This window comes from Vicia villosa, linkage group LG4, assembly GCF_029867415.1.
Source record: "Vicia villosa cultivar HV-30 ecotype Madison, WI linkage group LG4, Vvil1.0, whole genome shotgun sequence".
Taxonomy (NCBI): Eukaryota; Viridiplantae; Streptophyta; class Magnoliopsida; order Fabales; family Fabaceae; genus Vicia; species Vicia villosa.
Window position 1 is genome coordinate 172,286,015 of NC_081183.1, and position 72,089 is coordinate 172,358,103.

The following is a 72,089-nucleotide window of genomic DNA, read 5'->3' on the forward strand; positions in this document are numbered from 1 at the left end:
TAGAAGTGGAAGAAGCAAAACGCGTAAATAAATAAACTAAGCAGTGACGTGAGAATCACGTCGCAACCTTGCCACATGAGACTCACGTCGCAACATGACAATGGTAACATTAATTAATGTTCCTGCCTGCAATGCTGCCACCATGTCACTTCAGTGGAACGTTGAATTTTCCCACTAAAAGTTGCGATGTGTTTGTAACGTCACAACTAAATTTTTTTAAATTTGAATCTTCCCCCTACGTGAATGTTATAACTTTTTCTATTTTAATTTATAAAATTAATATAGTGATGTGTATCCCACGTCGCAACATTTTTTACATACCCCAATGTCTGACTCCTGATTACTTTATGTTTATAAAGTTGTTTAAAATTTAAAAACACGTTGTGATGTGTTTATCACGTCGCAAATGGCAATAATTACCCACGTGACTTCCACGTCGCTACATTATGTCGCTGGAGAGAGTATATCTTGTAGTGCGAGCTAGTTATTATAATGACTTTATTATTTAAAAAAAACAATTATAACAAAGAGATGCTTTTTACTTTTAACAAAGTTTTATCTAAGTACCAATACTATTGACATCTAGGACTTACACCAACAAAAAATCCAAAGACACCATAAACATTGAATGTAAAGATGGTGCACACTCGAAGACATAAAACCTCGAAGATGAAGATGGTGCACAATTGAAGATATTAATCCTCAAACTCAAAAGTTTCTGTGTTCCCTAGAGCCTTTAAATAGCCGTCTAAATTCAACGCCAACTTCCCTCATATTTATCCTAGTAAGGATATATCCTCTAATTTATGGGCCAGTCATTCTTGGATTTTCCGCCTCTGATTTCGTCACTTATGGATTAATGACTTCTAGGTTTCCTACCTCTGGTTTTGCTATTTAGGTTGATAATTTGAATATCTATTTTTGGATTTCCTAAATGGGCCAATACCGATGAACTAATAAAGATCAAAGAAGAACACGATATAAGAAAAGGTAAATTCTCATTGCACCCATATACCTACTCACAGACCCGCGGTGAAATCCCCAAAATACCCCTATAATTCAGAAATGCATATCCGAAGACACATTTTTCTAAAAATATGGTGACTTGCATATGCAAATCCGAAGTCACATTTTTAAAAAAAAAAGTGTCTTCGAATATGCATATCCGAAGTCACCTATTTTTAGGAAAAGGTGAATTCGGATGTGCATATCCGAAAATATGTCTAAGACATTATTCATAACAACAAAGCAACAAAGCATAGATTTATCATAAATAATCGAAATTACATAAATAGTTCAATAGAAATTTAAAGTTACATATTGTTATAATTGTAGTTACGGACGAAACAACATTTTGATAACATCTTCTCCCGATCTTTGAAGTTTCGCATCCAACTTGATCGGATCCTTCGAAGAATATTGTTGAAAAGTTGTCCACATAACCTTTAAATCGCTGTCGTTCTTGAGGTCAAATGGGGTAAACTTGACATTTCCTTCAGCGTCAAGTGAAGGTGAACGGTATTGAAGTTTGACCACCTTCCGATTTTTTGGATATACATATCCGAATTTTGCAGAAACATAATGAATTTCAATCTGTTATGTGCAATTTCAGCATCAATCCAATTAAAACAATTAAATCGGTAAGAATAAACATTGACTACATTAAATATATATGTGTGTGTGTGTGTATATATATATATATATATATATATATTATGTATTGAATCGTATTGGTTTTACATTCTTCATGACAATACATACAAAAAATGATACGGTAAATTCTAAAATGCACCGAACGGAATCCTTACCGCTTAATTCTAAAACCGGTAAATTCTTCGACTTCTCCCTATTTTCTCCCCTCTCTTACTTTATCATTTCTTCGAACTCCACCATTCTTTCAAAAAAAAGGATCCGACCAAGTGTCCGCACCTTTTGTATGATGTGTCATCCACTGACATGACATAGCCGGAATAAGACACCCCGGTTTCAAAAAAACTTGTACAAAGTGGCGCGATCTTAGATACCTGATACAAATGATGCGGACGGACGCGTCTATAGGTGGGCGACTATGAAGTGGAAAAAATGTCTCTGAAAATTCAAATCTCGTCACATCGACACACACTCGGTCATACGCACTTGTCATCTCAAGGAAGGACATCCACTTTGAAACTGGTGCGTGAGCGGTAAGGGATGGAACAAGGCATCATGAATTTCATCAAACTTGTCTTTATTCTCATAAAGTCGGGTGTTGAGGTCCCTATGCGAAGTCAACTTCGAAATAAGTGCTCGACGAATAAGAGTGTGATTCTATTATCCTTTATTGAGTAAATCGGCAACGGCCCGATACCCACAATTACCATCGGTCCCCGCATCAACTATATTTTAAATGTGTTTGTGCATAATTAGAGGCATCTCATCAATGTTGATTATTGGTGATTTTTTAATCGGAGGTGTGCGAGGCGGTTTGGAAATGCGCGCTCCCTTGTTAGCAATACACTTGGATTTTGGTGTAGGTGAATCCGGGATCAAAGAATCAACATATTCATGATAACAAGGAGTACGTTTAGTTGATGTGTTGTCTTGGATACTTTTTGCGTTTTTATGGGAGGGTTTATGTTTTGTATGGGAGAAAATGAATGAAATACTGAAGGTGGGAAAATGTATATAAAGTGTTTTTTCGGATATGCATATCCGAAAAAACACCTGACATTTTAAATCCAACGTTTAAATAAAAAATGTTCAAAGAAGGGTGAGTTCAGATATGCATATCAGAAACATCTTAAAATTTGAAAAAGGTGCATTCGGATATCCATATCTGAAGGGTATTTTAGGATTTTTAGAGATGTTTTTCATCCTATATGGGCAATAAAAAATTCCCATAAGAAAATAGGTACCCTATACGTTAATGCAGGTTCTGAAAATAAAATTGATTTAAGATGAGTGACTTTTAACCTAGAAAACTCCAACAACAAATGGAGAAATGCATAGGAAGAGGAAAGAAGTTTAATTTTTTGAAAATTGATATAGTATACTCTAAGGAAGGTTCGTTTTCATCTCTAAAAAAAAAATACATAATCTCTTGAAAAATATATCAAGTTTAGATATAAACCTGTAAGTATCGATGGCAAAACGGGCTCGGTCTATCGGGCATGTCTGATTTGTCCGTACTTTTTTGTGGGACGATACAAAATTTTATGTCTACACTTTCTGATATGTCTATCCCATTTTTCACATGCTTTTGCGAACACACTTACACAAACATCAACATAAAATTTTACAATTTTAAAACTTAAAAGATGTAATGTAGACGAGTTCATCCATCCCATCCCACATCGCACTTCTAACAAAGTCAACCCTATCCTACTCTATTTGTTTACGGGTTTTTGTAGAGTGATTCTAAACGGGGTGGATATGCCGATTTTTCACTCCCACCAATGAGTGTTTATATTCAGCAAAATCACAAGTTGAGCTATTAAAAAAAATGTCAATTGATAACCTAGAATACTAAATAGAATAATGCTATTCATACACCCAATTGTTACACCAATACTTACATCCTACAGTACTTTACAGTAGTCACTAAATTTGGTTAATGTAGTGTAAAAACTTGGTTAATGCAGTAATAAAGTTGGTTAATGCAACATCCAAGTATTAAAAATAATTTTTAGCAATCACCAAACTTGGTTATTGCAGTGTAAAAACTTGGTTAATTCAGTAATAAAGTTGGTTAATGCAACATCCAAGTATTAAAAATATTTTTTAGCAGTCATCAAACTTGGTTAATGCTGTGTAAAAACTTGGTTAATGCAGTAAAGAAGTTGGTTAATGCACGTCCAGGTATTAAAAATAAACGTCTGTACATGAACAGTATCGTCCGTACATAGGGGTGGCAAAACGGGCCGGGGCCCGCCGGGCGGTCCGCGCACCCGCCAAAAATTGGCGGGTTGGGTTGGGATTTTAGGCTCGCCGCTCGCCAAAGCCCGCCCCGCCAAAACCCGCCGCCCGCCATACCCGCCCCGCCAAAGCCCGCCGCTCGCCAAAATCCGCTCCTCCTCCAAAACTCACTCTTTTTTTAGTTAATTCTAGTAATTGCAATTCTTGATGGTTTATTTTATACATTTATTTATAAATATATGTAATATTTTTTAGAGTAAATTTGTTAAAAAATTACTCTTATAAAAAATTGTTTTAAAAAATAAATGAAAAGTTTAATTAAAAGGTAAAAAAAACATATTAATCTATTAAAAAAATATAAATAAAAATAGGCGGGTAAGCCCGCCGCCCCCCATCTTGGCGGGGCGGGCATGATTTTGATGCCCATTTTACTTGGCGGGCATGCCCGCCCCGCTCGTTTTTTGGCGGCCATAAGGCAGGGCGGACGGCGGACGGGGCGGGCGGCCCATTTTGCCACCCCTATCCGTACATGAACAGTGTCGTTCGTACATACGGTGTAGGTGTAAGATTTGGTGTAAGAATATCATTTCTGTACTAAATAATAGTGAAAAGTGATTTATTTAACACGCACCATACGAGAATTTATGACATTTATAAATTGTTGACCGAGTTATAAAATATCTAAAAATGTCTTTTATTCAAAAGGGGTTGGATGAAAAAGAATCGCTCATATTTCTACGTCCCAAAACAAAACTGAGGTCGGCATCATCACTTAGCTGTCATCTTATTCTTTTCTCTTTCAAACACTACTAAATATCATAATTATTATTCTATACTCAAATTCCTTTAGTAGAGTCCATTCTGTACTTTGGGTTTTAGTACCTCACGTTTGCTTTAAATACTCCCAAACAAGTTCCTTAAACTTCATAACTATCGAAACCGTGTGGGAAGACAATTCGTGGATGATGGATAACATTCTTGGTCTTCTCAAACTTCGTATCAAAAGAGGAATTAATCTTGCAATTCGTGATGCTAACTCCAGCGATCCTTATGTTGTTGTCAACATGGGTGAACAGGTTCCAAACCTTTATCTTTTTCTTCTTTGAAGGTGTTTTTGATTGCTTGATTAGGATCAGAGGTGTCCTTATTGATCAAAATTATTGTTTTGTATTGATGCAGAAGCTGAAGACTAGTGTTGTGAAAAACAATTGCAACCCTGAGTGGAATGAAGAACTAACCCTTTCAATAAGTGATGTTCAAACTCCAATACATCTGGTAAGAAAACTGAAGAGTTGTAATCTATTTAATTAGAAAATCAACCATTGAATTATGATTAATACTGTGAATATTTTGTTTCTCTTTACAGACAGTTTTTGACAAAGACACATTCTCTATCGATGACAAAATAGGTGATGCAGAGATCGATTTGAAACCATATGCTAATGCTATACAAATGAAATTGGATGATACTCTTTCAGATGGTTGTGCAATTAAGAAGGTTCAAGCAAATAGGACTAATTGTCTTGCTGAAGAGAGTAGTTGTATTTGGAAAGATGGGAAAATAATCCAAGAAATGATTCTAAGATTGAGAAATGTTGAGAGTGGGGAATTGGTGGTGGAAATTGAATGGGTGGATGTTCCTGGTAGCAGAGGTCTATTAGGGGGACAATGTTAAGTTTTCCTCCTTTCAATAACAATCAACAAAGTCTTATATTTTTGATACATGAATAAAACGACTTCACAAATTCATAATGAATTTCTATCTTATATAAAGTGTCGAGACTATATGTACACTAGCTCTTTCTTTATATGATGATAAAATGTTGTGTAATATATATTGTGACTATTTGAAATTTCTAGTATTAAGTTAGATAGAAGTTATTAAGTTGTTGCTTAATATGAAAGGTAAGGGAAGTGATTCTTTCTCGTGGCTTTGTTTAATTTCGTGTAATTTATACAGATTTTGGAGTTAGTTACGGATCTTGTAGAGATAAGATCATTTTTTATTTGCGAGAACTATGATGTCACACGGTTTTAGAGATGAGATATATGATCTCAACATCAAACATCTATAAAATAATTTGAGTAAGCTTACGAATTTTTGCTCAGTTATGCTTTGACTTATTTTCTTCCCTTAGACAGTTAGACCTTAGTAAAGGGCTAGGAAGTTTCTAGCATTCTTGCTTCTGGGTTTTTTCATTATCCATACCATTTGGTGAGAACTAACGTAATTATCGAGCTTTGGAACCACCCGTCCCAATCGACGAGAACTAGCATAATTATTAAACATTGTCATTATCCATATCGTTCAATGGGAACTTGAATAATTAGCAAGCTTGTCATTACTCATCTCGGTCGATGGGAACTAGAATAGATCTTCCCCATCATAGGGAGTCTTCCTTGGCAATAGGTGGGGTTCTTGTCCCTCCCCCTAGGCTTTTATCCTGATTAGGGGTGACAGTCTCCTGGCTACATCGCCTATGCCCTTGGAGTAGCTAATTCAGTAACATATCATCTTTGATCCATATCTATTGCATGTTCAATCAATACCTTTGGTGTATGCAAAGTTGTCATACTTATTGGCATTGTCCAACAATAGTATAATTTGTGGTTTTATGCTATTAGCTTGTATGTTGTGAGTTTATTTGCAATTTAATTTTCATTTATTTGTTTTTAGTAGAGTTTAATTTGTATTATTTCTAATAAGTATATGCTTTCAATTTGAATAAATAAATATTATTTTTTAAAGAGTATGATAAAAAGTCATATTAATGCTTATTTGATCGATATTGTAAATAATTTATTATTTTAATCAATTTGTTTATAAGAACACTTACAGAAAAATTTACATAGAATTTCAAAGAAGCAAAGGATCTATTCTAAGTGATTAAAGCTCAGTATGCCTTGGTAATTATCCACCCTCACCTCCACTATTTTGCATTTGATCATGGGATGAAGGATCAATCTTAGCTTTAAGCTCACTTAAGATCAAGTCAAAATTTTGTTCATTAATTTTCTATCAATATCTAGTGAGAATATATAATCTTTTAGCATATATGAGTTTTCACTACAAATCAAAAGCATTCTTGATCCATAACAAGATATCCATAGATATGTTTACAATAATTTCTATCATCATTACTAATAATTAAGAAGAGAAAATACTTATTTACTAAACATTCATGCATATATTGTATTACATCCCTTTAATATATATTTATCCAATCCTTAGAACCAACAAACTAGATACATATAAACATGTAATTGATTTGAAAACTAAATGAGATCAGGTTGGTTCCTTGGGATCACTTACTCTTGTATCATATGAAGTCCACGACCTGCCAATATTATCATCTGCAATGTTGATCTTGTAGGCAAAAGTAAGGCTTATTAGGAATTTGCATATCTTCATCTTCTTCTTCAAGCATCTCCATCACTTTAATCATAGAAGGACGGTCTTCAGGTTTTGTCTGTATACACCACAAAGCCACAATCATCATTTTCTTTGCCAATTTCATCTCTTGATCTGTGTCATTCTCAATTGTTACTTCCCTTCCATCATGTAACTGGTCATAAATCCAAAAAGGGAAATATATTTGGCTAGAGTGATCAGCCAATGCATTCAAGTTCTTTCTTCTACTTGCCATCTCCATTAACAACATTCCAAAGCTATAAACATCAGCTTTGTAAGATATTGTCCCAACATTTCTGTAGAATAGCTCGGGAGCCATGTATCCAATGGTTCCCCTTGCAGCAGTTAATGTCACAATACTTTTATCTGTAGAATAAAGTCTAGCTAATCCAAAATCAGAAACTTTTGGATTGAAATTTTCGTCGAGAAGTATGTTATGAGGCTTTATGTCAAAGTGTAGAATTTTCATATTGCATCCATTATGCAAGTAATCAATGCCTCTAGCCACTCCAAGAGAAATGAAATACAATTTTTCACAACTCAAGGAATGTCTCTCTTCAATATGAGAATGTATATATTTCTCAAGGGATCCATTTGGCATGAACTCGTATATAAGAGCACGTTTTGACCCATCCATACAAAAACCAATGAGTTGCACAACATTAACATGGTGAATCCTACCTATGGTAACAACTTCATTAACAAAATCTTGACCGTTAGACTTGGCATTATCTAATAATTTAACTGCTACAAGACGACCACTTCGAAGTTGTCCTTTAAAAACGGATCCATAACCTCCATTACCTAGTTTTGTCTTGAATTGCTGGGTTATCTTTTTTATATCTTTATAAGAATACCTAATAGGCATGATGTTGTTGTCACCTCGCAGAAAATCTTCAATTTTGTCATACATAGATAAATGTTTTCGTCGCCATTTGTAGATTAGTAATACAATGATGCATGGCATTCCAAAAACCATTTTAATACCGCCAAGAAAACAAATAATCATACCTGTAAAGAAAAGAAGTTTATAATCATAAAAAATAATCTTTAAAAAGGCATATATCGTTCATTAGATATTCCCAAAAATTTGAACGATTCCTTAAAAAAGGCATGATGCTTTAAATCAATATATTCCTTCTTTAAAGACACATAAGGCTTAAGGCTTTTGACCAAGGTGCCAATGACATAGAAGAACTGAGTTGGGATCTTCTCTCTACTCTCACTGAATTAGTTTTACCTTGATTCATTTGATGTTGACATGAGTATTAAGTGCAAGAAAAGATTCACCAACACTTTCAGCCAGGGTTTAAAATAACATTTGCGGTTACGTAAAGGCTTTCTAAATTTAATTATTAATCACAACATTTATAAATAATATTTTCTATATTAATTATTTCATATTATGATTTTGAAAATTCCACGTCCATACTAGTGTTTTAATGATGTTGTGACAAAATGAGCGTTTTGTCTCGGTTGTAACAATTTTTTATTATTGTTTTTTATCATAATTAAAACTAGTACTTTTACCTGTGCGATGCACATAACTGATTAGGAAGATATATTATATGTTTATAAATGTCAAAAAATAAATTATATTTCATATGTTATGAATATAAAAATTACAATTAATTAGTGAAATTGGAATTCTTGGAATTGGTAATTTGAAAAGAGTTAAAAAAATAAAAAGATTTGAATAATTAAATGCAACTATAAATTTTAATAAGAAGTTAGGAGGGAAACTTATTAAAGATTAGGAGGGAAACTTGTATTTTGTTTTAATATATTAAGGATAATGAATAATAGTATTGGCACCTCTCGATACCATTTTATTGTGGTATTTTTCATGGTAATAGGCAATTTTGTAAAACCTTGCTTCCAAATTACTTTAAAAACAAGGTTAAACAACTTTCCCTACTGAACATAACCATGATGATGTTACCTAGAAGGTTTTCCTTGAGAATATAGTGGACCCATGATGTTGATTCATGGGAGCCCCATATCATCATCAGTCTTTAATACTGAAGGTCTTTTTCTTGTTGAGGAGACACAACATTACAACTTTCATCAAGAATCAAGTATAACAAATGTCTTAGAAAAACATTCACATTCTAATGACATTCAAGACAAGTCAAATTCATGGAATATTTCCAACGCAAACAATGGTTGAAATGATCATGGTAATAAAGGTAAGAGACATGGGTTATGATGTTTTTTGTGTGAGTTAGAAGTTTCACATTTAATAGAAAAGTAAAAGTTGAACAACATACAAGTGAAACAAGTCATACACATATTGTTATAAGATTTTGGATAAAGATGTGGCATCATAAATTTCTTTAAATTTCTTTGTTAACCTACTTCTAAGTGCTCTTCTTATGGAAAGGACCCAACTCTTCTCAAATGGATCCAATCGAGTGTTGAGACTTCTCATATAAAAACAATGGTCCAACCATACAACCAAAAAAGAGCCTTTCAGGAACTTATATAGAAACAATGTTCCAACCTTTATCTAATATATAATTTGTAATGTCATCCTCATTGCTTATTTATTTAGTATATTTTTAAGTAAGAGATTCAAGTTTGCTACTAAGCCAAATATCAAATGACCATCCATATTTGAAAATACACTTAATACTTTAAGATTTTAGATAAATATGTCATGTCATGAATTTCTTTATTAACCTACTTCAAAGTTCTCTTATTATGCAAAATACCGCAACTCCTCCCAAATATATCCAATCCATTATTGAGACTTACCATAAGTCATTACTTGATAGGCTGTAGGTCATTCACTTTCAATTTTATTAGGTGTAGTGAAAGATAAAGCCATAATGCAACTTGAATATGGTATTGAACTCAGATTCACAATGCGATTGAAGGAATGATGGAAAATTTCTTGAATCTCGACGTACTCTCACTTTGGTCTGGCATTGAGAGGTGTACCTACAAACACTCTGACACATAAAAGTGACTACCATAGATGAGAGGCATTTTTAGTGTTAAAGTGTGTGTGGCCTCAGTGTTGGTAGGGATAAGCTTATATATCCTTAAAGTTATGGTATTTGGCTTGATTTACCCAAAAGTTTTATTGGGCCTTTATAGTGTCGGTCCAGACCAAAACGCTTTTATAAAAAAATTCTTTACATTGCTCATGCATTCTATTTTGCTGCAATCGAGGGGACCCATTGGGATACGGTTATATTGATAGTATCTATCCTTGAAAGATAGAGGCTTGAATCATGAATATTTATCAACAAACTTATCTATGTTTGGAAGTGGGTATGCATCTTTTGAGGTATACTCTATTTTTGTTTGAGTAGTTGACGCACATGCGCCACTTGTTGTTTTATATCCTCACTAGGACCATGTTGAAAGGTCATGTCGTGTACTTGCCCTCCTTGATAGGGTTACAGTAATTGTTTTAGACCTTAAGTTAGTGCATGTTTTTTGTACATGATGTTGCATGAGCTCCCTTAGTCCACTAACACACATTTGAAGTTCTGACATGCCTTCATCACTCTTATAAGGATGAGTAAGTGGTGGTTTCGGATGTTGTTAACTATTTCGATCTCATGTAACAACATTGAAGGTCTTTGTCTGGTAGTGAGTCTTACAGAGGCATCCCTTTGTGAGAGTGTTGTGAGCGCACTTGTCCATTAGATGTTTTGAATGATGTCAAAACTAGAAAAACTTTAGCATTTCTGTACATTTAACGATATCTCCGAGTCATCATGTGCACCTTAGCATTAGGGATCTTAGAATGCATCTAGATCAGGTTTGGAAAAAGTATCATGCATAAAAAATGATTTACATAGCATTAAAAATCAGTTGCAAGCTTTAAAAATAACATTTTATTCAAAACCCAAGTGTATGTGTCGACACATAACTTACATGGGTCAAAACAAGTACTGCAATATTAAAGCCTGTAGCTTTTGTTTTAATGTGTCGACACATACGTTTTTCAGGTCAACACATGTGTTGTAGTTTTAGAATTTGTTGCTTCTATTTGAATGTGTCGACATATGACCTGATACAAGTCGACGCATGAATCAATACAGGTCGACACATGACTTACATGTGTTGACACATGCTGTTGTTTTTTTATAAAAAAAATCATTCTTTTTCTCATTTTTAGGTTTCTTTTTTGGCTCCAACTTGCACCACTATAAATACACCAAACATGCATCTTTTTCAATTTGATGAAACTATAAACATGCTCATCATCTTCAACCTTGCATCTATGCATACACAAAAACAAATTATACATAATCATTCATTGTTTGGGTGTCATCTAGACTTGGTTGATAACTTTCAATTTAGGTTTGTTGTAACCTAAGGTTGAGTTTAGTATCATAGGGGATTTCATCGAAAAAACTCTGAAGATTTTTACTCCAAGGTCAAGGTGTTGATTTTGGGGTTTTTGACAAGAGTTACGCAATAAGATTCAATTGAATGAATAAATTTGAAGAACGGGTGGTTCTTGCAAAGGAGTAACATGAGACGTGAATCAATTGGTATTCTTGGGGGACAATAACTCGCAATTTGGATTCGACCGAGTGAAGACTTTGAAGAACGGTGGTTTCTTGCAAAGGAGTAGGGCAATACGGTGAATTGATTGGTGTTTGTTGGGTGACTTGATCAAACTCAGATCAAGAGAAGAGAAGTGCAAGGATCAACATCAAACATAGGGTTTGTAGGGGTGGATTGTTTGACATCTCTTATAAACAAATTTTTGCATAGTAAGATTATCTCAATTCAAAATTAGAATTTGGGAGAGACGTAGTTGTAACATCCCGATTTTTATTAATATTTTTATTAATTATATTAGTAATTATATTATTTGGTGTTTTTAATAATTACTTATTTATTTAGTTATTATGTGATATAATAATTATTTAAGTATTTAATTATGTGAGTGTTTGTGTTTTACTTAATTGAGTTATTAGAGAGATATAACTAAATGGGCATAAGTGATAGAAACATAATGGATGGATTGGTGGGTTAAGCCCAATTGACATAAGTGAGATAGTAAGAGAAGGTTAGGGTTTTAGAGGTTACTATTTTCATTTGGGGGAAAAGATAGGAAGAAGAGAAAAGAGGCAAAAGGGAAGAGAACAATGGTGGAAGAGAAAAGCTAGAAGAAACCCCATTTTCGCAGCAAGTTTCAGCATTGAGTCACCTTAGCAAAACGGATGTATCTCTCAATCCAACCGTTGGATCGTCGCATGGTTTTGACACAACGTTTCTGACTCATAGAGGTAAGTTCTGACCGGAGCGATTTTGATTTTGAGGGTTTTAAGTTCGTCTGATAAGCAGATTTCCGAACTGGTTTTTAGGTGTGCCTCCAAATTATGTTTGAAGGATTTATTTTGGAGAAAAGCTTAGAGCTATGGTGAAAGAGTCCATATTTGCCGAGGTAAGGGTGAGGTTCTTTCATGCTAAAGGGTTGTATGATAGTATGTTATGGTGGGTTTAATTCTATACTTTGATATTCATGTTCTTCTATGTTGCAATTTTAGATATTTGATGATTTGTTGGAATGTGATGATATAAATGTGATAAGTTGTGTGCAATTGATAATCTATGTGTATTAGAATGTTGTGTTTGTTGTGGGTAAACCATTGATAGTGAAATAATGAGTTTTGTTGTAGAATTGGAAAATAATGGAATAGAAATATAATAGTTGAATTGAAATTAATATAGTTTGATTATTAATTGGATAATTAAATTATTAGTTGAATTAACTCCATTAAGTCTGTGTGATTGGAATATACTTGGACTTGGACCAATTATTCGGTTTATTGGTAAATTACGGTATTTTGAGAAATTGACTGTAATTGTGTTTTGGTTGAATATTCAAGTTGAGAATAATATATTGTTATGAGTATGATGTTGTTTTGATAATTAACATTATTTCTAATTGATTTAGTTGATGATTGAAATTCGATTTGATTTACTTGATATATTGGCATATTGAGATTATTTTGAGAATTGACCAAAAATTATGATTTCGGTTTGGATGTCTTTGTTGCGAATAATATTGTGATTGCCAATATGATTATTATTGTGCACTGTTATGTGATTAACCTTATGGTATGAATCCTAACTAATTGTCGTTAGTTTAGTGAGTTATGATGATAATTGTGATGACTGTGTTAATATGTCAAATTGAGTAATTGTGCCGATGTGCCGAAACATGATGATAATTGTAATAATCTTGATGATATGCGAATTGTATATTTGTGACGATTTTGTGAATACGTGATGTTTTATATATTTGTGAGGATGATTTTGTGACTAAGTGAAGATGAAATATTATGGTGACGTGAATTACCTCGTATAAATGGTAATTGATTGTGATATAGGCTTATGCCTTATGACGATATGTGATTGTGATGAGTATGTTGTGTTGTCTTGTTTGTCGAGTCACATTTCATATGCATACTCTGTGACGGCCTGAATTGGCAAACTAGTGACGAAGGCTTATGCCTTGTGCCTCTGAATTGGGCAATTGGCGACGGGGGTTGAAGCTCCGATTGGTACTACATGCATATGCATAATTTGAGTCGCATTCGAGTTTGTATACCGAGTTGCATTCAATTCATTGTTATGATGTGTGGATGCATAGTTTGTGAAGTTGAATTCATTTGATATGGATTGGTGATGTGTTGTAGATATGATGTACGTGAATGAAACATATATGATGAGACTGTGAATATATATGTATTAATGATATATGTGTATAAGTTGGAATATATGAACCATGTTGTTGTTGTGATGCAAATTGCTTATATTGAGAAGTGGTGAATTGTGTATGATATTATCTTGCTATATCTATTATCATACTTTCCTTTATACTGTTTGATATCTCACCCCTTCTGTTGATGTTTCCCCTACCATAGGAAATGGGCAGGTACTCAAGTATAGCTGTGGAAGTTTGTAGCTTCATCGTGTCCGGTTGGTGTGTCGCTCTAATACGTAGCACTCGGGGGTTGTCTATATTGTTGTTTTTATGTTGTTCATGTTTTAGTTGTTGAGTTCCAAATTGGATAATGAGAAGTACTATGATGTTTGAAGTTGTTTTCGATTAAATAAGATGATTTTTTTATAAAGTCGAATGTTATGATTTCGGTGCATATTAAAATGAAGTTGGTTTGTCTAAGAGTTGTTATAAGTTGTTTTGTGCTTCTCTGAGATTAAAGTGTTATGTATCTGTTTATGAGTTGTTTATATGAAGTAAATGTGATATCCCAAATGCTTGTTGATAGTTTTTAAAATACTCTGATTTCTCGCATGATATTTTCGGGTAGAATTTGGGGTGTTACAGTAGTCGTAGCGAGGACGATCTGTGAACTTCCTAAATAACTCTGTGTCCTATCTCTTATATCTCTTTATCTCTTGCATTTAAATTTCCATTATCAAATTGTTAAACACATTGATTAAACGATTGATTCATAACGATTTTCCGATAATTGTTTTGAATATTATTGACTTTTTGATTGCCATACAATCAATTAGACTGCAAGAAGATTTTGATATCAACAAACTTAAAGGAAAATTTTGAAAAATCAATCGCATACCAAGTGTTCGATAATTTGACACTTTGAATTTTTGTGTTTAAATTGATTGGAAATTAGTTGCTTTGTGATCACATTAAAGTTGTTAAGTGAGAATTTGATTTATTAACTGATTGTATCATTGTTATTTCAAACAACGAGTTGTGCGCATATCTGAGGTTCCAATAACCGGTTCGATTTAAATGACTTTCAATCTAAATATGATACATCCGCTTGTCATAATTTAAATGTTTTCAAAACCTTTAAAATGTGATTTTTAAACTTGGGGATCTATTCACCCCCTCTAGATAGGTTGTCGTCGTCTAACAAGTGTTTTCTCAATGAAAAACAATTAGTTCTGTTAGAGTAGGTGAGTCTTTGTGTATGATGAATGACTATATTAAAGTTTGTGCCTTGTACTTGAGGAAGAAATTTATCGGTATATATTTCCAAATAGTACACATTTTCCCATTGATGCAAATTGTGGCGGAGATGTCGTCCCACTGGTCGAAGATTCCCAAGGGATGTTGGTGAGGGAGAAGATAAGGTACCTGTTATCATTCCTTCATCCCCGCCATCTTAAGGCGGCGCCTTCGGTTGGTTTAGATTGCACTCGAGCCAACAAAATTTGAGAGGTTATTTTGAAGATTTCTTCCACCAGAACACACCATCTAGGTTAGAGAAAAATGTCACCAAAAGAATTTCACATTGGCGACGCCAATGATATTGTATAGATTCGAGGTACTTACTTCTAGAGAGTTAGATTCATATTCAATGGTGTATTGAGTTTTCTGCTTGATGAGATTATGTCTCATTCACGCGTTTAAGGATAAGGGTATATGTAAATACTCCGACGCTCAGTGACTATCATAACTAGAAGACATTTTAGGTTAAAACTTTTAATAGTGTACCGTAAATATTGATAGTTCTAAACTTATATATAACATTGAAGTTGAGGTGTTGAGTTTGGGTTCCCCTAAAGTCATGTTGAAATAAAAGTCTTTTAGGAGTTTATATAACTCTTATGTTCCTACCTCTAACTAGCAGATACTTTGTAAGGTCATCCTCATTAATTAGTTCTTTGATATATTCTTGAATAAAATTATCATGAATGTCACTATATAAACTTGAGAAAACTTATACCTACCATAATTACAAAACAATACTTATAAACAACTCTTCTTTTAAGATATGTGTTCTTTTTTTTTATTGTCACCTATTAATTAATTAAAGTTTTTTAATAAATGAATCACTAAAAGTGCATATACCATTAATTAAATTCAAAATTATTTTTTATAGTTTCATAATAAAAATAAAAATAATATATTAATTTGAGTTTAATTAATATAAAATTATGTACATGCATGAGATAAATATATGATTAAATAAAAATAATTTTAATTTTAATATACTAATTTATATCAATAGAATGCCAATAAAAAAGAAAAAAAAAAACATACTAATTTAAGTCTAATATATATTAAGAAAAACATGTCACTGGATTGACGATCCAATATTTCACATTACTTTTAAATTGTGACATTTAATTTATTATTATTTTTAAATTTTAGTTATTGTGTTATTTTAATTACTAAAACATTAATAAATAGTTATATTATTTAATTACTAATACGTTAAAATACTATTTATGTTAAAATTGTAATAACTTTTTGTTAAAATTATATTATTTAATTTTTAAATTATATTTATTTAATTATATAATGTGTTCTATATTCTATATTTTTATTAAGTAATGTTTAACAAACCCATGCGGTTTTGTAAATAAATAAAAAAACAAACCCGTGGATGGTTGCTTAGTTCATATTAAGCGCAAAATGGTTATCCTTTTCCTATTATTTGGCATTGCAATTGAGATATCTTCATAAGTTAGTTCTTCTCTTAACATTTTCTCATTACTCATTGATTAGACATTCATATGTTTCTCTATCATCCATGTTTATTTTGTTCCCCTCCAAGTCATGGTCCAAGTTTAGTTTAACAATCTTTACTATCTCAAAACAGCCAAATCAGAAGCCTCTAACATCTCTAAAAGACTATAAATTTCGAAGCGGAAACACATTTTTTACATACAGAATTTGGATAGCAAAGGAAAAAAAAAAAAAATACTTAGTAAGCTTTTTTTAGAGTTGAAAGATCGATTTATACTATAAATCCAAAAAAATTCAATTAAAAAAAAATATAAAGCAAAGTGATTTTTTTTAGTGCGTGAGACACTTTTAGTGAAGAGAGAAAAAGAGAATAATAAAGGAAATAAGGATTATATTATTCACTTGAATTGTATAAATAAGGATACAACCTATGACTATTTATATACAATCCTAATTTGACTTGAGCTTACACAACTTGGATTATATTTGATACAGTATTATTATATTAGATTATATTTGATATTATATTAATAATATCAATCTCACTAATATCTCAACAAATCAAATAATATCTCAAAACACCCCCTATAATCCAAGTTGTCAAACAACTCTAGTCATAGTCGAACTGAACTATTCCTAATTTTTTTCTCAAATTCAGAAATCTGTCGATCTCCAATCTTTTGGTGAAAAGTCGGTCAACTGTGCTTCACTTGAGCAATGTCTAACTTCAAGTTCACCTCGATTCACCTTCTCCCTTAAGAAGTGAAATCTAGCTTCGATATGCTTACTCCTTCCATGCAGAACTGGATTCTTCGCCAGATTTATGGCGGACTTGTTGTCGATTTGCAACACAAACGGTTTCTTCACTTCGACTTCTATTTCTTCAAGTAAAGTTCTGATCTAAATTGTTTGACATGCAACATAGGATCCTGTTATATATTCAGCTTCACATGAAAACAATGTCACCACAGGTTGCTTCTTCGAACACCATGAGATTGGGGCACCAAATACTTGAAATAAATATCCAGTTATGCTTCTTCGATCTTCCTTATCTCCACACTAATCAGCATCTGGAAAAAAAATTACTATTGCTTCTTTTCCTTCAGATTTTGGTCGAAATAGTATTCTATAGTTTATTGATCCTTTCAAATATCTCAGGATTCTTCTTGCAGCCTTCATATGTGACACCCTTGGTTCACTCATATATCTGCTTACTAGTCCGACAGCGAAACCTATATCAGGTCGACTGTTGCACACATACCTTAGAGATCCAATAATTTTTTTGAACAAAGTTGCATCAACTTTGTCTTCCTCTCCATGCTTCTCAAACTTCACATTTGGTTCGACGGGTGAAGAGGCATGATTCGAATCTTCCATTCTGAATCTCTTGAGAATCTCTTTGATATACCTCCTTTGATGTAGCACCATACCTTGCTTCGACACTTGAAATTCCATACCTAGGAAATAAGACAATTTTCCCAAATCCGACATTTCAAATTCTTTCATCATCAGCTCTTTGAACTTCGACAAGTTCTACAGGCTATTTTCAGTTACTAACAAGTCATCAACATACAAGCAGATGATTGTTATATCTTGTGCTACCACCTGAACATAGACACCATACTCAGATTTGCATTTTACAAATCCCAATTTGACTAAGTATGAGTCGATCGTCTTGTTCCCTGCTCTAGGTGCCTGATTAAGGCTATAGAGCGTTTTGTGCAACTTATAACTTTATTCGCTTCCATTTGAATCACAAACCCTGGGGGTTGCGTGACATAGACCTCTTCGTCTAAAAGACCATTCATAAATGCTAATTTCACATCTAAATGAAATATCCACCAGCCTTGGTTGCATGCCAATGCTATCACTAGTCGAACAGTCTCCAATCTTGCTAATGGAACAAATACTTCATAATAATTGAGTCATTCTCTTTTAAGAAACCCTCGAGCTACTAGCCTTGTTATATATCTTGCTACCGACCCATCAGCATTGTGTTTCAATTTGAACACCCACTTCACATCGATAGCCTTTGTATATGCTGGCAATTCGACTAACTCTCATGTGTTGTTTCTTTCGATTGCCTGTAACTCTTCAATCATAGCTAACTTCCACTTATTAATCTTCAAGGCTTCGCTATAGTTGATCGGTTCAACACCTGCAAGTAAAGCAAAATGAACTAATTCTCCATCTGGTGTGACTTCATCATCACCCATCACTTCATAATCATGAAGTCTTGCTAGAAGAGTTCGAGTTCTTTGAGGTCTTTGGCTTGTATCAGCCACACCCTCTTCGACTTTGACTTTGTCAAGAATGTTGGCAACTGCTTCGACTTTGACTAGTTCTTTGACGATTACATCCACATCGACTTCAACTATGTCAAGAATGTTAACAATTGTTTCGACTTCGACTGGTTCTTCAAAGATTTCATCAACTTCAACATCATCAGTTATACCAAACTAGATCTTGTATTCGACATGGTTATTTGTGATTGCAGCCATAACCATCATACCTTCATAATCATCTGAATCTTGGTGTGCAAAGTTCGTTCCTTCATCTTTGCCTTTTATCAATCCATTATCTTTTCTGTACCAACAATGTTTGGATATGTGACCCCACTTTTCACAGTTATAGAACTGCACACCTTTACCTTTTTTATCTTCTTTGTCCTTTAAATAGTTTCCTCCTCCCCCTTTTCGAGGATTCAGAAGTCCTATCTTCGACCTGCTACTTGTGGGGGTTCGACGAAGGCTTCTTGCTCTGATTCTTGTCGAATTTGCCTTTGAATTTGTTGGAACCACCATTCTTTTTCCATGACTGAGCTTGCAGTGCCTGTATCGAATCATGAACTCCTTTCCTTTCAACAATCCTAATCTCATGCGTCTCTAACGAATCAACCAGATCCTCCAATTTTAGGTCTTCTACTTTGTTGGATTCTTGAATAGCTACGATAACGTGATCAAAGTGAGAGTTTCTCAACTACATTCTCAACTATCATCTTATCGGTTAGGGTTTCACCACAACCTTTCATGAGATGGACGAGTTTCTACACCTTCGACACATACTCTGCAACCTTTTCATCTTCTCCCATCGACAATAATTTATATTGTCGATGCAAGGTCTGCAACTTGACAACCTTGACTTTCTCACCTCTTTCATAATACTTCACCAGAATATCCCATGCCTCCTTCGCTGATTCAGCATGAGAAATCCTGTCGAAGTTCGCTGAATCTACCATCGTCTGAATGCCATACGCAGCCTTGCAATCTTTCTTCTTAACTTCGTTGTGGGTTGTTTTATGTGCTTCGGTTGCATCTGCAGCCAACACAGGTACGCCGTCGGTAACCACGTCTAGGGTTTCATGGAAGCCAAACAAGGATTGCATATGTTTCTTCCATCGGATCCATTTCTTGTCGTCAAGAGTTAGAAGAGAACTCAGAATGTCATTAGTACCATTCATCGTTGCAGCAATTGATTCACGTTCCCTGGAACAATAACCGGAAGTTCTGGATACCAATTTGTTAGTGCGTGAGGCACTTTTAGTGATGAGAGAAAGAGTGAATAATAAAGGAAATAAGGATTATATTATTCACTTGAATTGTACAAATAAGGATAACTATTTATATACAACCCTAATTGGGCTTGGGCTTACACAACTTGGATTATATTTGATATTATTATATTAGATTATATTTGATGGAGTATTATATTAAGGGTAATGCTAACGAGTGCCCCGTGCACTGGTTAAGAGATTAAAAAGGTAAGTTAAGCTTTGTTTAATAAAATAAAAAGATATGTTTTTATCCAAAATATATGTATTCAATGCATTGAAAACATAAATAATTAACTTTTTTTAAAGAATATTCTGTGTATTCAATGCATTGAATCTATAATTTTTTTTTATTTGGAATGTTTAACCAGTGTCCGGGGCACTTGTTAGCATGACCCTTATATTAATAGTATCAATCTCACTAATATCTCAACAAACTTAATAATATCTCAACAATTTCAGGTTTTTAGAGGCATTGTGTTGCTTAGTTATAATTTAACCGTGACAAAATAAATAGATGTCATATTTAATCACGATTTAACTTGACAAATATTTTATGAGCCCCTATTTAATTATAATTTAACCTTAATAAATGTGAGGTCATGTGTGTAGTCCGTCTTGCACATCCTAAATGACGCTCCAAGATCCAAGATTTAGCTCTCCGATTTTTTCTAGTTTTGTGTACATTGTTTATCCTAGGGCAATTTATCCTATATGAAGTTTTATTGTTTCGGTTTGGGATTTGTTTAGGTATTGATGGTGGGCATGTCTCTAATGTGATGCTCAATATTGGTGTCATAGTGTATCTGCTTCTTGTGTAGATCGGGTGTATGTGGCAGCCAACATCATTCCTCTCCCATCATCTTCCACTTCTTTCCGATCTATGCATCTATCTTCTTCTCATTTTATCTCTTTTCTTTCAACATCAATCTTTTTTTAACTGCTTCTCTCTTTTCAATGCTTCTCTCTTTTCAAGCGCTACTAAGTTTAAGTTATGATTTAAGTTATAATTGTACGGTATTTGATGAATGAGGAACACAATTTCGGATAGATTTCATTTTGACTTATGGGATATGATGAAAGAGGGACACTCTTTATGGGTTTAGGTTTTGTTTTGATTTAGGGTATTTAATTGAATGAAAGTAAATTTTTTAAAAATATTAAATTAATATAAATAAATTACAGTAATAAAAAACATGGTTAAATAAGTTTTTGATCCCTATAAATATTGCAGTTTCATTTTTAGTCCCTTCTAAATTTTAGCAACGGTTTTAGTGTGTTTTGGCAACAGTTTTTTTTTTGTAAAAACCGTTGCCTAAAAACAAAGAGGGACTAAAAATAAAACTGTAATATTTATAGAGACCAAAAACTTATTTAACCCTAAAAAATAATAATAAATAATGACATAAAAAATGAGACTTATATTAAATAAATTGTCACATCTTCGAATAAAGTGGCATGTCATTTAAAATGAAACTTAGAATGAATAAAAGACTAAATTCCATAGAAAAAAGTAAATGGAGAAATCAAGTAGTTTATTTTTAAAATGGAAGAATCAAAAGTAAAAAGAATGGAAATAGAAGGAAAAAAAATTGCATTTAAACATATATGTTTATGTAATATTAAGATAATCAAATGATTGAGTTGAAGGAATACATAAGCAGCAGTAAATAACAACATTTGGAAAAACTCTAGTTTGAATTCTAGTTGGAACAATTCTTAAACATATTATATTTACGTCTCATTCGAATTCTAAATCATTTGAGTCTTCTTTCTCTTAAAAATAAAAGGTTAAACATATTATATTTACGTCTCATTTGAATTCTAAATCATTTGAGTCTTCTTTCTCTTAAAAATAAAAGGTTAAGATTGAAAAATTGTATATTAATTTATCAAATAATTTTATGAATTTTCTCTTTTTCAAATTAATCTTGAAAATTGAGTCTACCAAACAATTTTTTAAATATATTTTAATGATTTTTTTTTTTAATAGAGTGGTATCCTTCCTTCGAACTAGGGGTGTTCATTGGTTCGGGTAAATCCGAACCAAACCAGAATCCGAACCAAACCATAGTATTTGGGTTGGATATTTTTTCAGTTCGGGCAAGAACCGAACCAAACCAATGAAATCCAATGACAACCGGTTCGGGCATCGGATTTTCAACTTTCTACCCGCAAGCCCAACCCAAACCAACCATAATTAATTATCACGAAAATTACTACAAAGCATTCAACTTCAATAAGAAAAAAATAAAATGTTGTGTGTGGACAAGTTATGCTATTTTAATTTGTTATTAGAAAATTGATAGTGTAATATGATAAATGAACATAAAGTTATGAAACACATTCATTATTATATTAACTCAAGTGACTAGTTATAGATTCAAAAGTCTTAATCTTAGATATTATTTTTGTGAGATATTTTTGAATCTATTAGAGAAAAATTTGTAGTATAATATTTAAATTTGAACACTATTAATATTATATTTTTTATAATATTATGAAAAATTAATTTTTGTAAATAAGTTATTTTTTAAAAATATTTTTGCAATTTTTATCTACCCGATCAATCCAACCCAAACCAATCCGTTGTTTCTCGGATCGGTTCGGTTTGGGCTTTATCGCAAAAATTTATAAATCCAATCCAAACCAATCCATTTAATTTTAATCGGTTTGGGTATCGGATTCTCTCAAAACCAAACCAAACCGGCCCGCGAACACCCCTACTTCGAACTCAGTACCTCAAGGAAAGCACGCCTTTGAGGCCCAAACTCCACCGCTAGACCAACCCTCTCGGGTTATATTTTAGTGAATTGTTTGTTCAAATTAATTTTTCAAAAAAAATTAAAATTAAAATAAAACTCATTAAAACAAATAGTAAGTATCACAATTTATTAAACATGCATTGAATTGACTAAAGAGAATGTGATAACTAACCTATGTAAATCGAGATCAAAAAAGGAAGAACCCCTGAAATAACATTTAACAAATAGAGTTATCGAACAATCGAAGAGTTACACTACGAGTTACACTCGCTCATAATTTTATTTCAAATAAATATTTTAAGATTATTCTATAATGATTTATTATATCATTGAATTATATCAAAATTAATGTTATATGAAAGTTCATTTTGACATTAATTTTTGGATATTTTTATGGTATAGTAAATCATTATAGATTAATCTCAAATTTTTATATGTGTGATCTATATGACAATATGTTTTAATTCAACTGTTAATTTTTAATATATATATATATATATATATATATATATATATATATATATATATATATATATATATATATATATATATATATATAAAACATGGAATTACGACATCAAATATAATATTATAACACTTTTAATAATAGATAATAAATTTCATTGCTATATTAAATTTGACTATCATATATGTAAGATTTTACATAAATTAAAAAAAAAATTGGGGGTTCGTTATTAGGGGTGGAAATAAGTTGGGCCGAGTTAGGCTTTGTCAAGTTAAAGTCTGATCTATCAAAAAAATTGAAGCCTAAGTCTAACTGTAGCCTGTCGTAAACTTATTTTTTAGGCCTGGATTCTTCGCCAGATTTATGGCGGACTTGTTGTCGATTTGCAACACAAACGGTTTCTTCACTTCGACTTCTATTTCTTCAAGTAAAGTTCTGATCTAAATTGTTTGACATGCAACATAGGATCCTGTTATATATTCAGCCTCACATGAAAACAATGTCACCACAGGTTGCTTCTTCGAACACCATGAGATTGGGGCACCAAATACTTGAAATAAATATCCAGTTGTACTTCTTCGATCTTCCTTATCTCCACACTAATCAGCATCTGAAAAAAAATTACTATTGCTTCTTTTCCTTCAGATTTTGGTCGAAATAGTATTCTATAGTTTATTGATCCTTTCAAATATCTCAGGATTCTTCTTGCAGCCTTCATATGTGACACCCTTGGTTCACTCATATATCTGCTTACTAGTCCAACAGCGAAATCTATATCAGGTCGACTGTTGCACACATACCTTAGAGATCCAATAATTTTTTTGAACAAAGTTGCATCAACTTTGTCTTCCTACCCATGCTTCTCAAACTTCACATTTGGTTCGACGGGTGAAGAGGCATGATTCGAATCTTCCATTCTGAATCTCTTGAGAATCTCTTTGATATACTTCCTTTGATGTAGCACCATACCTTGCTTCGACACTTGAAATTCCATACCTAGGAAATAAGACAATTTTCCCAAATCCGACATTTCAAATTCTTTCATCATCAGCTCTTTGAACTTCGACAAGTTCTACAGGCTATTTTCAGTTACTAACAAGTCATCAACATACAAGCAGATGATTGTTATATCTTGTGCTACCACCTGAACATAGACACCATACTCAGATTTGCATTTTACAAATCCCAATTTGTCTAAGTATGAGTCGATCGTCTTGTTCCCTGCTCTAGGTGCCTGATTGAGGCTATAGAGCGTTTTGTGCAACTTATAACTTTATTCGCTTCCATTTGAATCACAAACCCTGGGGGTTGCGTGACATAGACCTCTTCGTCTAAAAGACCATTCATAAATGCTAATTTCACATCTAAATGAAATATCCACCAGCCTTGGTTGCATGCCAATGCTATCACTAGTCGAGCAGTCTCCAATCTTGCTAATGGAACAAATACTTCATAATAATTGAGTCATTCTCTTTTAAGAAACCCTCGAGCTACTAGCCTTGTTATATATCTTGCTACCGACCCATCAGCATTGTGTTTCAATTTGAACACCCACTTCACATCGATAGCCTTTGTATATGCTGGCAATTCGACTAACTCTCATGTGTTGTTTCTTTCGATTGCCTGTAACTCTTCAATCATAGCTAACTTCCACTGATTAATCTTCAAGGCTTCGCTATAGTTGATTGGTTCAACACCTGCAAGTAAAGCAAAATGAACTAATTCTCCATCTGGTGTGACTTCATCATCACCCATCACTTCATAATCATGAAGTCTTGCTAGAAGAGTTCGAGTTCTTTGAGGTCTTTGGCTTGTATCAGCCACACCCTCTTCGACTTTGACTTTGTCAAGAATGTTGGCAACTGCTTCGACTTTGACTAGTTCTTTGACGATTACATCCACATCGACTTCAACTATGTCAAGAATGTTAACAATTGTTTCGACTTCGACTGGTTCTTCAAAGATTTCATCAACTTCAACATCATCAGTTATACCAAACTAGATCTTGTATTCGACATGGTTATCTGTGATTGCAGCCATAACCATCATACCTTCATAATAATCTGAATCTTGGTGTGCAAAGTTCGTTCCTTCATCTTTGCCTTTTGTCGATCCATTATCTTTTCTGTACCAACAATGTTTGGATATGTGACCCCACTTTTCACAGTTATAGAACTGCACACCTTTACCTTTTTTATCTTCTTTGTCCTTTAAATAGTTTCCTCCTCCCCCTTTTCGAGGATTCAGAAGTCCTATCTTCGACCTGCTACTTGTGGGGGTTCGACGAAGGCTTCTTGCTCTGATTCTTGTCGAATTTGCCTTTGAATTTGTTGGAACCACCATTCTTTTTCCATGAATGAGCTTGCAGTGCCTGTATCGAATCATGAACTCCTTTCCTTTCAACAATCCTAATCTCATGCGTCTCTAACGAATCAACCAGATCCTCCAATTTTAGGTCTTCTACTTTGTTGGATTCTTGAATAGCTACGATAACGTGATCAAAGTGAGAGTTTCTCAACTACATTCTCAACTATCATCTTATCGGTTAGGGTTTCACCACAACCTTTCATGAGATGGACGAGTTTCTACACCTTCGACACATACTCTGCAACCTTTTCGTCTTCTCCCATCGACAATAATTTATATTGTCGATGCAAGGTCTGCAACTTGACAACCTTGACTTTCTCACCTCTTTCATAATACTTCACCAGAATATCCCATGCCTCCTTCGCTGATTCAGCATGAGAAATCCTGTCGAAGTTCGCTGAATCTACCATCGTCTGAATGCCATACGCAGCCTTGCAATCTTTCTTCTTAACTTCGTTGTGGGTTGTTTTATGTGCTTCGGCTGCATCTGCAGCCAACATAGGTACACCGTCGGTAACCACGTCTAGGGTTTCATGGAAGCCAAACAAGGATTGCATATGTTTCTTCCATCGGATCCATTTCTTGTCGTCAAGAGTTAGAAGAGAACTCAGAATGTCATTAGTACCATTCATCGTTGCAGCAATTGATTCACGTTCCCTGGAACAATAACCGGAAGTTCTGGATACCAATTTGTTAGTGCGTGAGGCACTTTTAGTGATGAGAGAAAGAGTGAATAATAAAGGAAATAAGGATTATATTATTCACTTGAATGGTACAAATAAGAATAACTATTTATATACAACCCTAATTGGGCTTGGGCTTACACAACTTGGATTATATTTGATATTATTATATTAGATTATATTTGATGGAGTATTATATTAAGGGTAATGCTAACGAGTGCCCCGTGCACTGGTTAAGAGATTAAAAAGGTAAGTTAAGCTTTGTTTAATAAAATAAAAAGATATGTTTTTATCCAAAATATATGTATTCAATGCATTGAAAACATAAATAATTAACTTTTTTTAAAGAATATTCTGTGTATTCAATGCATTGAATCTATAATTTTTTTTATTTGGAATGCTTAACCAGTGTCCGGGGCACTTGTTAGCATGACCCTTATATTAATAGTATCAATCTCACTAATATCTCAACAAACTTAATAATATCTCAACAATTTCAGGTTTTTAGAGGCCTTGTGTTGCTTAGTTATAATTTAACCGTGACAAAATAAATAGATGTCATATTTAATCACGATTTAACTTGACAAATATTTTATGAGCCCCTATTTAATTATAATTTAACCTTAATAAATGTGAGGTCATGTGTGTAGTCCGTCTTGCACATCCTAAATGACGGTCCTAGATCCAAGATTTAGCTCTCCGATTTTTTCTAGTTTTGTGTACATTGTTTATCCTAGTGCAATTTATCCTATATGAAGTTTTATTGTTTCGGTTTGGGATTTGTTTAGGTATTGATGGTGGGCATGTCTCTAATGTGATGCTCAATATTGGTGTCATAGTGTATCTGCTTCTTGTGTAGATCGGGTGTATGTGGCAGCCAACATCATTCCTCTCCCATCATCTTCCACTTCTTTCCGATCTATGCATCTATCTTCTTCTCATTTTATCTCTTTTCTTTCAACATCAATCTTTTTTTAACTGCTTCTCTCTTTTCAATGCTTCTCTCTTTTCAAGCGCTACTAAGTTTAAGTTATGATTTAAGTTATAATTGTACGGTATTTGATGAATGAGGAACACAATTTCGGATAGATTTCATTTTGACTTATGGGATATGATGAAAGAGGGACACTCTTTATGGGTTTAGGTTTTGTTTTGATTTAGGGTATTTAATTGAATGAAAGTAAATTTTTTAAAAATATTAAATTAATATAAATAAATTACAGTAATAAAAAATATGGTTAAATAAGTTTTTGATCCCTATAAATATTGCAGTTTCATTTTTAGTCCCTTCTAAGTTTTGGCAACGGTTTTAGTGTGTTTTGGCAACAGTTTTTTTTTTTTTGTAAAAACCGTTGCCTAAAAGCAAAGAGGGACTAAAAGTAAAACTGTAATATTTATAGAGACCAAAAACTTATTTAACCCTTAAAAATAATAATAAATAATGACATAAAAAATGAGACTTATATTAAATAAATTGTCACATCTTAAAATAAAGTGGCATGTCATTTAAAATGAAACTTAGAATGAATAAAAGACTAAATTCCATAGAAAAAAGTAAATGGAGAAATCAAGTAGTTGATTTTTAAAATGGAAGAATCAAAAGTAAAAAGAATGGAAATAGAAGGATAAAAAAAATTGCATTTAAACATATATTTTTATGTAATATTAAGATGATCAAATGATTGAGTTGAAGGAATACATAAGCAGTAGTAAATAACAACATTTGGAAAAACTCTAGTTTGAATTCTAGTTGGAACAATTCTTAAACATATTATATTTACGTCTCATTCGAATTCTAAATCATTTGAGTCTTCTTTCTCTTAAATATAAAAGGTTAAGATTGAAAAATTATATATTAATTTATCAAAATAATTTTATGAATTTTCTCTTTTTCAAATTAATCTTGAAAATTGAGTCTACCAAACAATTTTTTAAATATATTTTAATGAATTTTTTTTTATTTTTAATAGAGTGGTATCCTTCCTTCGAACTCAGTACCTCAAGGGAAGTACGCCCTTGAGGCCCAATTTCCACCGCTAGACCAACCCTCTCGGATTATATTTTAGTGAATTGTTTGTTCAAATTAATTTTTCAAAAAAAATTAAAATTAAAATAAAACTCATTAAAACAAATAGTAAGTATCACAATTTATTAAACATGCATTGAATTGACTAAAGAGAATGTGATAACTAACCTATGTAAATCAAGATCAAAAAAGGAAGAACCCCTGAAATAACATTTAACAAATAGAGTTATCGAACAATCGAAGAGTTACACTACGAGTTACACTCGCTCATAATTTTATTTCAAATAAATATTTTAAGATTATTCTATAATGATTTATTATATCAATGAATTATATCAAAATTAATGTTATATGAAAGTTCATTTTGACATTAATTTTTGGATATTTTTATGGTATAGTAAATCATTATAGATTAATCTCAAATTTTTATGTGTGATTTATATGATAATATGTTTTAATTCAACTGTTAATTTTTAATATATATATATATATATATATATATATATATATATATATATATATATAAAACATGGAATTACGACATCAAATATAATATTATAACACTTTTAATAATAGATAATAAATTTCATTGCTATATTAAATTTGACTACCATATATGTAAGATTTTACATAAATTAAAAAAAAATTGGGGGTTCGTTATTAGGGGTGGAAATAAGTTGGACCGAGTTAGGCTTTGTCAAGTTAAAGTCTGATCTGTCAAAAAAATTGAAGCCTAAGTCTAACTGTAGTCTGTCGTAAACTTATTTTTTAGGCCTGAGTCTGGCTTTTTCGAAGATCTGGTTAGCCTGTTAGCCTACATAAAAGCCTATTAGTTTTAGATATATGTAAATAAGCAATTAAAATAATGTTTAAATAGATCAACTAACTAAAAGAACTTATGAGAACAATGTTCATCAGGTGTTTTCATCTTATTTTTACAAGTTCTTGAAGATAACCAAGTTTTATTAATGTATTTTAATTCAAAGTACAAAACATAACATAATGATAATAAAAAAAGTATTTATATTTATTTAAATAGGCCGGTTTAATAGGCTTAAAAGATTTTTTTTAAAGTCTGAGGCTTAATCTTTTTAATTAAATAGACTTATAAAAAAAGTATAGGTCTTTTCTATTTAAAAATAATGTATAATCTAATCTAAGTCTATATAAATTATTCTATAGATTCCTGTTATTGACCTCACCTATTTCCCCCCTATTTGTCACGAAAAGATTATGTGTTAAGCCCATATACATAAGTTGACCACAACTCACTTGCCCCAGGCTCCGGCCACGTGAAATGCACGTATGGGGAACTTAAATTTTGATATGGGTGTGTTTCCACTACTCTCCTTACCAGAGCAAGGTATGTGCCTCAAGGAATGACTTATTCCATTATACTACATATCTACATCCATGTTTTTAGATGAGAAATTCGGGTACGAATACCAACTTAATTCCATGTCTTTAGAAACAACTAATAAATTCATGATTTTAGAAACAACTAATATGAAGAAAAAAAATTAAAATTAAATTTGTTTTTAATTAATATTATAGAAGGTGGTTGTGATAATGAAGGAGAGAGACAATTTTATTTTTTATTTTTTAATTAATAAAAAATTATGATTGGTTGTGTGTAAATCCAAATGTTATGGTTGTATCCATCTCAATATTTTTCCTACATCGTGTGTTACAATTTTAGTGTTGATTCATTAACCATTTTTTCCAATAAGAAGTGGTCGCATACACACTTAGAGATTATAGCCCTTATATCATATACAACTAAGTTAAATAGGCTATTTATACATGCCTTTGAGCCTAAGACATATCATCATTCTTCACATAAAAGAATTTTAAAGAACCTTTGGTTGGCTCATCGCAAATTGAGTTACCTATATTGTACTCACCACAAGTATAAATGGAAGCCACTACGGGGTCCGATAAAACTGACTTAGACCACATCCCTTATAATCTTTTGATAAGCTCAGACATCGTTTCTAAATGGAAACCATAAGAGCTACACTTGATTATGGAAATTAGAGATACTATCGAAGATGGTGAAAATGCCCCACTCGCTAAAAGGCATTCTCAAAAGACTGTGAAACGGTCCTAAGGCTGGTAGCGGAATAATTAGTTAAACGTTGAGCTAAGGAAGCATTCTCAGGACGCACATACTCTATATCTCTTTGAGTCATCAAAAGAGATGTTTGGGTGGACGTCAAAGAAGCCCGGGCAGAAGCTATAGACTTGTCCTTTCTCGCAACACCCCTTACCAAAAAATTCACCTGGTTGGCAAGAGAGTCGAGAAGATTAATGGTGAATTTCCTTTTGGATTGGCTGCATTATGCAAAACAACGTGAAGTTTGCTCAAGCTAGTTCTCGTGCAGAAAGGACACATGTGGAACCTAATGTTCCAACATGTGTGCGGCAACACCTAGTCTCTTACAATAGACAAATATGATTGCTATTATGGTTATGAGTTATTCTATCCAAGATTCACTCTACAAAGAAGATCTACAAATTCAAGCTGAAGAGTAAATTCTGATTGAGATTGAATCAAGTTTGTTGCAGTTATTTTAGCAATGTTTGGTTGATTTGTTTGACAACAGGAGAAGTTCAAATCAAATTTAAAATGAGATTTAAATTTGAATTTGAAATATAACAAACCATAGCTTATTTTTGGAGACAATTATGGAGAAGATCGTATGTAGTAGAATCAGCTGTTTTCTGGACTAAATCAAATCAGATATCCAAGGAAGAAAAGCCCGGAAGATATTACTATAGAAGGAGGCTTGATCTCACGTTTGAGACATGGATTTATGCGCAAAGACTGGGTTCTTTGTGTTAGGGTTTTGAGTCTTTGTAACTTGTATTCCACGCTAATGTCATAATAAGGGCTAAGGTAAAATCTTTGTCTACACCACTCTATATTTCAGTAACTTGGTATAGTTGTTAGTTTATCTTAGTTGAGTTGTAACATTCAAGATTAAATAGGGTTGTTATTAAAGTTGATCACTTGGGATTAGTGGTTGAGAGAAACTGAGAGGGGTTCTCATATTTAGGGAGAGTCCTAAATAGAAGTTCATTGGGTAGTGTTAAGAAGAGGCATTGAACAACATGAGATTGTTGTTCATAGAAGAGTTAATGTACTAAGGAATTGATAGTGAATTTCCTTTCTTGGGTAGATTGTCCTCCAAGTGTATATGTGATTTGCACTAAACTATGTTACCAATATATGGCGTTATTAATAAATGAGAAAAGTCTACTATTAATACAATTATATTTATAAACGAAAATAAGTTACAAATATTTTTATAAACGCGAAAATTATATTGGTGATACAATTATTTTTATAAACGGGAATAAGTTACAAATGTTTTTATAAACAAGAAAAGTCTACTAATTATTTTTATAAACGAGAATAAGTTAAAAAATATTTTTTATAAATCAAAAAAATCAACTGTTGATACAATTATTTTAATAAACCCACACATGGGTTCGAAGTGCTTATATTGGATCAAATAAGTGTATTGTTGTTACAAATATTTAAAACTACTACTTGGATCAATGCATAAAGGTTGATACATATTATTAATGAATTTTTCTTTACCCACCTCCCTATGGGGGTCACCCCCAGCGAAATCCCTCAATTGCCCCTACTTCGAAGATGCATCTCCGAAGTTATTATTTTTTCTGAATTTTCATACTTTTCGGAAATGAATCTCCGAAAACACCAAAAAAGTGGTGTTTTCGAAGATGCATTTCCGAATTCAGGAAAAATTAAAAAACCGTGAATATTTCGGAAGTTCATTTCCGAAAATAGTCCTGCATATACAATTTTCCCTCCTTCACTATTTCATCATTTTTTCTCCAAACCCTCTCCTAAACTCAATCAATCTCCATCCATTTTTCGTCTCAAAATCAAGTTTCAAACCGTTGATCACGTTAAAGGGAGCATAAAAAGCTACAATTTGAGGTAAACATCTCCCATTTCATCCCCTATTTCACTACATTGATTCAACAAATTTATGCTGAAACCTGCAATGGTTCGGAAGTTCATTTCTGAAATATATTACCTAACAAATTTCGGAAATGAACTTCCGAAATATGCCCTGGCAGTTAAAAAAAACAGTTTTTGCCAATTTTGCTAATTTTCGTATATGTTAGGTATGGTGCATCCGGACAACATTGTGCAAGACGATGGCGCAGTAGTTCCAGAAGTTGTCAACGTTAAAAACGATTCGGTTATCGACGATCGAGCTATGATCAATGCGGTTGATGTTCGGAAACAATTTACCAATGATCGGAGCTTCGGTAGTCGCGAGCATTTGATTGATTGGGTTCGGAACGAAGCTAGTAAAGTTGGATTTGGAATTGTAATTTTAAGGTCCGATAATGGAAATAGTAGGCGGAAAGCTTTCGTTGTTTTGAATTGCGAACAGGGTGGGAGTTATGCACAATCAAACCGGGTGCTAAAACACGAAGACACGGGATCGAGAAAGTGCGGGTGTCCGTTTAAGTTGCGGGCGACTCGGAGGGTTGTTGATTTGTGGCGTTTAACCGTGATTTATGGAATTCATAATCATGCCTTGGATTCCAAGTTACACGGACATCCAATGGCGTGTCGTTTGTCCCGCGAAGAGAAGAATGTGATTTCGGATTTAACGATAGTCAAAGTGGCGCCTCGCAACATACTTGCTGATTTGAAGCGTAAAAAACCGGATAGCGTTTCAAATATCAAGCAAGTTTACAATGAACGACACAACCTCAAAATTTTGAAAATGGGTCCTTGGTCGGAAATGCAACAACTTTTGAAGCTATTAGGCGATAACAAATATGTGTCAAGCTTCTGAACGTCCGAGGACAAAGTTACGGTTCGTGATATTTTTTGGACTCATCCCGAAAGTGTCAAATTGTTCAACACATTTCCAACCGTTCTTGTCATGGATTCGACGTACAAGACAAACAAGTATAGGCTTCCTCTTCTAGAGATCGTCGGTGTGACCTCGACGGACAAGACTTATTCGGTCGGGTTTGCTTTTTTGGGGTGTGACCTTGACGGACAAGTATGTAGGTGTACCATTAGAAATACATACGGCCATCCATGTGCTTGTATACTTTCAAAAAAGAAGAAGTTGAATTCACCAATACGCATGGATGAGGTAGCCGACCATTGGAAGAAACTTCGTTTTGATGATTTTGACCCGCCGAAGGAAAATGACTCCAAAATCACCATCTCCGACGAGTTGGAAGTGATAATGGAGAAGTTTGCTAAAGCGGATGACACCACCAAAATGCACATAAAAGAACAATTGCGAAAAATTGCATTTCCGGAGACCATCGATTTGAAACCGCCATCTCAACCGGTTAAAACGAAAGGTGCACCGAAAAAGTCCAAAGTTACACAAGAAGACACATCAACAAAACGATCTCCTTCCTACTTTGAACATGTTGATGCATCATTCCCGGATTCACCGACACCGAAGTCCAAGTGTAGTGGTAACAAAGGAGCCCGTATTTCGAAGCCACCTCGCACACCGCCGATCAAAAAATCACCGATTGTCTACATTGATGAGATGCCACTTTTTATGCACAAATATATCGATAACATTTGTGGATATCGGGCCGTTGCGGGTTTGCTCGGTAAAGGGGAAAATAATCAGACTTTAGTCCGACGGGAACTCATTGCGGAGTTGACTTCGTATCGGGACATCTACGGCCGACTATATGAAAATCAAGAAAAGTTTGCGAAAATTCATGATGCACTTGTTCCATCACTTACCGGTATCGCTCCGGTTTCGAAGTGGATGTCATTCCCCGATATGAGTCATCTAATAGCAAGTGCATATGATATGGTGTGTGTCGATTTGACGAGGTTTGGACTAAGTGAGACTTTCTTTCCACTTCATAGTCGACCGCCGTTGGACGCGTCGAGCCGCATCATATGCATCGGGTATCTACGTTCGCGACACTTCGTCCAAGTGTTTTTGAAATCGGGATGTCCTATACCGGCTACTTCTTGTCAATGGATGACACATCGTTCAAATGAGGCAGAGACTTGGCCAGATCCGTTCGTTTCAAGAATGGCGGAGTTTGAAGAAATGATGAGCGAAGAGCGCGAGCAAAATAGAGAGCGGTCGAAGAACGTACCTATTTTGGACTTAGGATCCACTGATTGGTTTGGTGAATTTTAGTTTGTTCCGGATCGTTTTTTGTTTGTAATGACCATTTTTGTATGTATTATTGTTTAGGCTAAATTACAGTTTTGGTCCCTCTGTTTTGGGTTTTCCACGATTTTGGTCCCCCTATTTTCTTTTTAAACAGTTTTGGTCCCCCATCCCAATTTTGATGCAACTGTTCATGCACTGTTCATGTACAGACATGTACTGTTCATGTACGGAAATGTACTGTTGATGCACTGTTCATGCACAAAATTGGGATGAGGGACCAAAACTGTTTAAAAAGAAAATAGGGGGACCAAAATCGTGAAAAACCTAAAACAGGGGGACCAAAACTGTAATTTAGCCTATTGTTTATCATGTAAAATCGGACCGATTCAATACATATATAATATAAGTATGTTTTATGTCATCATTGTCTAAGGTTTGTTGGGCCATTATTGCTCCAATAAGTCTATAAATACAACACACTCTTCTTCATCCTCTTCACACCTAGAAACACAAATGACACAAACCTACCCCCACCTAGCATTCGTCTACTTCACCACCGACTACCCGATGCCGTTCCAATTTTGCTTCTCGCGCGACACGCCGTTTGCGGAGTTGATAACGTCGCTCCACACGCTATTGCAATATCCCGAAAATTGAAAGGTTGTCAAGCTTGAGTACCGCTCGCCATCGCTTAACGACGAGGGAGACATTGAATTCACACCTTTTGAGATCAAGAACGACGAAGATTTAGCAGTTATGTGGACAACGTTCGACCGATTTTCTTCGAAGGGTCCGATTGAATTGGACGCGAAACTTCAAAGATCGGGGGCCGACGTTATCAAAATGTTGACTCATCCTCACCTACCCGTGTTTAACAATATGTAACTTTAATCTTATGTAATGTGATCGATGTAATCTTCATCCGATTAAATAAAGCGAATCGTTCTTGTTTGTTATTTTTCTTCTGTCCAGACCTTATTTCGGAACTTCATTTCCGAATTCATCCAAGGGGGGTGAATTCGGAGATGAACTTCCGAATTCACCAATTTTCTGAAAATTAACCTTATTTCGGAAATGCATCTCCGAAATCAATATTTTTCATTAAAATATTCAACTTTTCGGAGATTCATTTCCGAAATCACCTTTTTTCCAATAAAAGTACGTTTTCGGAAATGAAATTTCGAAACAAGGGGTATTTTCGTAAATTCGCCAGAGGTAGCCAAGAAGGTTAAGAGGTGGGCTAAGAAATTTTCTTATTAATTTATATTTGTGATTATGAGAATATTTGTGATCTATAAAAAAAATTTTAAAACTGACAAATAAGATATCAGGACGTGTAATATGCATTCAGACGGAACATTGCACGTGTATCTTACTTACTAGTTTACAAGGATAAAAATATATTTAACCTTTTAAATTAATACTTAAATTTAAATATCAAATTAAAAACCCTACGAATTGCAACTCACTTCTTCTTAAAGACAAATATATTAATAAATTAAGAAAATTTCTTCACCCACCTCCTAACCTTCTTGCCCACCCCTGGTGAATTTACCACACTACCCCTTGTTTCGGAAGTTCATTTTCGAAAAGGTACTTTTTTTGTTAAAAAAGGTGTTTTCAGAAATGTATCTCCGAAAACGTGTTTTTTTTAATATAAAATATTGATTTCGGAGATGCATCTCCGAAATAAAGTTACTTTTCAGAAAATGTGGTGTTTTCGGAAATTCATCTCCGAACGCACCCCCTTTTGAGGAATTCGGAAATGAACTTCCGAAATATTCCAAGACCAAATTGCTCTTGGAATGTTTCGGATATACACTTCCGAAATAATAATTAATTATTAAAAAAATTAAAATCAAGGTGAATCAATACAATTAATAGGTATAAAATCAAGGTGAATCAATAAAATGAAGTTGAATCAATAAAATCAAGGTGAATCAAAATATCCTAAACTATTTGAAAGTTAAAAATTATTTTACTAACTTATATAAATCAAAAACATTTTAATTCCATAAGTAAATTTAAAATTATATAGAATTAAATATAAAATTTAATCATTAAATAAAATTAGGACAAAATCTTTTTTTAATTTTTTTAAACTAAATAAAAAATTATCTCATTTTTAATTATGAATCAGAATAGAAATATATAAATATATAATAATAATTATTACTTTTGTAAGTGAAATATATAAATATATAATATATAAATATATAATAATTAATATATAAATATATAAATATATAATAATTATTATAAATTAAAACACTCATTTTTTTAATTTTTATAATTATTATATAAATATATAAATATATTTATAATTAATATATAATAATTATTATATAAATATATAAATATATAAATATATAATAATTTTTATAAATATATAATAATTATTATAATTATTATATAAATATATAAATTAAAACACTCATTTTTTTAATTTTTTTTGTAAATACATAATGATTATTATAAATATATAAATATATAAATAAAAAATTATAACTCATTTTGTAAGTGGAATTATTTTAATTTTTTTAAATAAAATTATTTTAAATTTTAAAATATGAATCAGAATAGAAATATATAATAATTATTATTCATAACTAATAAATTATATCAAAATATATAATTATTATTATTTATTACTCATAAATTATATCAAATTTATAATATATAAATTAATTCATATCCTAAAATTAATTTTTGGAATTTTTAGATTTTTTTTGTTTTTTCGGGGATGCATTTCCGAATTAATCAAAATCTCAATTTTTGGGATTTTTTCGGAAATGCACTTCCGAAGTCTGAAAAAATTTAGAAAAAAAAATATTTCGGAAATGCATTTCCGAATCAGGGTAAAATAGGATTTTCGCTGGGGTGACCCCCATAGGGAGGTGGGTAAAGAAAAAACCTAAATTAATTAACTAACTCAATTAAAAAAGAAAGATTTGAGAAGATTGAGTGGTTTGAAGCAAATTACCTGGAATTTCACAGCTACGGTGATTATTAATGTCGAATACATACTCGCCATCTTTACAAAGACTAGTGACCCAAGAAAGTTCAAATCCATAAAACATCATAAGACTGATATCGGAACAAGAAATGTTGTTGTTGCTACCACCATGAGTGTTATCTTTAAGAGGCCAAGATGTGAGAAACATCAATTCTATGCGACACCCGTCTCTCAATCCCAGTTCAGAAAAATCTTTGTGACCTCCAAATACATTGTGACGATGTTCAGATTCAATATAATTGACATAGGAAGAATTCCCTTGCTGCGCATACGAACCGGTAATATTGAGACAGGCAGGGGCAGTACCGTCATTAAAGTAGATATCAGAAGAATCTTGGACACTACTTGGACAGCGTACATATAACACAGTTTTTACCAATAATCTTAAGTTCTCCCCATACACTCTGTACGGCAAGCTTTCTAGATAGTTGTCCCTTGAAGTGAAATTATAGAAGCCTAATGGATAATAAGGAGCCGTGGAATAATTAGAATAACGAAGATTGAAATCCAATAGCCGTATGGTGAAGTTGTCGTAATTAATGGATTGTACATAGTATTTTCCGTGTGATCCATAGTCCAAAATCAACTCGTTGTTGAGCTCACATGATAGGGTGTACCTTTTGTCACCACAGTGCTTGGGACTGTCTTTCAGTCGGAAAGGATGGGTAATATTGTGAACACCGCACCTTCGAAAACACGACTCTTGTTGTTGTTCATAACCACCATACACTTTGTTGTAAGGAAGTATTATTAGTATTAGTAACACTGCCACCATGGCAAGGGTTATGGATGATGCCATTTTTGGTTTTCTGATAGCAAATAGAAAACACTCACAATTTAATTAATGGATGAGAAACATACATATAAATTAAAAAAAAAAAAAAGATAGCACATTTCACATCAAAGCAGTTATGAAGAAACAGCTAGCATTTGGCACGGTACAAGACTTGCTTTTCAAAGTCTTGTTTCGGATGAATGTTGATTGATTATTGGAACAGATAGGAGTTACTAGCACCACATATATGTTGGATTATCATCAGATCAATATCTACACTTGACCTAAGCTCTTATGTCATTAGAGATAAGGGAATTATTGAGATTTTATGTTTTCTTTTCTTATCTCCCTTTCAAAATGAGTGTGGTTTAAAGTTTTGCACATAGTTTAAATAATATATAATATTATCATAAAACATTACATTTTTATTAAATTAATCTTATAGATATATTAGAAATAGGGTACAGAATAATAATTTAAATATACAATTGAATAAAATAACAATTATTACTTCATTAGAAAGTGATAATGACATTCATTTTAAAATAAATTATATTTGTTAAAACGATACTCATTGTGAATCGGATGGAGTATTTGTTAAAAATTTAAAGTTCATCACAAAAATATGAATTGTAGGGACTGACAGTCTCACTGAATGTGTTTGGGGTGTTCATGGTGTAGTTTGTGCAATTTAATTTATCATCAGAACCGTAAGAGAAAAGAACATGTGGTTTGATTGACTTTTTAAAATAAAACTAAATCAAACTAATGTAGTTTAGATTAATTCAGCTAATTCAATTTTTTACAAAATTTATTGAGACAGCTTACATATAACATAGGCTTTGCCAATAAGTCCTCCCCATACAATCTGTACGGCAAGCTTTGTGGATTGGTGTTCCTTGAAGTGAAATTATAGAGACCTAATGAATAATAAGGAAGGACGAAGGAGGGAATTTTTAGAACCAAGATTGGAATCCAACAGTTTTATGGTGAAGTTGTTGTAGTCAATTGATTGTACATAGTATTTTCCATATGATCCATGGTCCAAAATCAATTGGTTGTCGTCCTCACATGATAACATGTACCTTTTGTCACCAGTGTTTGGGACTGTTTTTCAGCCGGAAAGGGTGAGTGATGTTGTGGACACCGCACCTTTGAGAACATGATTCTTGTTGTTCATCACCATAAGATTTGTACGAGAGTATTAGTTATAGTATCACTACCGCCACTACAAGGTTTAATGATGCAAGAAATGGCATTTTTTGTTTTCCGATAAGTGGCAAGCTTCCGCTGTATGCACACTGGAAATAAAGAAAGGTATTACTATCATGGAAGCTGCATCTATCAAACTCAAAGACTAAGTCAACTGTGAAAAATAGGACTTTTTCAAGTCTTGGGATTAATAAATTCTGATGGTTGTTGATGGAAGTAGAATAAGTGTATGTTTGGATGAATGGCTAATCACTATAGCTGTAAATATGCGCTACTCGGCCCTAAACAAACCGGCCCTAACGGACCTTGGGTTTTTTAGGCCTGGGCCAAAAAGACACTGTGTAATATGGGCTCGAGATTTACTATCCGAACCCGGTCCTAGATGGGCTTCGGACTACCCGGTCATAAATGGACTTTTTTATTTAAAAAAAATTAAAATTAAAATTCCATAATATTTATTATAAATAAAATTAAAAATTATGTTATTTTAAACATAATACATTTTTAAGTACTATATTATCTGCCAACGGCCATAATTGCATAGGTGTATAAGAGATTCCCTAGCCTGCATGCATTAGTCTTGTCACATTTATTTGTTTCAGACTTTGTATTGCATATATTCTTGCATGCATGCTTGTGTAAGAGGTGGGGACGAGATTCCATTGTGGCATGCATTCGTCTTGTCATGTTTGATTCTTGTGCAGAATTATTGCATGTATTCTTGCATGCATTAGTCTTGTATAAGAGGTGGTGCATGTATTATATGAACTACTTCACAGATTTTTTTATCAATCCAATTCTCCCAGACATTTCTTCTTTCACACATAAACTTCACAAACATTCATCCCAGATATTTCTCACAAACACATATCAAAATTATGGCATCCACCTCGCAATACAAAGTTCGTGTTCATATGAACGGTGAGATTTACCACTGCGACACAAACGGTTTTCTATTTAGAAACACTAACTTAACACGTTTTGCTCTAAATAGACAAGCGGACTTCTCTTATCTAAAAAGGAAAATTGAATCCAAAATAAGAGAACCAGTCTCTCAAATATTTTACCAACAACCCCTGGTTGAACTTAACAACTCGGTCAAGTTTTATCAATCACAGATAACAACTGACATAGAGGTTCAAAACATGTTCCTTACCCATGAGTATTTTGGTTATGATTATCTGGAACTGTACATAGTGGTCGAACAAATTATTCCTTCACAAAATATGCAGTCACAGGTTATTGATCATGTTGTTGATGACGAACAACAACCCGAACATGTCATTGACGAAGAAACTGAAATAGAAGATGTCGTCGATGAGTTGGTGAATCGTGATTCCGAAGATGACGAACAAGATCCAGTACCGGATACACATGCATATTCATATCCAGCACATTTCACAACACTTAATTTGGGAGAGGACGAGTCATCGTCCGATATGTTCTACAATCCATATATGAGGTCAGACGAGGAGTTAAAAGAGGGTGACACGTTTCGTTCGAAGGATGATTGTATGTTGGCTATAAAAAATTGGCACTTAGCAAATTGTGTTGATTTTAAAGCTGATCGCTCAAATCCAGAGAGAGTCACTATTGTGTGCAAAAACCCGGAGTGTGGATACATGCTGAAGGCATCATTCAGAAAGAAATTTAATGCGTGGGTGATACGTTCGATATCTCAAGGCCACACCTGCGTCACCACTAATATGGCGCAAGATCATCGAAAACTCAGTCATGACATGATATGTCATACCATCATTCCTCTTGTCGAAACTGACCCATCACTGAAGGTGAAGACAATTATTTCTCATTGCGTTTCTGTGTTCAAATACAGACCTTCGTACAGAAAGGCTTGGTTAGCGAAGCAGAAAGCAATTGAAAAAGTCTACGGCAACTGGGAGGAATCATACCAACAACTTCCTCGCTACCTGGCTGCACTGCAATTGTATTCACCTGGGACTGTTACTATATTGGAGACACTGTTGGCACAGTCCCATGACGGAACCCCTCTCGAAGGTAATGGAATCTTCCATAGAATGTTCTGGGCGTTTTGACCATGCATCATCGGTTTTGGTTTTTGCAAGCCGATTGTTCAAATTGATGGAACCTGGCGGTATGGGAAATACAAGGGAACTTTGCTGATGGCGGTCGCGCAGGATGGAAACAACAACATTTTTCCAATAGCCTTTGCTCTAGTAGAAGGAGAAACAGCTGCTGCTTGGAGTTTCTTTCTGAAGAATCTCCGAGCTAGAGTTGCTCCACAACCTAATCTTTGTTTGATTTCGGACAGGCACGCTTCTATTGACAGCGCATACAACAATCCGCCAAATGGTTGGCACAACCCCCCGTCTAAGCATGTCTACTGTATTAGGCATATAGCACAAAATTTTATGAGAGAGATCAAAGATAAATTTTTGAAGAACCACTTGGTGAACGCGGGGTATGCCTTAAACCAACCTGGATTTCAATACTACCGCCGAGAAATAACGTTGACAAATCCAAATGTAGGGAGGTGGATTAACAGCATTGACAGAGCGAGATGGACTAGGTCATACGACGATGGGGCTAGGTGGGGCCACATGACTACAAATCTTGTGGAATCAATGAACGGGGTTTTCAAAGGCATACGAAACTTACCTGTAACTGCCTTGGTTAGTGCTACGTATTTTCGGATGGCAACTTTGTTCGCCACAAGAGGTAAGCGGTGGAATTCAGTGTTACAAACACAACAAGTATACAGCGATGTCTGCATGAAATATATACAATAAGAATCTGCCAAGGGTAACACTCATCGAGTGACCGAGTTCGACCGTCATGGCCACACCTTCAGTGTAAAAGAAACAACTGACCACAACCAGGGGCTTCCACGACAAGAGTATCGCGTCAATATCCCAGGTCGTTGGTGCGACTGTGGCCAATTTCAAGCATATCGCATGCCTTGCTCCCATGTCCTTGCAGCATGTTCACATACTCACTTTGATGCATTATCTTTGGTATCAGAAATTTACAAGGTATCAACGTTGGTCAACATATACGACAATTACTTTCCGGTGGTAGCAATGGAGGCATATTGGCCTGTGTACGAGAGGGAAACAGTTTGGCATAACGATTTAATGCGTCGGAATAAAAGCGGTCGACCAAACAGCAGGCGTATTAGAACCGAGATGGACGCCACTGGAAAAATGCAGAGGAAGTGTAGTATATGTCGTGAGGTAGGACTTAATAGGAACAAATGTCCCAATCGTAGATCTAGCTCCACAACATAGTATTTAGGTGCAATGATATTTGTAATTTATTTTTTCAATGTAATGGAAAAAAAAAGTTAAAAAAAAAATAATGGAAAGTAAATTAACAAAAAATTATATAAAAAAAATTATATAAAAAAATTATGTTGAAAAAATAGTTGAAAAAATAATATAAAAAAATTATGGAGAAAAAATAGTAAATAAAAAAAATAACATAAAAAAAAAGAAAAAAAATAAGGGGGGGTGTTGTCGCCAGGGGGGTGACGACAACACCTATTGCTAGAACGTAGGCGCCAGGCCCACTGGCGAATCCATATTGGGCTAAAACGTTGTCGCCACTCCCCCTGGCGACAACGTGTGATTTCTTTTAAAAAAAAAAAAAAAGACAATTTGTGAATTTTTTTGAAAAGTATGTTATTTTTGAATTTTTTTAAAAAAAAGTGGATATTAAAAAAAAAAATTTAATCTATTTAATTAAATAGATTTATAAAAAACTTTAACTTTTTCTATTATAGACTATGTCGTTAACCCCTAACAGTCGAACTTACATGCATATTTTCACTCCTACATGAAATCATGGATAGATTTTTAGAGACTTTGTTGAGCGATACAATATGGATACGAACGACGGATTGAGGGATCGATCATGATGCTATTTCATCTTCATCTATTTCAGGTTTGTAAAGCTAGCTTGACAATAAGTACCTAAACCCTTTCTTGATAGAATTAGATGTAATTTGTTGTACTATCATGTAATGCTTTTGTTCACTGTGTTGTGTATTTTCTAGTTATCCATTTGTTTTGAGTTTATCCTTATTTTCACTTCTTATTATAGTTTGGTCAATTATAACTCAACATTTAAATTTAAAATGTTATTAAGAAATACTTTTAGATCTAGATCTAGAGTAATCATTTGTCAAATCCTAAATTTTAGAAATAGATTTAAGTTTAACACTCACGTTGTTAATTGTTGAGTGTTTTGGTTAAGACATTTTATGTATGTTTGCACGGTGAGACATCACCATGGCATGACGAGAGAAAGTTACTATCAGGGCACAATAAAGGCTTCGAGCTAACGACATAAAACAAACGCTTGTTGGGAGGCACCCCAATGGTTTTTCATTTTGTACAGTTTAACATTCATTAGTGTAGGTAATAAAATGCAAGAGTGGGTGGGAAGATTGAGCTGTGAAATCATTTGGAAAAACCATGTTGCAGGCAGCCCGCTTAGCGCGGTCTGCTGCACATGGAAAAATCTCTTATTCTTTTCCACTCTTGACCTACTCTTTTACTTCTATTGTATTTGTTAGCATTCTCTTGAGTAGTTTTAGTAATGATTGTTTGTTGTTTGGACTCCAGTTTTGGTCCGTTAACTTGAAAATTTTTTAGGTGTTTTTCCAAGTTTAATCGTTTCAACTTGCGGATGTACGGTAATGATATTTTTGAAGTCGTATCATTCAAGGTACTCGTTTATCGCTTTCTAAAACATAGCATGTTTAGGAAAAATTTCATTTGTACAATTTTCATGTCATTCATTCTTTTGCATTACTTGTTTTTTTATTGAATCACTTTAGTTCCTACCACTACTAGAAATTTGGCCTACGGCCATGCTAAAATTATCCACAGCTCAGAAACTGTGGCCACATATATGATTTAGCCATGATTATCAAAGCGTAGACGTATGTTATAGAAATATTGAATCCGGAGTGTAAAACTGTGTCCTGTATAGCGGTAGATATTTTAAGCCGCAACTAAGAAACCGAGGCCTATAATTTTCAGTTCAAACTGTGGCCAAAACCCCAAAAAAAAACCCTCCAAAAGTTCCCTCCTTTTTTTTTAGTTTCCCTCTATCTTTTAATATTTTCTTTTCTATTTTTTTTAATTAAAAAAAAGAAAAAAAAATGAAAGAACAAAGGCATTGAAACGAGCCATATGAACAAAAACACTCACACTATCTGAAAACTCCATCTCCCAAAAATATCTGAAAACTCTTCGCCGTTGCGCCGCTGCTGCCACCTCCATCGCTTACAGGTTAGTTTCTTCATCTTCATCTCACTAACCTCAATCATCTCACGAACCCTAACCCTCTTCATCTCACGAATCCTAACTCTCTTCATCTCACGAACCCTAACCCTCTTCATCTCACGATTCTCTGTTCGTGTTCCTCATCTTCTCTATCGTCTCCTCTGATTTTGTTTGGACCTAATATATATTTTGTTTTGCAGTTGAGGTACCAAAGCTTTTGGAGGCTTCCTCTATTCATCTGCGTACGATTATCTGGGTACGATTCTCTTCTCTGTTCGTGTTCCTCATCTTCCCTCGTCTCCTCTGATTTTTTTTGACCTAATATATATTTTGTTTTGCATGTGAGGTACCGAAGCTTCTGGAGGCTAATACGGTAGGGTTTCTTTTTGACCTAATCTATGTTTAAACAAATTCTACTACTGATGTTTGGATAGTGTGATTTGATGCATGTTTTGTTTTGACCTAATCTACTGAGGGCTTCATTTTGACCTAATCTCTGCATTGTTACATCTGTTGTTGTTATTTATGTTAGATTTTGTTATGGTGATTTGAAACTGAGAGAGGCACTGAGTTTAGGTTAGATTTTGTTATGGTGATTTAGGTTAGATTTTGGTAGGGTTGAAAACTGATCTGGATTTTAGGTTGAGAAAGTATGTTAGATTCAAGTTAACTGCTATTTCCGTTATTTGATTGTTAGTATTGTTAAATCTAAAATTGATTTTCTGTTTGGGACGAAATCAGAATGCTAGTTATGCTTAATATCATGAATTGAATTGAATTTCTTGTGATTATTAGAAGAATATCTGTTATTATGATATGTGTATGTGTATGATAATTTATGAATTTTACTCTGAGGATCCATTATGCTGCAATATACTATAGATTATTCATTTGAAGGAAGTTTTTAATTATGTATTTTTTGTTTGTTTGTTTAGGGGAGGAATATTCTTGAAACAGATCATCCAGAAGGTCCTTTTGGCACTAGAGTTGATTTTGACATGTACTTTGTAGCGGAATGATTTGTGTTTGATGACCTTTAAGTAGAAAAGTGTTTTTTTGGCAAAACTAATCTTGCTAGAATGATATAACTGATTCTTGGCTTGGGATTTGGGACTAACTAGTAACTACTTTCAATCCACAATACATAATTTTAGGATTCAATGTTAAAACTGATTGTATGTTTTAGTGACTTGATTTGATGAACTGATGTGCCACTACTATTGTGGCTGCTGTTCATACTACTACTTAGTAGTTTGTTTTCTTAAATTTTCTTGCATCAACTTATATTGGGTCCTATTAATGTTCGTGCATCTCGTAAGGAAGTGTCGCTTATGTTGTAATTAGTTGTTGTTTTTCTTTGGCGTAGAACAATTCAATTATTGAAATGTCTACTTTAAGTTTCGGTATCTGATATATATATATAGTCTGTGCTATAATTGTATGTACACTTCTTGCGCTCTTAAGTGGCCATTCAGTTTACATACTTTAAGTTTCTATCAGTATGTAAACTAAAAATCATGAAGCTGTGGAAGTTTCTTATGCATATTTAGTGAATGTAGCAGAAAGAGAAAGAAATATTATAAAAAACATGAAATCCTCCTTCTGGTATTTGTGACCAGGTATTCTCAGTCATGATATCGCTTTTGACTGCAGATTGAATTTGTGTGTAACTGCTACTGAAGATTACTTAAAAGGCAGCATTTGTTTGTTTCAAACACAGGGCTATTGATTTTATAAATCTGTTATGAATTTGTGTGACTCTGTTATGAACATACTTTTGACCTTAATGTTAATTTTATTGTTAATTTTTTATTGATAGATATATATATATATATATATATATATATATATATATATATATATAAATATATATAAAATGACATATTTATGTAATGATACAGAAATAAACCGTGGCTAGATAAATGGGTTAGAATGCATAACATATAACAACGGTTATAAATAGGTGGTCATAACCAAACCGTGGCTATATCTTGAACTAATACTGTGTCGTAAACGTTAAAATGAAACCGTGGCTTTACAATATAGCCACAGTTATTAAGTCATGGCAAATACAAACCGTGGCCTTAATCAAGCTACCTAAACCGTGGCCTAAAAATGCCACGGTTGTAAAAATGGCGTGGTCTATACCAAAAAACCGTGGACTTTACTTTTGGCCACGGCCGTATACTCCACCGTTGGATTTCCGTGGCCGAACCGTGGCCTCAGCGTTACGCCACGGTTATTTTGCATAAAGCCTCGGTTTTCTGGGCGTGGTAGGAGGCCTTTTTTTCTGTAGTGTACCCTCAAACGTGAGAAAGCTTTTCATTGTGTACCATATGTTGGAGACCAAAATTTTTTGTTTTAACTAGATTTTATTAGGTTTAATCCGTTTTTAATTGTATGAAAGCATGAAGAGGATCAAGGCATTTTTTCATTTTGAGCGCAACCACCCTAGCCAAATAGTCAATTCACCTTGTGAGTGCCTGATCATTTGTTAACCCCTTTGAGCTTTTTGTTAATATCCATGTTTTATTAGAACTTGATGCTTGTCTATGAGTATTTAGTTCTCCTTTTTTGCATGGATTTTGATCTTTGTTTTCTTGAACCCTCAACTATGATTTTTTGTTTGAATTTTTACCTTGCCTTAGAAAGTAGGGAGCATTCACACTTTGATGTTGGTTGAATTCAAGTTGGGGAGAAAAATATTGTTTGCTCATTGGTTGGTTGCTATGAGGTTGAGAAAAGAAGAAAAGAAATTAAAAAATATGAAGAAAAAAAAAAGAAAAAAGAGAAAAAATTTGAAAAAGAAAAAATCCTCTTAAAATTTCAAATAAAAAAAATAAAAAGAAAAGTCAAAGAGAAATAAAAAAATAATTATCAAAGAACGTGAACTTAATTTTGAGTTATTTGATTTTACCTAATAGCATCAACTTAATTTTTTATTTTAATTTATAAAATAGATTATATTAATAATAAATTTATTCATATTTATTTAAATAAACAGGTCTGATAGGCTTACATTTTTTTTACGTGGTTCGTGTCTAATCTATTTAATTAAATAGATTTATAAAAAAAATTAACTTTTTATATTATAGACTATGTCATAAACCCCTAATAGCCGAACTTACACAATTATTTTCACTCCTACATGAAAGCATGGATAGATTTTTGGAGAGACTTGAGTGATACAATATGGATATGCACGACGGATTGAGGGATCGATCATGATGCTATTTCATCTTCATCTATTTCAGGTTTGTAAAGGTAGCTTGACAATAAGTACCTAAACCCTTTCTTGATAGAATTAGATGTAATTTGTTGTACTATCATGTAATGCTTTTGTTCACTGTGTTGTGTATTTTCTAGTTATCCATTTGTTTTGAGTTTATCCTTATCTTCACTTCTTATTATAGTTTGGTCAATTATAACTCAACATTTAAATTTAAAATGTTATTAAGAAATACTTTTAGATCTAGATCTAGAGTAATCATTTGTCATGCAAATCCTAAATTTTAGAAATAGATATAAGTTTAACACTCACATTGTTATTGATAATTAATATTATTATATTGGTTAATTGGATGAATAGATCAACAATTAAACACTATGAATTATTTTAACACATTATTTAGTCATAAATAAAGTTTACATATTAATATGAATTTTAGCTAAAACTAATTATGAGAATACATTTGTAAATGTTAACAAAATCTAAACCCAACATTTTTGAATCATTGTTAATTTTGTGATCATTTATCTTTTTATAGTCTCTTAATGTATGATCAAATTACAAATCTTTTCACTTAAAATCATATTAATTGTTATTTTACCACACTATTTCTTGTAGATAAGATACCAAAATACTTACTTTTGATATATTTTATCAATGTAAGACTTAAACATTTACACTTAAATTCAATAATTTTGTATTAGAGCAACAATAAAACTAATACTTCATCAACACAAGAGAAGGAGTTTGGGAATATGTCACAAACAATTTGATATTAAAGCAACAACTAGACTGATTTACACTTTTACCCGTGAGAGTATATTTAAAGGATGCCTCCCTTTGCCAAATTAAAACACAAAGGGAAAAAATAAAGGTGATATCTCAATCCCAAATAATTATGTTTGACACAAAAATTATACTCCCTCCGTTTTTTATTATAAGTCGTTTTGGAAAAAAAATTGTATTTTAATATAAGTCGCTTTACAATTCCAATGAATAATTAATGCTATTTTTCTTATTATATCCTTAAATATTTATTATTCTCTCTCCTTTCAATTATATAAATTTATCTTCCACATGTCATTAATGAAGGATAATTTTGTAAAAACCTTCAAAATTTCTCATTTTCATACAACAATTATTATTTTTCTTAAACTGTGTGAAAAGTCTAAAACGACTTATAATAAAAAACGGAGGGAGTAAATCATTAATTTTTTTTGAAATAAAAGATTTTATTTATTTCAAAGGTGAACAAATACAAGCAAAGCTATAATAGCCACATAAATGACCTATATTCACATGAGAAAATTAACTATATGCTCTCTATACTTGGGTTTTAGCCACCCTCTATATACTATAGCATCAATGATGTTTCTACTCACATTTTGTATATCACTATAATCCCCCATATTTCCAAATATCTTATGATTCCTATACGACCAAAGCCCATAAAACGCTTCTGCCACTGCAGCTTTTAGGAGACCTTTTGTAATACGGTGAACTGACTTTTTATCGATCGAAATGTCGCGGTTAAGCAAGAGTCGCCACCGACTTTTATTTTATCCAAACTATATTCGGAAAGGCAAAAAGAAACAGAAAAAAAACCTTTTAAAGAAATCTAAGTTCGGGGGGTAATTTATGCAAAGGGAAGGTGTAAGGCACCCTTTGCATCCATGGTTTTCCATGGGCTCTTAATTGCTTTGCTTGCTCGTTTGTTTTTTAAAAAAAAAGGTAGATGAAAGAAAAAAGTGGACTTTAGCTCGTAAATGAGCGTAGCCAGTTTTCGAAGAATTGTGAGAAAGAATATTAAAGATGAGCATTGCAAGGCAATTAGGGGCAATTACCTTAAACTCAGATGATAGGTCTCTTTTTAGCCTTTCAGAATGAAAGGGTCTATCCTTGCCATAAGAGGGCAGGAAGCCTTTCGTTTGGAGGTTGAAGGGTCATCGAAGTATCCTTTGCCATAAGACTGTCCCATACCATAAAGGGGCAGGTAGTCTAAGGCAAGGATCAGAATAAGCCATCTTTCGTAGGCAGCCAGAAGATACCTCAGCCTTTTTCGTAGGCAACATCCGAGAGTCGAGGTCATTTGTGTATCGAAGGCAGCATCATTAGGGTCGTGACCTTTTTATCGAGGCAACATGGCTGAGGTATCCTCGAATTCGAGGGACATGGCTTATTCTGCAAAAACACAAAGGCAACAGGCAACAAGGCAACAAGGCAACAGGCAACAAGGCAACAGAGAGGTTACCCCAAAAGAGTGCGTGTGTGCAACAATCACGTGATTATATTCAGAAAATTATCTTATAATTAATTATCTACATTGATTTAAGGCTTGCACTCCCTAAGATTACTAACCACACAATAATATAACAATAACAATGGGGAAGGGAAATTGTAACCAGCGGAGGAGAGGGGAATTGAAACCAGCGGGATATAAAAATAAAAGGCAAAAGGTTTAACACAAGTAATAATTCGTAAATAGGGTTTAGGGTTACCAATACTCGTAGCTTTGGCAGTTGACAAACCCTGAAAATTGGAAAAGACAGAATAAACAGAGGGGTGAGTGCATTATCGGTTCGGAGGCAAACGAGGTTAACCTTAATAAAATAAAAGATAAATAAATTAATAATGAATGATAAATGATACTTAGCTTTGATTTGGGTTTGATCTGATATGGTTGGTTAGAGTCGGAGGAAACCTCGGGGGTAACCCTGAAAAGACAAGGCAGAAAGAGAGGGAGTGAATGTATGCACAGTTCAGAAATATAAGGACAAACCCTAAAATTAAAAAGGAAACAGAATAGACATCGAATAAATAAAATACTTTTGACTTTTGACTTCTCTGATCTTTCCTTGCATCATCATGATCAACCCTTGATCAAATGATGATTTTAGGGTTATGAGAATGTTGTTGACCAAATATCTTGAGTTTTGACTGTATAATGACTGTTTTGCCCTTGGGAGTCGACTGTTGACCTAATCAGGATTTGAGGGACTAAATTTGCTCTGTTTGACTTGAAACTTTATATGGAGATACTTTGGGATGTTAGTGACGCTATGGAACCACCTTGAGCCATTGATTCAATGATTTTCCTCTGAATTATTCAATCCCTAGTTTAGAACTTCTGTGTGGGAGACTGTGTTTTGGAGTTTTGTCTTTTGATTTGATTTGGTTTTGTAGTAACCGAATTAGATCTTTTGTCGTGTCAGTACCGTTCGTAGTAGCTGAATTAGACTGGAAAGGTCAGTGATCGTGTCTACACCGTTCGTGATGATAGAATTAGATCTCTGAGAGTTGACCGTGTCAGTACCGTTCGTAGTAACCGAATTAGATCTTTGAAAATGACCGTGTCATTACCATTCGTGGTAAATGAATTAGATCTTCGAGCGTTGACCGTGTCAGTACCATTCGTAGTAGCTGAATTAGATCTTGGAAAGTGGGAGATTTCGTTCATTTGTCGGTACCTGTATTCTGAAAAAGGTAAGGTTAATCTTTATGCAATGTCATGATGCATGGGTTATGTAATGAATCCCTCAAAATAAATGAGAGCTTTTGCATGTTATGTATGAGTTCATTATGAGGTAATGTATGCAGTGTATGAACATGTTTATGACATATGATATGTGAATATGATTTATGTTGTCTTTGATTAAGAAAGTAGATCTTTACGTCCTTGTAATTGTACTGTCTGATCTTGTCTTGAAGATGCTCAGCTGGGAATTTATGATTTCTGCTTGGAGATGATCAGTGACTTGATGTTCCCTGATTGGTGATAAAGATATTGATAAATCATGTTGGAGGAGAGCGACAGTGTTGAAGATGTAAACTCTGTTGGGCAGCCATGTCTCTATCGGGAGCGTTTGAAGATATCTTCTTAATGATTACTCTGTGGGGATATGATCTTGTGAACCCGGCTTTGTGGGGAGACATGGGTGAAAGTTGCCCCTAGTATTATAGCAACTACTACTTGATTTAGGACACGCCACTGAGTATTGATCAAGACGTTGAACTGGACTTGCATAGATTTGCCCCAGTTAGTAGGAACTTTGGAAAGATTCGCCTCGCGAGGCCTTTATAAGATGTGCACTTTAGGAGACATGCCCCTAGTAATCATATGCCCAATATGATGTCCTATGTTGGTTGAGAAGTAGCTTCAGATTTTCTTGGATGCGTGCCCCTGGCATCCTTGAGAGGTTCTCAGAATCTTGACTTGATTGCCCCAGATTGTTTGGACAAATAGTTTGAAACCCACTTGAGGTGTATGCCTTTGATTGTTTGGCTTTTGAGAGATTCTTATAATCTTGACTGGATTGCCCCAGATTGGTTGGGCAAAGCATGCCATGCCCCTTGTATACGTAGGATACATTGCTTCTCGGCGTAATCTTGTCTGTCGGGATAACTTTCAGTCATTAGTTGTACCCTGTGCAAGTTCTTTCTGATGCTGACATTTGAAATTATGTAGCAGAATATGTTTAATAATGAATTCATGAGATGCAATGCATACGTTTGTCTTGAATTTTTGAAAAACCTTTAAAACATGAGATGCAAAAACACGACACTTGTAAAAAAATGATATTTGCAATAATGTTTGTAAGAATGAAATACCGACTCCTCGTTTTTGGTAAACCTTAAGGAGTCAGGATACCCTTTTTTTTTTGGTGACAGTATGCTTTCGAACTAACCATGCTTCAATTAGGACTTTCAAGGGTTGTAACGTGGCTTGGTTCACGGTTTAAGAAACAAAGGATAAAGGCTCAAAGTTTATTTATCCCCACCCCTCTTCGTGATGATCTTCAGTCCTAAACTCAGTAAATTCGGCTTATGCATTCAGGTTCCAAGAGACTTTTGGATTTGCACCTTTGGTAATGATGATGATTCGCAAGCAAAGAGAATTTTTGAGATGGCAGTCACTTCTTCCTTTCGGTAGTCACAACATTGTGTCGTTCAGGAATTTATTGACTTCTCTTTTTTTCATCTTTTGATATCCCTAACTTTTGCCTGAACTGTCTATTTTAAGCTTACAGTCAGCGGGATGCCTCGATTTTTGCCTAAGTCATCTTTTTGTTTTTTGTCTTAGCAGGCTTTTCTTTGTACATATGTTTATTCTTTTTTTTTTTTTTTTTTTTTTTTTGAAAGATATTGACTGCCTTGCTTAATGATTGATGAACCATTATTGGCTTTTGATTGACATCTCCAATACTTCTTTGATGTGTACGGATGAACGCTTGTGATTGAAACCTTTGTTGAAAGGTGTACAGAGTGATTCTCTTAAAATAGAATGCACAGCCAAAATAACTGAGAACTACCCTGCCCCAGGTTAAAAATGCGGGTATTTTGTACAAAAAGAAACTTCTACTCCTTAGGCTCAAAGGGGTTGACGAGGGATTACCATCCTTATATCTCCACTGTTTAGGAATTGAAACAATGCCTGTACATCGTCAGCATAGTCCGTTCAAAAGCATATTGTATGAGGTTGCGGTATCATTTTCGTCATCCTCCCTCAAAAGGTATACAACTTTAGCAGGAGTTGAGTATCACAAAAACATATGCAGAATAAAGACATAATTTAAAATGAGTGATAGCGAAATAATTTATTCAAGACAAACATATGCGATGCACTGATGATGATTATTAAAACATATAATGTCTATCATGATTCAAATGTTTAAACAAACAGAAGAGAAATATGCAAATGAAAGTAGATCTAATGTTCCAGAAGTTCGTCCGTCTAGACCTCAATCAGTCTTGTCATGGCTAGGCATAAGAGCGGTGATCCCCACAGGTGTTTCAGGAGGGTTGAATTTGATTTCTCCGTCATTCATCAGATCTTGAATCTTATTCTTCAATGTCCAGCAATTGTTTTTTTTGTAATGTCCAGGCATGTTGGAATGGTACGCGCACCTTGTATTGAGATTTATAGTATGAGTGGATTTTGTTGGCTCGATTGCCCTGAGCGTATGGATCATATGAGTGAATTGTTTGTTGTGACTCAATTGTCATGATTCCTTTATCGTGACTCAATTGTCATGATTCCATTATCGTGACTCAATTGTCGTGACTCAGTCGTCGTGGTTCGTTTATCGTGACTCAGTTGTCGTGACTCAGTTGTCGTGACTCAGTTGTCGTGACTCAGTTGTCGTGACTCAGTTGTCGTGAATCCATTGTCGTGGTCTTTTGAGTGGCATGATTAACTCTTTAATGGCACGCTTCAACGGTCTATCATCCTTTACACCATAACCAGGATTGTTCGAATCATAAGCACATCTCGCATTGTAATTGTACCCCAAGAATAGGAGTGCCTTTAATTCTTCTTTCCCCTTGGCCGGGTTAAGGATCATCCCTCGGAACTGGTTATTCTGAGCCTGAAGATTTATGACTGATTGCTCGAGATCCATTTGTGCTGAAATAAACAGCGAGGAAGGCCGAGAGACCTGTTATGCGATGTTATGAATGCAAATGTAATGTTTTCAAGGATCTATAGGAAATTTAGATTGGTTGCATTTTCGTTTGAAGAATTCTGAATTCCGTTTTTGAACATCCTTCTTTGAGAATCGAGCTCACCATATCGAGTGGGTCATCGCCTCTGATTCGGGATACTTCTGAATTTGAAGATACATGGCCAGAGGAAGGTGTAATACGGTGAACTGACTTTTTATCGATCGAAATGTCGCGGTTAAGCATGAGTCGCCACCGACTTTTATTTTATCCAAACTAAATCAGAAAGGCAAAAAGAAACAGAAAAAAACCTTTTAAAAGAAATCTAAGTTCGGGGGGTAATTTATGCAAAGGGAAGGTGTAAGGCACCCTTTGCATCCATGGTTTTCCATGGGCTCTTAATTGCTTTGCTTGCTCGTTTGTTTAGAAAATGTAGATGAAAGAGATAGGGACTTTAGCTCGTAAATGAGCGTAGCCCTTTTGAAAAATTATGAGAAAGAATATAATGAAAGTTTGAGCATTGCAAGGCAATTAGGGGCAATTATCTTAAACTCAGATGATAGGTCTCTTTTTTGCCTTTCAGAATGAAAGGGTCTATCCTTGCCATAAGAGGGCAGGAAGCCTTTCGTTTGGAGATTGAAGGGTCATCGAAGCATCCTTTGCCATAAGACTGTCCCATGCCATAGAAGGGCAGGTAGTCTAAGGCAAGGATCAGAATAAGCCATTTCGTAGGCAGCCAGAAGATACCTCAGCCTTTTTTCGTGGGCAACTTCCGAGGGTCGAGGTCATATTGTGTATCGAAGGCAGCATCATTTAGGGTCGTGACCTTTTTATCGAGGCAACATGGCTGAGGTATCCTCGTATTCGAGGGACATGGCTTATTCTGCAAAAATACAAGGCAACAGGCAACAAGGCAACAGGCAGCAAGGCAACAGAGAGGTTACCCCAAAAGTGTGCGTGGGTGCAACAATCACGTGGTTAATTCAATCAAATTATCTTATAATTAGTTATTCTAATTCAATTAACAGGCTTGCACTCCCTAGAATTACTAACCACGCAGATAATATAAGGCAAGAAACAGTAATATGGGGGAGGGAAATTGTAACCAGCGGATCCCTTAATAGGGTTTGACACAAGTAATAATTAAACAGAAAAATAAAAGGTTAGGGTTTAGGGTTACCAAACTCGTGGCTTTGGCAATTTGACAAACCCTGGAAAAGGCAAACAAAATAGGGTGAGTGCATTTATCGGTTCGAAGGCGAACACAGTCAACCCTAAAAATAAGGATATAATGTATTTAAAATAAAAATAAACAAAAATACTTAGCTTGATTTGATCTGATATGGTTAGTGGGAAGCCTTGGGGTTAGCTCTGAAAAGGCAAAGGCAGAAAAAAGATGAAGGCGACACAAACCCTAATTTAAAAGATAAATCAAATATAATTTAAATTAGACTGAATAGAACACTTAACTTCGTGTTTTGAGATTGGCGCGTATTCGGAAGGCATCTGGAAAGACAATCCTGAAAAGGCACAGAAGAAGAAGATTTTTAGTGTATGGCATGATCTTCGTAAACCCTGATTAGGGTACGAACTTAAATAAGAAGCACGAACGATTTAATTAATTATTGGTCTTGCGACCTAATTAATTAAATCGGGATAAGAAAATAAAATCGAGTGCGAAAATATTTTTTATGATTTTTTATGAATTTTTATAGAATATTTTGAATTATAAAAGAAATGACTTAATTAAAATAAACAAATAAAATATTAATTATTGTAAAAAAATGTTTAGTATAATCTTAATGAAATAATAATAATTATTTTATTATTATAAAAAAAAATTATAAGAAAACCAAGTTTTATGAGTAAAAAACAAAAAAAATAAAAACAAAGTGTATATATATATTTATAAATACAAAAACTGGTTGTGTAATTTTAAATAAAAAAAAATTAAAAAAACTTAGCTTTTATTCTGTGTGGCTCGCCCAGGGAGGTCCATGGTGCACTCTCCAATTCACATGCGTTGGATTCATGATCTCTTTGATCGGATGGCTATAGATCAAGAGCGCGCCATAGATTTGCGTGGACAGTCCGCACGCTACACACGCGCCAAAACCTTTTCAAACGAACCAATGAGGTCTTGCCACCTCCTTGTCTTCTTCAACCTCACCCCCAATTATTTGCTACGAACTGTCAGCCACGGATTAGCTACGGTTTTGCGTCAAATTCTTCGTAGTAGATCATTCAACCATGTAACCTGCAAGAAAACGAACCAAACACAACAAAAAAACAACCCAGATATAATTTACGAGGTCCTAAGAACTCAATGGGACCCTTAATTTACACCTAAATTGCCTTGATCCAAGAATCCCCAATTTGAGATTTCTTAGACCTAGCCATGGCAGATCGCCGTACCTGCGTTCAACCTTCGATCCAGTGATTAAAAAACATCAAACACATCACACCAAACAATATTACATAATTAAAACATGCTCATGATGCAAGAATCGATGCGACCAAAGAAATTTAAAGTTTGACCAAACCGTGAGGAGAGGGTGGCGATTCGTGATGTTCCAGTCCTTGCAACTGATTGGAGAAGCTTCCCTGATATTCCTAGAACGCAATTAGATCTTTAAATCGTTCTGAAAGTGGCTGCCAATGGGAATTCGAATTTGGTTTTTTGCTTGAACTTTAAGACTTTGATTAGGGTTCTCCAATTACTCTCTCCAAAAACTTGGCTCGTGGTTATGATCAATATATATAGGAGATGGTTTCTAGGTTACTAAAACTTGAATAAATCTTGTGAAATCCAAAATTGTTATTTGTTGGAAATTAGATTTATGAAAGTTTCTAAAACAAGCCAATATTGGTTCAATTTGCTCAAATCTTATTTGGTCCATTAAGAGAATATATTTGATTGATTCTTTGACTTAAAATCAAAACAAATATATATTTCACATTTATTTTACTTATTTTATATAATTTATTTATGATTTAAAGTGATAAAAACCATAAAATAATTAAATAAAATAATAAAAATAACATGACTCTTGCTTTGGGCGTTCATGGGCTTATGATAGAGATTTGATGGAAAGAATATAGGCCCATTTGGAAATGTTTGGAGTTTTGAACCTTTTCTATTCACACATGCCTTTGAAAATAATCCAACTTTGACATGTCTTATCTCTCTCAATTATTGAGGTATGGAAGTATTCTAGGACTTTTTAGAAACCTTAGGGAGTCCTCTAACCAGTGTCTTTGGTCTCATGTCAAAATTATTTTCCATGCTCATTTTATGTCCTTTTGAAAAAAAAATATCTTTTTGTTGACTTTTGAAAAGGACCTATAATGTATGAAGCCATATCTCTTAAACCATTGACCTATGAGCTATGATTCTTGGACCATTGGATAGAGGAATGAATTCCCTTCAAAATAAGCTTTAGTGGGAATTTTTCTGATGAAGTATGAATATTTGGTGAATTTTCAAAGTTTGGTTGACTTTTTCAGTTCATGCCCAAAATAGTAACTTTTGACTTTTGACTTTTCTGATCTTTCCTTGCATCATCATGATCAACCCTTGGTCAAATGATGATTTTAGGGTTATGAGGATGTTGTTGACCAAATATCTTGTATATTGTCTTGAAATGACTGTTTTGCCCTTGAGAGTCGACTGTTGACCTAATCAGGATTTGAGGGACTAAATTTGCTCTGTTTGACTTGAAACTTTATATGGAGATACTTTGGGATGTTGGTGACCCTATGGAACCACCTTGAGCCATTGATTTAATGATTTTCCATTGAATTAATCAAACCCTAGTTCAGAGCTTTTGTATATGAGAGTGTGTTTATGAGCTTTTGCCTATGGACTTGAAGCTTGAATAAGAGAAATAATGTGGGCAAATTTTGGGGTATGACAGCTGCCCCTGTTCAATTATCTTAAACCTGAAGATGTAGAGTGGTTTGTGTGCCAGTCGGTATCTGAAGGTGGAAGATGATTGAACACTAGAATACCAAGAAATTTGCCCTAGCTGATGTAGGGACTTTTGTCGGAGATGGGCTTGAAGATGCCATCCAGCAAATCATGCATTAGATTCGGTTTGGAGTGTTTGAGAAGTATTTGTTAGAGATTGATCGTGTTAGCGTTGTTCGTGATGAGAGAAACGGGTCATACATTTAGACCATATCTGTAGAGGAATGTCAGAATGAGTCATACATTGGACCATATCTAAAGAGGAATATCAAAACGAGCTATGCATTAGACCATGTCTGAAGAGAAATAGCAGAACGAGTCGTACATTAGACCATATCTGAGGAGGGATATCAGAACGAGTTATTCATTAAACCATATCTGATGGATAATGCCAGAACGAGTCATACATTAAACCATATCTGATGGATAATGCCAGAACGAGTCATACATTTAGACCATATCTGACTAAAAATACCGGAACGGGTCGTATATTAGACCATATCTGATGGATAATGCCAGAACGAGTCATACATTTAGACCATATCTGACTAAAAATACCGGAACGGGTCGCATATTAGACCATATCTGATTAAGAATACCGGAACGGGTCGTATATTAGACCATATCTGATTAAGAATACCGGAACGGGTCGTATATTAGACCATATCTGATAGAGAATGTTTGTTTGTTAGGGTTGATGAGTTATTTGACGAAGTTTTGGAAAAAAGGCTTGTCAGAATGAATCTCCAGCTCGATTATATCTAAGAGGAATGATTGTCGAGGCGGAACCTGAAAACAAAGTATGCAATGTCATGATGCATGTAATGAATGAGATGGGATTCTCAAAATAAATGAGAAACTTGCATGAAGTGATGTATGCAATGTATGAATATGTTTATGACATATGATATGCGAATATGATTTATGTTGTCCTGATTGAGAAAATAAATCTCTATATCCTTGTGATTTTTATTGTCGGATCTTGTCTTGAAGATGCTCAGCTGGTGATTTATGGTTTCTACTTGGGGATGATTAGTAGTTTGATGTACCCTGTTTTTAGAGATAAACCATGTTGGAGAAGAGCAACATATTGGATGACCGGTAATGCGGAAGATGTAAACTCTGTTGGGGAGTCATGTCTTTGTTGAGACGAATATGTTTAAAGATGTCTTCTTAATGATTACTCTGCGGGGAGGTGGTTTTGTGAACCTGGCTCTGTGGGGAGACATGGGTGTCTTGAAAGTTGCCCCCAGTATCATAGTAACTTACTATTTGGTTCAGGACACGCCATTGAGTATTGATCAAGATGCTGAATTTGGACTTGCATAGATTTGCCCCAGTTAACAGGAACTTTGGAAAGATTTGCCTCACGAGGTCTTTGTGAGATGTACACTATGGGCAATATGCCCCCAGTAATCATAGGCTCATGACAATGTCTCGCGTTGATTGGGGAGTAGCTTTAGATATGCTTGGATGCATGCCCCTGATTGTTCGACCATCCATGAGAGAGTCTCGGAATCTCGACTTGATTGCCTCAGATTGATTGGGCCAAACGCGTCATGCCCCTTGTATACATAGCTTCTTGGAGTAATTTTGTTTTGTCGGGATAACTTTCAGTCATTAGTTGTACTCTGTGCAAGTTCTTTCTGATGCTAACATTTGAAATTATGTAGCAAGATATGTTTAATAATGTATTCGTGAGATGCAATGCATACGTTTGTCTTGAGTTTGCCGAAAAACATTAAAATTGGATATGTAAAAGCATGATGTTTATAAAAACGTGATGTTTGTAAAAAACGAAGTGTCAACTCAGCATTTGTGGTAAACCTTAAGGAGTCAGGATACCTTTTTTGTGACAATATGCTTTCGAACTAACCATGCTTCAGTTAGGACTTTTAAGGGTTGTAACGTGGCTTGGTTCACGGTTTAAGAAATGAAGGACAAAGGCTCAAAAATTGATTGTACCCACCCCTCTTCGTGATGATCTTCGATCCTAAGCTCAGTTAATTCAACTTGTGCATTCAGGTTCCAAGAGACTTTTGGATTTGCACCTTTGATAATGATGATGGTTCACAAGCAAGGAAAGCTTTTGAGATGGCAGTCGCTTCTACCTTTGGTAGTCACAACATTGTGTTGTATATTGACTTCTCTTTTTCATCTTTTTGATATCCCTAACTTTTGCCTGAACTTTTTATTTCTGAGATTACAGTCGGCGGGATGCCTTGATTTTGCCTAAGTCTTCTTTTGATTTTTGACTTAGCAGGCTTTTCTTTGTATATATATATTTCATTTTTTCTTTTGAAGATATTGACTGTCTTGTTTGATGATTGACGAACCATCATTGTATTTTGATTGTCATCCCCAACACTTCTTTGATGTGTGCGGATGAACGCTTGTGATTGAAGCCTTTATCGAAAGGTGTACTGAATTATTCTCTTAAAATAGAATGCACAGCCAAATTAACTGAGAACTACCCTGCCCCAGGTTATAATCAATGGTTTTAATTAGTACAAGGAAAAAAACTTCTACTTCTTAGGCTCAAAGGGGTTGACGAAGGATTAACATCCTTATATCTCCACTGTTTAGGAATTGAAACAATGCCTGTACATCGTCAACATAGTCCGTTCAAAAGCATATTGTATGAAGTTGCGGTATTGTTTTCGTCATCCTCCCTCAAAAGGCTTACAGCTTAGCAGGAGTTGAATAAACACAAAACATATGCAAAGTAAATACGTGATTTGAAATGAGTGGTAACGAAATAATGTATTCAAGATAAACATATGCAATGCACTGATGATAATTATTAAAACAGATAAGGTCTATCATAAGTCGAATGTTTAAACAAACAGAATAGAAATTGCAAACAAAAGTAAATCTAATGATCTAAAACGTTCATCCTTCTAGCCACCCATAGTATTAGCAATCTTGTTGTGATTAGGCATGGGAGCAGTGATCACATTAGGAGTTGCAGGATGGTCGAACTCAATTTCACCAGCGTCGATCATATCTTGGATCTTGTTCTTCAACGGCCAACAATTCTCTGTGTCATGTCCAATACTATCAGAGTGATAAGCGCATCTTGCATTAGGATTATACTGATGAGATAAGGTGTTGGGCTTCAGAGGAGGATCCTTTAAAGTAATCAACCCTGCTTTAAGCAACTGTTGTAACGCTTCGGCCAAAGTTATGTTGATCTTTGTGAATTGCCTTTTAGATGCACCTTGTTTACGTTGGTTGCCCCTTTGTTGTGTCGGCACTTGATTGGAGGCTAGGACCGTCCCCACAGTATTAGATTCATTCCTCTCATTGTGCGCTTTCTTTGAGGTATTAGCATACGTAGCCACTTGAATTTTACCGCTTCGAATACCGCTTTCAACACGTTCCCCAGTCAGTATGAGGTCAGTGAATCCAGATGACGAACTTCCCAGCAAATGACTATAGAAGGGGCCAGTCAGTGTATTCATGAACATATCTACCATCTCTCTGTCACCCAAAGAAGGTTTGACTCTTCCAGCTAGATCTCTCCATTTCTGAGCATACTCCTTGAAACTTTCCTTAGGTCCCATAGACATGCTTTGTAGTTGCATGCGAGTTGGTGCGAGATCGGAATTATATTGGTATTGCTTATAGAAAGCAACAACTAAATCTTCCCAGGTATGGATGTTGGTACTTTCCAGTTGATAGTACCATTCGAGTTGAGTTCCAGATAAGCTTTCCTGAAAGAAATGGATCCAGAGACTCTTATCAGCAGTGTGAGGCTGAATCTTCCTTACATAAGACCTCAAGTGTAGTTTAGGACAAGAGACTCCATCATACTTAGCAAAGGCAGGAGTTTTGAATTTCGGAGGAATAACGACCCCAGGAACGAGTCCTAGTTCTTCAAAATCCAGCCCAGGTACTTTCTGAATTTCCACGCTTCTCAGACGCTCTTCCAATAGCCTATACTTCTCATCAGATTCATCCTCGTCTTGAGGATCCTCTTCTTCGTCGTCACCTTGACCATCAGAGTCCCCATTACCTTCAGCGTCACCATCATGCTCTTCTTCTTCCTCATCCTTAGGGATTTCAGCTTCTTCAGCTTTCTTAGGACGGCCTCTGAACCTTCTTCCTAAGTTGATCACTCCTTTGGGTTTCTGAGTCTTCGTCTTCTTTGTCAGGAGAGCTTTCAGTTCATCTTGCCCCTTGGACAAGTTCAGGATCAAGGCTTGGAATTCAGCATTCTGAGCCTGGAGATTCTTGACAGATTGTTCGAGATCCATCTTTCTTACGTGAAATAAACAGCGGAAAGATGAGCCATTTGTTTTTATGAAACCTGTGATGTAATGTTTATGAATGCAAATGCAGTATTTTCAAGGATCTTTAGGCATTTAGTTAGCAACATTAGAAAATGATTTGGTCGCGTCTTTGTCTGAAGAAATCTGAATTTTGTCTTTGAACATCTTTCTTTGAGAATCAAGCTCACCATATCGAGTGGGTCATCGCCTCTGATTCGCGAACTTCTGAATTTGAACATGCATGGCTAGAGGAAAATAAATCCTCTTGCCCCTAGATTGGTACTGTGTCTTTGAATTGGAAGGTACGTGGCCAGAGGGAAATAAATCCTCTTGCCCCTTGATGGGAGATCAGTCTTTGATAAGAGCACCTGAAATTGTGCGCCCTAAATTCCTAAGATCCTTGAAAGGGTTAGTTAAATCATGTTATGCTTATGATGTCATGATGTCATGGATGTTATGCGAATGCGGTTCATTAGGCATAGTGTGGGGTAGTAAGGAAAAACAAGTCCTTTTAACAAAACCTGCAAGGAAACGAAGGTTAGTAGCAAACACCAACACGTCACACAAGTCACACAATTTTTGGCTTAAGGCTTGCATGGAGTTTAGATCAGGTGTCCTTCCCAAGGGCATTTCTATGGATAAGGAGATTTCAGCAACAGGTTCTACAAGTTATCCAGAATTGTAAGCCCTTCTAAAGCACCCTCGGACATGATGCATTTGCACCATGCAATGATACTTTGAGAAAGAACCTATCTGAATTGTAGCATCGGGTAGCGACTAGTCCTTAACATTTGTCAAGGGTAGTCCCCCCACTACGTTCCTAAAGGCCAGGATGGGTTAAGGGTAACTAAAGGTCCTTGAGCTCCGGCGCACCCACAGACACATACATAGACCTCCCTCATTTGAGAAAGGTGTGCATATGCTATGGAGTCCTAACTCAAGCGTGAACTTCATATTGACTCATCTCCCACATATGTGAAAGAGGCCTCCATGACTATGCCACTCCTAAACTTAGGTGTTCTTGAATCCGGGAATAGGATTCGTCCTTCAATTTTCCCAAAATAGCCCTGAAAAAATAAAACAAGCAAAACAAACAATAGAAAACAATTAAGTGATTCCTAAACTTTTAAGGTAACCCCTCTTTTATCGAAAAGTCCCCAGCAGAGTCGCCAGTTCTGTAATACGGTGAACTGACTTTTTATCGATCGAAATGTCGCGGTTAAGCATGAGTCGCCACCGACTTTTATTTTATCCAAACTAAATCAGAAAGGCAAAAAGAAACAGAAAAAAACCTTTTAAAAGAAATCTAAGTTCGGGGGGTAATTTATGCAAAGGGAAGGTGTAAGGCACCCTTTGCATCCATGGTTTTCCATGGGCTCTTAATTGCTTTGCTTGCTCGTTTGTTTAGAAAATGTAGATGAAAGAGATAGGGACTTTAGCTCGTAAATGAGCGTAGCCCTTTTGAAAAATTATGAGAAAGAATATAATGAAAGTTTGAGCATTGCAAGGCAATTAGGGGCAATTATCTTAAACTCAGATGATAGGTCTCTTTTTTGCCTTTCAGAATGAAAGGGTCTATCCTTGCCATAAGAGGGCAGGAAGCCTTTCGTTTGGAGATTGAAGGGTCATCGAAGCATCCTTTGCCATAAGACTGTCCCATGCCATAGAAGGGCAGGTAGTCTAAGGCAAGGATCAGAATAAGCCATTTCGTAGGCAGCCAGAAGATACCTCAGCCTTTTTTCGTGGGCAACTTCCGAGGGTCGAGGTCATATTGTGTATCGAAGGCAGCATCATTTAGGGTCGTGACCTTTTTATCGAGGCAACATGGCTGAGGTATCCTCGTATTCGAGGGACATGGCTTATTCTGCAAAAATACAAGGCAACAGGCAACAAGGCAACAGGCAGCAAGGCAACAGAGAGGTTACCCCAAAAGTGTGCGTGGGTGCAACAATCACGTGGTTAATTCAATCAAATTATCTTATAATTAGTTATTCTAATTCAATTAACAGGCTTGCACTCCCTAGAATTACTAACCACGCAGATAATATAAGGCAAGAAACAGTAATATGGGGGAGGGAAATTGTAACCAGCGGATCCCTTAATAGGGTTTGACACAAGTAATAATTAAACAGAAAAATAAAAGGTTAGGGTTTAGGGTTACCAAACTCGTGGCTTTGGCAATTTGACAAACCCTGGAAAAGGCAAACAAAATAGGGTGAGTGCATTTATCGGTTCGAAGGCGAACACAGTCAACCCTAAAAATAAGGATATAATGTATTTAAAATAAAAATAAACAAAAATACTTAGCTTGATTTGATCTGATATGGTTAGTGGGAAGCCTTGGGGTTAGCTCTGAAAAGGCAAAGGCAGAAAAAAGATGAAGGCGACACAAACCCTAATTTAAAAGATAAATCAAATATAATTTAAATTAGACTGAATAGAACACTTAACTTCGTGTTTTGAGATTGGCGCGTATTCGGAAGGCATCTGGAAAGACAATCCTGAAAAGGCACAGAAGAAGAAGATTTTTAGTGTATGGCATGATCTTCGTAAACCCTGATTAGGGTACGAACTTAAATAAGAAGCACGAACGATTTAATTAATTATTGGTCTTGCGACCTAATTAATTAAATCGGGATAAGAAAATAAAATCGAGTGCGAAAATATTTTTTATGATTTTTTATGAATTTTTATAGAATATTTTGAATTATAAAAGAAATGACTTAATTAAAATAAACAAATAAAATATTAATTATTGTAAAAAAATGTTTAGTATAATCTTAATGAAATAATAATAATTATTTTATTATTATAAAAAAAAATTATAAGAAAACCAAGTTTTATGAGTAAAAAACAAAAAAAATAAAAACAAAGTGTATATATATATTTATAAATACAAAAACTGGTTGTGTAATTTTAAATAAAAAAAATTAAAAAAACTTAGCTTTTATTCTGTGTGGCTCGCCCAGGGAGGTCCATGGTGCACTCTCCAATTCACATGCGTTGGATTCATGATCTCTTTGATCGGATGGCTATAGATCAAGAGCGCGCCATAGATTTGCGTGGACAGTCCGCACGCTACACACGCGCCAAAACCTTTTCAAACGAACCAATGAGGTCTTGCCACCTCCTTGTCTTCTTCAACCTCACCCCCAATTATTTGCTACGAACTGTCAGCCACGTATTAGCTACGGTTTTGCGTCAAATTCTTCGTAGTAGATCATTCAACCATGTAACCTGCAAGAAAACGAACCAAACACAACAAAAAAACAACCCAGATATAATTTACGAGGTCCTAAGAACTCAATGGGACCCTTAATTTACACCTAAATTGCCTTGATCCAAGAATCCCCAATTTGAGATTTCTTAGACCTAGCCATGGCAGATCGCCGTACCTGCGTTCAACCTTCGATCCAGTGATTAAAAAACATCAAACACATCACACCAAACAATATTACATAATTAAAACATGCTCATGATGCAAGAATCGATGCGACCAAAGAAATTTAAAGTTTGACCAAACCGTGAGGAGAGGGTGGCGATTCGTGATGTTCCAGTCCTTGCAACTGATTGGAGAAGCTTCCCTGATATTCCTAGAACGCAATTAGATCTTTAAATCGTTCTGAAAGTGGCTGCCAATGGGAATTCGAATTTGGTTTTTTGCTTGAACTTTAAGACTTTGATTAGGGTTCTCCAATTACTCTCTCCAAAAACTTGGCTCGTGGTTATGATCAATATATATAGGAGATGGTTTCTAGGTTACTAAAACTTGAATAAATCTTGTGAAATCCAAAATTGTTATTTGTTGGAAATTAGATTTATGAAAGTTTCTAAAACAAGCCAATATTGGTTCAATTTGCTCAAATCTTATTTGGTCCATTAAGAGAATATATTTGATTGATTCTTTGACTTAAAATCAAAACAAATATATATTTCACATTTATTTTACTTATTTTATATAATTTATTTATGATTTAAAGTGATAAAAACCATAAAATAATTAAATAAAATAATAAAAATAACATGACTCTTGCTTTGGGCGTTCATGGGCTTATGATAGAGATTTGATGGAAAGAATATAGGCCCATTTGGAAATGTTTGGAGTTTTGAACCTTTTCTATTCACACATGCCTTTGAAAATAATCCAACTTTGACATGTCTTATCTCTCTCAATTATTGAGGTATGGAAGTATTCTAGGACTTTTTAGAAACCTTAGGGAGTCCTCTAACCAGTGTCTTTGGTCTCATGTCAAAATTATTTTCCATGCTCATTTTATGTCCTTTTGAAAAAAAAATATCTTTTTGTTGACTTTTGAAAAGGACCTATAATGTATGAAGCCATATCTCTTAAACCATTGACCTATGAGCTATGATTCTTGGACCATTGGATAGAGGAATGAATTCCCTTCAAAATAAGCTTTAGTGGGAATTTTTCTGATGAAGTATGAATATTTGGTGAATTTTCAAAGTTTGGTTGACTTTTTCAGTTCATGCCCAAAATAGTAACTTTTGACTTTTGACTTTTCTGATCTTTCCTTGCATCATCATGATCAACCCTTGGTCAAATGATGATTTTAGGGTTATGAGGATGTTGTTGACCAAATATCTTGTATATTGTCTTGAAATGACTGTTTTGCCCTTGAGAGTCGACTGTTGACCTAATCAGGATTTGAGGGACTAAATTTGCTCTGTTTGACTTGAAACTTTATATGGAGATACTTTGGGATGTTGGTGACCCTATGGAACCACCTTGAGCCATTGATTTAATGATTTTCCATTGAATTAATCAAACCCTAGTTCAGAGCTTTTGTATATGAGAGTGTGTTTATGAGCTTTTGCCTATGGACTTGAAGCTTGAATAAGAGAAATAATGTGGGCAAATTTTGGGGTATGACAGAAGGTAAATCCTCTTGCCCCTTGATAGGTACTGAGTCTTTGAATTGGAAGGTATGTGGCTAGAGGAAAATAAATCCCCTTGCCCCTTGATAGGAATTTAGTCTTTGATAAGGGCACCTGAAATTATGCGCCCTAAATTCCTAAGATCCTTGAAAGGGTTAGTTAAATCATGTTATGCTTATGATGTCATGATGTCATGCACATGTGATGCATTAAGTAAGGCATAAGGTGATAAGGACGAGATGTCCCACAAGCAAATCCTGCAAGGAAATAGAAGGGTTAGTAGCACACACAAATAAGTCACACAAGTCACACAATTTTTGGCTTAAGGCTTGCATGGAGTCTGATCAGGTGTCCTTCCCAAGGGTATTTCTATGGATAAGGAGATTTCAGCAACGGGTTCTACCAAGTGACTCAGAATTGTCAGCCCCCTCTAAAGCACCCTCGAACATGGTAAATGCATACCACGCAATGATACTTTAGGAAGAAACCTATCTGAGCTGTAGTATCGGGTAGCGACCATAACTTGGCATGCACCAAGAATAGCCCTCCCACTACGTTCCTAAAAGCCAAGATGGGTTAAAGGTGACTAAAGGTCCTTGAGCTCCGACGAACCCAAAGATACATGCGTAAACCTCTCTCATGCAAAAGAGGTACACAATAACCAGTAGAGGCCTAACTCAAGCGCGGACTTCATTTTGACCAACCCCAAGCATGCACAAGGGGGGTCTCCATGACTATGCCGCTCCTAATCTTAAGTGTTCTTGAATCCGGGAATAGGATTCGTCCTTCAATTTTCCCAAAACAGCCCTGAAAAATAAAACAAGCAAAGCAAACAATAGAAAACATTTAAGTGATTCCTAAACTTTTAAGGTAACCCCTCTTTTATCGAATTTAATCCCCAGCAGAGTCGCCAGTTCTGTAATACGGTGAACTGACTTTTTATCGATCGAAATGTCGCGGTTAAGCAAGAGTCGCCACCGACTTTTATTTTATCCAAACTATATTCGGAAAGGCAAAAAGAAACAGAAAAAAAACCTTTTAAAGAAATCTAAGTTCGGGGGGTAATTTATGCAAAGGGAAGGTGTAAGGCACCCTTTGCATCCATGGTTTTCCATGGGCTCTTAATTGCTTTGCTTGCTCGTTTGTTTTTTAAAAAAAAAGGTAGATGAAAGAAAAAAGTGGACTTTAGCTCGTAAATGAGCGTAGCCAGTTTTCGAAGAATTGTGAGAAAGAATATTAAAGATGAGCATTGCAAGGCAATTAGGGGCAATTACCTTAAACTCAGATGATAGGTCTCTTTTTAGCCTTTCAGAATGAAAGGGTCTATCCTTGCCATAAGAGGGCAGGAAGCCTTTCGTTTGGAGGTTGAAGGGTCATCGAAGTATCCTTTGCCATAAGACTGTCCCATACCATAAAGGGGCAGGTAGTCTAAGGCAAGGATCAGAATAAGCCATCTTTCGTAGGCAGCCAGAAGATACCTCAGCCTTTTTCGTAGGCAACATCCGAGAGTCGAGGTCATTTGTGTATCGAAGGCAGCATCATTAGGGTCGTGACCTTTTTATCGAGGCAACATGGCTGAGGTATCCTCGAATTCGAGGGACATGGCTTATTCTGCAAAAACACAAAGGCAACAGGCAACAAGGCAACAAGGCAACAGGCAACAAGGCAACAGAGAGGTTACCCCAAAAGAGTGCGTGTGTGCAACAATCACGTGATTATATTCAGAAAATTATCTTATAATTAATTATCTACATTGATTTAAGGCTTGCACTCCCTAAGATTACTAACCACACAATAATATAACAATAACAATGGGGAAGGGAAATTGTAACCAGCGGAGGAGAGGGGAATTGAAACCAGCGGGATATAAAAATAAAAGGCAAAAGGTTTAACACAAGTAATAATTCGTAAATAGGGTTTAGGGTTACCAATACTCGTAGCTTTGGCAGTTGACAAACCCTGAAAATTGGAAAAGACAGAATAAACAGAGGGGTGAGTGCATTATCGGTTCGGAGGCAAACGAGGTTAACCTTAATAAAATAAAAGATAAATAAATTAATAATGAATGATAAATGATACTTAGCTTTGATTTGGGTTTGATCTGATATGGTTGGTTAGAGTCGGAGGAAACCTCGGGGGTAACCCTGAAAAGACAAGGCAGAAAGAGAGGGAGTGAATGTATGCACAGTTCAGAAATATAAGGACAAACCCTAAAATTAAAAAGGAAACAGAATAGACATCGAATAAATAAAATACTTTTGACTTTTGACTTCTCTGATCTTTCCTTGCATCATCATGATCAACCCTTGATCAAATGATGATTTTAGGGTTATGAGAATGTTGTTGACCAAATATCTTGAGTTTTGACTGTATAATGACTGTTTTGCCCTTGGGAGTCGACTGTTGACCTAATCAGGATTTGAGGGACTAAATTTGCTCTGTTTGACTTGAAACTTTATATGGAGATACTTTGGGATGTTAGTGACCCTATGGAACCACCTTGAGCCATTGATTCAATGATTTTCCTCTGAATTATTCAATCCCTAGTTTAGAACTTCTGTGTGGGAGACTGTGTTTTGGAGTTTTGTCTTTTGATTTGGTTTTGTGTATGAAAAATAGCATGGGCAAATTTTGGGGTATGACACCTTTCTTCCTACATTTTCCTTTAGTTATTTGCATTATCTAGTTGAGATCAATTCTGTTGGTATCTCTAATGTCCAGCCATTCCTTGATTGAATGCCACAAACTCATAGTGTGACTACAGTTGAACATCAAGTGATCTAAGCTTTCCTCTTCCACTTCGCAGAGCTCACAAGTGGTTTCCTGCAACAAACCCAGTCTATGCAGTCTCTTCTTAGTAGGTAGTCTATCTTGTATAACAAGCCACATTATCACTTTAGCTCTTGGTCTTGCAAAGTTGTGACTCATCAAATGGTACCAATCCACCCTATTGCTCTCACCCATCAATGCATAGTAGACCTTCATCATCTGAAATTTTCCTTGAGCCATCATACTGTTCCAGAGTTGTCGCATATTAGTGATGTCTTTGTTCCTTGCCATAATTTGATTCAATATCCAAGTGCAATTATTCGTATGTATCTCATCCCTGTAATCTCTTCCTTTCAAGTAATAGGTATGGATCCACTTGACCCATAGATTATCAACTTTCATGCAAATATTCCAAAGACTTTTCATCAAGGCCACAATATTCCAGATATTCAGATTCAGGATATTCAGACCACCATCTTTCACTGGCCTGCAGACTTGTTTCCAAGCCACTGGGCTCTTTCTTCCAATAGTTGCTTTCCCTTACCATATAAAGGACCTACATATAGAATCAATCTTTCTGATAACAGTTTCAGGTGTAAGCAAAGCATCTAATATTGAGCTATGGCACCAATGATACTCTTGACTAACTGTATCCTGCCAGCAATACTAAGAAGATGGGTTGACCAGTGCCTTATTCTGCTAACAATTCTGTCGATTAAAGGCAAGTAGTGCTGAACATTAAGCTTTTTACTTGCCAAAGGAATACCAAGATATCTTATAGGAAGTTGGCCTTCAGTGTATCCTGTTATCTGGCTCACTTTTTGCTTAATGTCAGTGTCCATCCCCCCATAGAATGCCTTGCATTTCTTTGGGTTGACAATTAGACCTGTAGTATCAAAGAAGACTTTAAAAGCATCCAGGAGCAGCTCCACAGATTAAACATCACCTCTGCTGAACAACAATACATCATCAACAAAAGTAAGGTGAGTAATATTCAATTTTTTGCACTTACTGTGGAAGTTAAATTTTGTGTTCAGTGTCATCTTATTCAAAACTCTATTCATGTATTCCATCATTATCATAAAGAGTAAAGGGGAGATTGGATCTCCTTGTCTTATGCCTATTTTTGCTTCCAAAATATCAGAGTATTCTCCATTCACATTGAATCTATAGCTCCCAGAAGTCATGCCTATCATTATCCACTTGATGAATTTTTCAAGAATCCCCATTTCTGCCATGACAGTCCCCAAGGAAGACCAATCAACCATGTCATAGGCTTTTTGAAGATCTATCTGCAACATACATCTTGGGGTACCTCCCTTCCTATTATACCCTTTCATCAACTCAAAAGCAAGCAAAATGTGATTATGTATCACTTACCCTTTCAGGAAGGCTGTCTGGCTGTGATGAATAATCTCATGGAGAATGCTACCCAGTCTATTAGTCAGGATCTTAGAAATAA

The 72,089-nt window shown here is 34.7% G+C and overlaps 2 protein-coding genes across 3 annotated transcripts; one reads left to right on the top strand and one right to left on the bottom strand.

Annotated features, from left to right (window-relative positions):
• The first annotated feature begins 4,734 nt into the window (after positions 1 to 4,734).
• On the top strand, positions 4,735 to 5,667 carry LOC131595953 (protein C2-DOMAIN ABA-RELATED 9-like). Its single transcript, XM_058868495.1, has 3 exons — positions 4,735 to 4,970; positions 5,074 to 5,169; positions 5,261 to 5,667. The coding sequence occupies exons 1-3, from the start codon at positions 4,857 to 4,859 to the stop codon at positions 5,567 to 5,569; spliced, it is 519 nt and encodes a 172-aa protein (XP_058724478.1). The 5' UTR covers positions 4,735 to 4,856; the 3' UTR covers positions 5,570 to 5,667.
• A 1,352-nt stretch (positions 5,668 to 7,019) lies between these two features.
• LOC131595952 (rust resistance kinase Lr10-like) lies at positions 7,020 to 38,815 on the bottom strand. Of its 2 annotated transcripts, XM_058868493.1 has the most exons (4): positions 37,759 to 38,815; positions 28,777 to 28,809; positions 23,239 to 23,271; positions 7,020 to 8,317 (listed from the first exon to the last, which is right to left on the bottom strand). In XM_058868493.1, the coding sequence occupies exons 1-4, from the start codon at positions 38,588 to 38,590 to the stop codon at positions 7,245 to 7,247; spliced, it is 1,971 nt and encodes a 656-aa protein (XP_058724476.1). In that variant the 5' UTR covers positions 38,591 to 38,815; the 3' UTR covers positions 7,020 to 7,244. The 2 variants fall into 2 exon arrangements, with proteins under 2 accessions (XP_058724476.1, XP_058724477.1); XM_058868494.1 differs by lacking the exon at positions 28,777 to 28,809 and having other exon boundaries at positions 7,021 to 8,317; positions 37,759 to 38,814.
• Positions 38,816 to 72,089: the final 33,274 nt, after the last annotated feature.

What these genes read in the sequence shown, in the direction of transcription:
- LOC131595952 (XM_058868493.1), bottom strand. Translation starts at nt 38,590, where the DNA reads ATGGCATCATCCATAACCCTTGCCATGGTGGCAGTGTTACTAATACTA. An exon ending in CCGTAGCTGTGAAATTCCAG is followed by an intron (nt 28,810 to 37,758) that starts GTAATTTGCTTC and finishes ATGTTATTTCAG; the next exon opens with GGGTTCTTCCTTTTTTGATC. An exon ending in TTTGATCTTGATTTACATAG is followed by an intron (nt 23,272 to 28,776) that starts GTTAGTTATCAC and finishes ATGTTATTTCAG; the next exon opens with GGGTTCTTCCTTTTTTGATC.
- LOC131595953 (XM_058868495.1), top strand. Translation starts at nt 4,857, where the DNA reads ATGATGGATAACATTCTTGGTCTTCTCAAACTTCGTATCAAAAGAGGA. An exon ending in TTGTCAACATGGGTGAACAG is followed by an intron (nt 4,971 to 5,073) that starts GTTCCAAACCTT and finishes GTATTGATGCAG; the next exon opens with AAGCTGAAGACTAGTGTTGT. An exon ending in TTCAAACTCCAATACATCTG is followed by an intron (nt 5,170 to 5,260) that starts GTAAGAAAACTG and finishes TTCTCTTTACAG; the next exon opens with ACAGTTTTTGACAAAGACAC.